The sequence below is a fragment of the Limanda limanda genome, chromosome 21 (genome assembly GCF_963576545.1).
Source record: "Limanda limanda chromosome 21, fLimLim1.1, whole genome shotgun sequence".
NCBI classification, from domain to species: domain Eukaryota; kingdom Metazoa; phylum Chordata; class Actinopteri; order Pleuronectiformes; family Pleuronectidae; genus Limanda; species Limanda limanda.
The window spans coordinates 10,310,523-10,363,259 of record NC_083656.1 but is presented as its reverse complement, the minus strand read 5'-3'; the positions used below and the strand labels follow the sequence as shown (position 1 = coordinate 10,363,259).

Here is a 52,737-nt window from a genome sequence, read left to right as displayed (position 1 = left end):
TAATATAAATACCATTACAATTTAAGATAGCTAAAATAAAGTTTGAACGTAACAGAACGGTGTTATACGTATCACAAAGATGAATTACGAATAGCCACATTTAAATTTTAGATATCTAAATCTGGAACTATCATCATAAGTAAGTTGAAGAATTCATCACTCTAAATACAAACAGAATATAAAGGATAAACAAAATTTATAATAATAATAGTAAATTAAAGGTTTTTTTTGTGTTTTTCTCTCATTTTCATGTATTTGTCCTTCATCAATGTGATGCGTCACTTACCTGCATGGGAGACACGTCACGTGGTCCAATGACTTGATCCGTCTTCAGACATGTACTTCAGATATCTAATTGATCACATCAGAGATCTATATAAACGACTCTGACTCGATCTGTTCTCTCACTTATGGTATCAACTCAGCTCAAGCCGTTAATATTGTGTATATCTGTAGAGGGGTGAAGGTATATATAAGGGTGAGGGTTTATCTATGGGGTGAGGGTATATCTATAAGGGTGAGGGTTTATCTACGGGGGTGAGGGTTTATATAAGGGTGAGGGTTTACCTATGGGGTGAGGGTATGGGGTCGGTGTATATCTATAAGGGTGAGGGTTTATCTATGGGGTGAGGGTATATCTATAGGGGTGAGTGTTTATCCATGGGGTGAGGGTATATATAAGGGTGAGGGTTTATCTATGGGGTGAGGGTTTATCTATGAGGTGAGCGTTATCTATGGAATGAAGGTTTATAAATAATTCAACAGCCTGCCACTTGAATTTTGAACGGGCGGGTAGGAGGCCACCTCACGCCCTACGTCATTTTCAGTCGCCGGCCGCAGCAGGAAGACCCTTTCACGGGAAGTTTAGTAGCTTCGAACCCGCGGACGAAACATCCCCACGTCCTCCAGCAGTAAAATGTACTACAAGTTCAGCGGCTTCACCCAGAAACTGACGGGATCGCCTCCCACGGCCGCCTACAGCCCGCAGGTAAGCCCGGGAAGACGAGACCCAGCGAGCCGGTAGCCACGAAGCTATGACCTTCATATCACCATGTTGGATTATTTCCCTTCGTGTTCCCACCGGGTTTTAAAACCAACTTAAAGGCACTTCGAGGTCCTTCAAAGGCAGTTAAAGTGATTATTTAGCGTCTTAATAGCCACACATGATGAAAAAGTAAATGGTATTTACATTATTTACATTGTTCTGTATCATATCGCATGGTACTGTGAGCTGACTTCCTCTCATATCTTCATTTTAGTTACGTCAGCAGTCTTGTTCCCTGAGTGTTTCGTATAAAGTCCCTTGTAGGTTTATATGAAGCAATATAGCGTCTTTAACTTCCAAGAGAATCCACACAGATCGAGGCTGTGGCCTTTTCTCGTCTCCTACTCTCTTTCCTTGTCAGATTAAATTCCCATTCTCCATCACGGCCTCATCACCAAATCCTCATTTCACCTTTATCCTGGAAGATTACCTCCTACATGCGGACGTGGCCTTCCTGTGACTTAACAGCCAATTTTCTGTATACAATGACCTGTCAGAGCTTCGACCAGATGTGACCTTTATTATCTCTCTCCTGTCCTTTGCTTGTCATTTTGATGACAGTGGTTCAGGCGGCCTCTCAGCTCCTCTGCTTTTGTATGAAGAAAATGGAACCTCATCAAATTGGCAAATACGTTTATCAGCCAGTCCAACCTTGAGATGCGTATATTCATACGGCTGCCACCTACACCCTTTGTATTTATAAGTGTGTTAAATGTCAGATATTATTGGATATTTGTAAATAATATCAATCCCAGCTTCTACAAGTCCGAGGTTGTGAAATAAATAGATCAATAGTTGCAGCTTGTGTTTTTTCACTTTTACTAGTGCTGGGTGATAAAACAACAATAACAATCATTACAGTGTAGGTTCATATATAACAATTTCAGCGTGTTAATATATTGCTTATGCATTGATAAACACAGTAAGGAGATTTAACACACAAGTAACCAATCTTAGATTTGAAAAATGTTTTCAAACAAGGTTTTTGAACTTAAAATAATTGATAATGTGACATTTATCATGATCATTTTCCATTTTGACTGATGCTACATCTGGTTTTGTCTTGATAACCTTCTTGGCCACTTAGCCTTTCTTTATACTTTCACTCCACCGTGATGGAAAACTGTCTTTTACTCCCCTACATTTATTTAACACCTTGATTAACTTTTTCAGATGAAGGTTTTACACACAAAAAAGAGCAAACTTGCTTTTGAGATTGAACTAAACTACAGTAGATCATTTAACAGTCAGTTCAAAGTTTGCATTATTTATACTGAAAACTGTCATCAGATCCAGACAGTTGAATAACACGGTTTGTTCTTTATTCACATGCTCCTTATTGTCAGTAAAGGCGTAACAATCCTCGTATATACGAACACACCTGAAAACAAATGTGCACTTTCTGCTTATCTACTATAATACAACCTTAAAGTTCTCATTCTAAAATGGAGTCAGCAGCATTTTCCAACTTCTCCATTTTAGGTGATTGAAAACCCGTATTTGCATGGATGTAGCCTTGAATTAGTATCTAATTAAACCAGCCTAACTTTTACCACAGATCTGATCTCTTTTTAACAATTGGAATAAAGCAGTAACTTGGCACATGCAGGAAGAAAACAAAAAAAATTTAATAATTGCAAAAATACACTGTGTGGGCCAACTCTATATAGAATCGTCGTTAAATGCATTATGGAGGTTAGTGAAATTGAAAGATTACTTTGTTACATTAGTTAAGTATTGCTAGATCAACACCATGCATTGGTGGCGTTTGTATCACACTTTTCCTCTCACCTTAAGAACTGTTACACCCCCATTTGATAACCAGGATTTTGCTTTTCAGAGCTGTAGTAATTTTCATAGTAACCGTCCTGTGATCAGGTGTCGTGGTTGTTCACTCTGACCTCAACTAAAGATGTTAAATAGATTTCCCAGCCCGTAAAATCATGAAAAAACCATCAAATTACAGGTAGGCTGATGCCAGTGATAAATATCCAAGCATTATGAAACTGAGTGGTGAGTGTGATAGCCGTCTTATATCTAACTGTGCTCTAGTGACGCCCTCCTTGACCAGCCACACATTTATAAAGGTGCACTTTTAGTTGAGTCCTTTCTGAAATGGCATATCATAATATTCTGCTTCCAGCCTCTATGTTTGCATATGTCAGATTTAATTCCCCTTCTCTCCCAGGAGCTCCCTCCACACACTCTAACAAGCACAATGGGTCTCCTAGCAATTTTCCAAATGATTGGTGGGTGAGAGGCTTTCCAAGAGAGAATATGAAGGAGGCACACTTGTACTTAATTAAGACCACGGTGTACCCCCGGGAAATACTCTCAGTATTTACTGTCTGAAAAGTATAAGAGCAGTAGGTCATTTAATCATAATTTCACGACAGTGTAGCTGAATAACTAAGGAACATGTCTATGTCACAATGGCTGAAAGGTTATAAGTCCTCTGTGTACGGAATGATTTAAAAGACCAAAAAAAATCAAGCTCTATTCCACTGCTGGTTTTCTGCTACTCTGGACTGCGTGTAGTAACGCCTCCTTGTCAATAAATGAGAGAGAAAGGCGAAGATAAAATTGCATTATGGAGTTTATATTTATCTGGTAGGATTAAGGAACACTTGTTTGGATGCTGCTGATGTGGCTGAGTCGTTTGAAAGGAAATTGAATTTAGATGTGAATTCAAATAACGATTTTGATGTGATAAATCGTGCAGCCCCAAAAAATAAAGAACTTGAAAACGCACAAGAAAGACCTTACAATCCACAAGTATAAAATATGTAAAAAAATCTGGCTGTGTTCAACATGATGCTGTGTTGAAGTGCTGCTTGAGTTCCTCTTTAATGATCTAAACAGGCACTTGAATCATTTTAAAGACGAGCTCAACCACGTTCTCGTGTAATTGCTTGTTCTTATGCAGCAGATTTGAGACGGCTCCTACAGAAACTAAATGGGCTTTAATTTCACTTAATGTACAGCAGATCAATATAAAGAACCTTTAAAAAAAGACTTTTGATTATAATGCCAACATTCGCATCTACATTTACGATACCTTCCATAGATTTATTAGTTAGACACTTCGACAGATGTGAGCTCTCTTGCATGCTCTGGACCACCCCAATTATTTGGGTATTAAGCAGAATTATTTGAAACACTGAAAAGTGCTCGGTGTTCCCGATGGTAATTAACTTGATGTGACTTGTTATTCTGAAATGGAGGCATGGAGGCAGTAAACCCTATGAAACCCTATTAGACTTAAAAAAATCTAAAATCCCAATTCAGCGACCGTGTCCTCGAATGGAGACGACTGTAGAGCCCGAAACAAAATGAGTTGGTCTGGTCAATGGAGGATTTCCGTAATTTGCGTCCCCAGGTTTTTCCTGCCTTTAGCACTGTCGCCTAGCAACACAGCTGCAGTTGGACATGAAGAGAGCGTTTGAATTCCAATTGGTTTTTCAACATTTGTACTGTTAGCTGTTGGGTTGAGTATATAAATCAAAATGCATTTTGTACAACTATGTACAGTGTGTCATTAAACCACAATCAAAGCTTTTTATATCACAGAAGAACTTCAATCTTGAGGTCCATCATCAGATTGGTCTAACGTGGTTCGGATGCCTGATATTTCCATTTTAAAGTCTAATAATTGGATTTTGGTCTTGTTGCTTGCCGGTGCCTTTATCTCTTTAGAAAAACTGCTGATAATAGAAGCACAATGAATCCCGGGAAGAAATGTTAATGAGTCCCTGTTGCTTGGTGATAAAATGATGCAATTGAATTAGCCTCCGAAAATGGGACTGCCTAGTGACACTGCTGTGATGAAATCAACCTTAAAAATGTAGCCTCCGGAGGATGCGGCCCCTTAATTGGTACGCAGCTTAAATAAAACTTTTAACAGAACTGAGACCATTAGTTGTAATAATTAATTCTGATAACTTCAGAAACGATAACAAACAATATTAATACACTCTTTGTCCAGTGTTAATTTTTACTGCTTTTTACAGCTACTTTGGAAAAACAAGACAATTGAAGACCCTATTCACGGCTTGAAAACATTTTTATTTTAATGCATAAATACCCATGAATTTGAAAAGAGCTCTGCTTTTTTTGTGCAGGGGCTTAAACCAGGCGTGCCAGCGGAGGCCCCGACCATGATATTCGCCACACCCACCAAGGTGGTGTCAGAGGCCGGGTCCACGGTGGAGTACCTGGGAGCAAACAAGGTTCACGAGTTCCAGAGGTTATTCCAGGTAATGAAATACACCGAACAGAAAACACTTGTACAGTGAATCAGCTTTTGTTCATTTCAAAAAGTGCCCCGACGTGGTGTGGGGGTGTTTGGCGTTTCAAAATATGATTCAAAGCCATGAAAGCTCATCACCATTAGGCAATGACTGGTATTCAATTCACTCTTCTCTTTAATGGGATTCTGCTCCCCTCTCCTCACTATTCATCACATAACAGGCACCGAGAGAAATAAGAGATTCCGAAGTTGGGCAGAGCAATCACTCAGACAAATTGAAACGACTGTATTGACTGCAGCCGCAGTTTTATAACTTTTTTAAGTATTTATAAGTGAAGGAAAGAGTCAGAGCTTCCACATCACACACCAGAGAAAACCTCCTTTTTTATAGAATTAATTCCATATTTCAGTTTTTCCAGACAACACTTCGGGACAGTTTTCATTCCAAAAACATTAAATTTGAGAAAAAAAACATGATCACTTTCTCTGTAGTTTTCACCTATAAATTGTTTGATTGTGGTCCTGTGTTAAGATTTGATAATATTGTTTGTGCAGCAGGTATAAAACCATCAAGTCTTGGTCAGAAACTGAGTGTTTGTTGCAAAACTAAGCAGTTGAAATGAGAGGAAAACCCAAATGATGTTGAGGCTTATCTGAAAACATGGATTAGACTCTTTTCTGTACTCTGTCTCAACAACTTTATTCTATTCTAATTTCTTCTTCTTCTTCTCTCCCTCAACCCTTCCCTGCCTGGCTCGTCTCCCAGTCGCAAGAAGGTGTTCCCGTGCATCTGAAGCGCGGACTTCCCGACCGGCTGCTGTACCGCACCACCATGGCTCTCACCGTAGGAGGAGCTCTGTACTGTCTGGTGGCTCTTTACATGGCCGCCCAGCCCAGAAAATAAGAGACCAACACAAACCCAGGATCTTTCTGACACATCCCAACGCGCCTGTGCTATAATCCATCTACCCGACTTTCCATCTGACCTCGTCATGCCACCTCTTGGGACTTTAACATGAGAATTTATCACTTTAAAAAAACCACACCGGTGATATCAATGTCTGTCTTCTTTGTAAAAAAAAAAGTCTAAGTTAATACATTTTATGGGGAAATAAAAGAGAAAGATGTTCTCAAGCAAGTCTTTTTTTTCCTTTTTTGTTTGTCTTTAACTTCGTACCATCTGGATGAAGTACTGAAGCAGCACTCACTGAAGGAGAGGCGTCATTATTACCAATCAAGCGACACGTGCATGGGTCATGTATAAGCACGTTTGAAACTCTATAGTGGTTTGCAGCTTCTGCGTCTCCCTCGGCTCCTACGGATGCGAGAATAGAAGCAAACTTGTGATAGTTATTTTTTTCCTGTGCTCACAGCTTTCGGTCTGAAGCTATAAGCATGATGGAGACTCCCGTCTGGAACACAGCTGCTGCTCACTTGGCGTAAGCATTGTCTCATACAGGCCTTGGTGTGATCTTCAGATGCTCCTCGCTGAGCTTCAGAGGGAGCGAGGCGGTTTCAGACAGACACGTTGGCAGTTTCACATCAAGCTGCTGAAACACTCATCATCTCAGTCTGGTTTGGTGTTGTTTTTTTTCTGAGTGGCTTGGGATCATAGGCTCTATATAAAGATGGAGCTTTCTTCACTTCATCCAGTTGTACAAAAGTCAAGCTAAAATATGGATCGAATTTGGAGAAATGCGATAGTGTTTGGATGTGGAGCCACGATATCGGAATCAGCTGCCACACACTCGACCAACTGTCAGTCATCTGTCAATCATGACAACTAAGCTAAATAATACCAAACCTATGGGAATCAAACACTAGGACATACATCAGTGTGGTCTGGACTAAAATGACAGAAAACATTATTTGACGTGTACTTTGACGTCAGCTGATACAAACATAACCAACAAAATTCTCTACGAAACTGTTGCCTGTCACGTTGCATTGTAGGTATTTTTTTGACATGTTTTGACGATAAAAAGGCAGGAATGATTTTAAATGAAAGTAATAGGGAGTGTGATGCTGAATCAGTGGAGTAGTCTTTATCCATCACATAACTTTTGTTTCATTTGAGGCTCAGTTAGAATGCATTTAGTTATGGCTTCAATTTAATCTCATTTAATACATTGTTAATCTGCTATTTACATAAAAACCCTCAATATTACACAGAACACTAGCTGCACTATGGATATAGAAGGGATCACAATTCATGCATGTTTCTTTCAAAATTCCCTGGCCCTCAAAAACACTTGAGATTTTATAGTAATGGATATCCATAAAAGAGTATTTATTAAAATATGGAACCTTCATTTGTTGGTATGACTCAGCACTGGATCAATAAACAGATTTACTTTATTTTTTGTCAACAACTTGATTGGCTGATTGAGATCATGGTCAAGTTTAATTTGATTAACGTTTACACCCAGCAGTCAGACTTGTGAATGTGTGGGTTAAGATAAGGGTCTTCCTGATTGAACTGAGGCTAATCTTCATCATCAAGCAATAATGAACCAATTATCCCAAACAGCCTCACTCCCATTTTCCCCTCGATGGCATTGATTGTTGCCATGGAAACACGGTTAAGGGATCAGAGTGACTTACTTTAACCTCATTATGCACTGTGTACAACTCCATAGCTAGCATTGTAAGTGTAAAACTAAGATTCTGTTGTTGAGTCTAACTAGCATGGTTTACTCGTGGCTCTCACAGGTGGTGTAAGTTTTATAAATTCAAAGACAACAGAAGATTGATGTTCGAATCGAGCCGGGAACATTTTTGTTACATGTTCTGGATCCAGCTGTACCTGACAAAGAGCCAATCTAGGCTCCAGACATTCTCTTTCCAAATCAATAAAATGGACATTTAACATTGAAGCAGATTCCAGACAAATGTTTCCAAATCTGACCAAAAGTCAGAAATCAGCTTAATTGAATGCAAATTAATGCATGTTTCCACCATCTGAATATTAGTATGTTTGGCTAATTGAGATCAGTACAGAAGGATAGTATCAAGCGTCATGGACAGCTTTTACCATTGTTGTTATACCTTTGGATGTTACAGTTCTTAGACTCATCACCTTGAAATAAAATATCTAGATGTGTGCTTTTAGGACTTCAGACTGGGAACCAGTGGTTTAACATATCTGATAAACCATCCTCTATAAGCCAAAGTGATCTCCTTGTGAATAAGAGCATGAAACCTGTTTTTGAAGGTGTTCACTTAATTCAGAAATGGACCGCCTGCTGAGACTTAGTCTTTTTCAATTACTTTTCCCAGTTATTCAGTCAGAAGCCTCCCGCTGTGGCTTTTCTTAGAAGAAAAACAAATCATTACACAGTTACCTGCCAAGACTGGAACCTGATACCTTGTACCCTGTACCAGCTTTTCATCCAGGAATCCTTCAACATCACCTTAATTTCACCTCTCTGTCTCGTCCCGTCCACTCTCGCATCACGACAGCCCACTTGAGCAACAATGGATCCTTTTGTCTTCGCTCTTCTTCCCCCCGACAGAGGAGACAGGAGAACTCAGCAATAACATGTTTACCACTCAATGGAAACTGTTAATGAAGCACACACCTGAGGAAGCGGGATCACAGGAAACCCGGTCTAGACGAGACATAAAACACAGGAAGCCGGTGGGGTGCGAGGAGCAGGGGGAGGGTGAGAGTGTGAGATGGTTATTTATGGAGGAGGCATGAGACCTATGGGAGGAAAACTGAAAATTGAATCCCCTTTTTTGCAGCAAGGAATCTCTTCCTTGTAATGTAAATCCTGTCACACCATCTCCCCAACTCTAATCCTGGCTTGAACTAGATCATTGTAAAACCAGTATATTCAGAATTCTGGGATTATTATGTTTGAAGATATATTATTTGTTAGGATGAAATGTTCTAGTAATAGTAGAAAAATGAAACCAACCTCAGTCCAAAACTGGTCGTTTTCAGAGACTGAAACTAAATGTATTTCCATAGACTGTATAGAAATGGTCTCCACTTCCTTTCCACTATTCAGAAAAGAAGTCAAAATATTTCTGATACCAGATTGATAGTGTCCAAGTCAATTGCCATATGTAAAAGATGATGACGGGATTGAAACGTTCTTTTAGATCAGCGGCATAAACACACGAGTACACAAGCAACACAATGGATGGAGCTAATCGAATAAGAACTAAAACATAATGAATTAGAACCAAAATGCAACAAATAAGAGCTAACACAATGATCTTTACTGCAGCCAACAGGGGATGGGGGGGGGGGGTCGGGGGTCGTGATGCTTCACTTTAGAGGGGCTGTCACGTCATCAATAGAAACGGTCTATGGTTTTATTGTAATTAGTGTCCTGGTTACAGATAGCGATGACAGTCACAGTATTTCTTTGATACATGTGAAAACAGAAGGACGAGGTGGAGGCACATTGGTGACATTGATTTCTACGTGGGAGCTTTTCTTTTGTTCCGATTCACATCTCACACAATTGCCTCATTTCTTGTTTCTCGCTCTATTTGATTTCTCACAAAACCACTTTAGTTTCCTCATCTTATTCCTTTGTTCGGGCGGGATGATGTTAGAGTTCCAACGCTATATTTCAAATTTACAATGAGGGCTCTAGATGAAAACTCATCCAGCCGGTGTCAGATTCTGGCTGCTACAGGCAAAACTAAATCTAATTCTCACATTGCTTTTCACTGTGGTTTGTTTTACATGAAGTCCAGAGAAGAAATACACAGCTCTTCATCTGGTTTTTTTTTATTTTCTTCTGCTGACATAGTAGTGTCGAGTGGCTGCAAACCCAAAATAACCGGAAAGAGGCTGAAAGGCTGCACACATCTGCAGCGTTTCGGTGTTAATTCACAGCAGCTCGAGCGATCTTTTCACATGGTACAGATAATGGGTGACCCGATCCACCGCGGAGAGCCGAGTGGGCCTCTTAATGCGGTATATATCTACGTCTGTTTGCCCCGCCGCGTAGGAACAATGCAGAAACATAACCGCTCTGCAAATACAAATGGCTCTTACAGCCGCCTCGCAGGAAAGACTGAGGCGGGGGAGAGGGGAGAGACAAATCACCTTGGCTTAAAATGGCCCTGCCACAATAGCACAGCCTGAGTACAAATTAATAAATAAGGTTCTCTGAGATTGAATGAGAACTTCAGGGGAGCAATTCGTGAGGCAGGAGCATTGGTGTGTGAGTGTGAGAGTGTCTGAGAGTGTGTGTGTGTTTGTACAAATGGCCCCTGTGCTCGTCTCGCAGATTAAATGACGACAAGTGGGACTGGGTCACGAACAATGCAGCTCCGTCCGAGTTCCGGTCCACAAAGCGAATTGATTAAAAATTTAAAAAACCACTTGGCGAGGTCAAATGGGAGCCACTCGAGACTCACCAGGCGTGGTACGTACCTGCACCGTATGAATCATCTCGCCTTGGATAAAAATACACAGTCACATTTCACAAGTGGCCTCAAGTGAAATCAGGGTGTGATTTGAGCTGGGATCAGGGTGAAATCGACTCACGGCCCTTCTGCTCTCTGAGGGCCCCCGCTCGCCATTTACTCCCCTCTCGACATGTAATGACCAATCACAAGCAGGATAGGAAGTAAAAAAAATGGGTCATGGAGAGCCGAAGGTAATGGAAGAACCAGCAGGAGGTCAGGTTGTGATGCACATGGCGGAGGAGATTGCGGCGTGTAAAGAGAGTGCTGATTGGTGCTATAAGTGCAGGCTACTTAAAGGGCTTCTCTTTCCCTGTGTGTTTCCAAAGAAATGGTTTTTCTTCCGTCAGGCTATTTTTCTCTTTCTGCCTCCTTTCCCTGGCAACAACCTTACGTAAGAGTTCAAACACACACTCTGCCCTTTTGCCGTGTTATGAAACTGTCCAGCAAACCCCACCCATGTCCAACTGAAAATGTCACACATTGCAGAAGTCACGTTTTCTTTAATCCTGGAAATATAAAATAAGAGTTAGTCAATACGGCTGCCTAAGGATGTGAACAAGGTGGAATGAAAATGAGAGCGGGAAAGGGAGGAGGGGGTTGGAATAGAGTTGGAGCAAGATTAATGGCTGTTTAAAAAGGAACAAAACTTCCTGTCTGACAGGAGGCAACGCGTGAGGCTGGGTAAGTATGTCTCTGAATTCAGATCTATTAGCACCGGTTCCCCTCAAGGCTGTGTTCTTTCACCTCTTCTCTTCTCCCTGTATACCAACAGCTGCACCTCAAGTCACCAGTCCGTCAAACTCCTTAAGTTCGCGGATGACACCACCCTCATTGGGCTCATCTCTGATGGGGATGAGTCCGCCTATGGTGGGAGATTGACCATCTGGTGTCCTGGTGTGAGCAGAACAACCTGGAGCTCAATGCTCTAAAAACAGTGGAGATGGTTGTGGACTTCAGAAGGAACCCAGCCCCACCCACCCCCATCATCCTGAGAGACGCCCCAGTCGTCACTGCGGAGTCCTTCCGCTTCCTGGGCACCATCATCTCCCAGGACCTCAAATGGGAGCTTAACATCAGCTCCATCACCAAAAGAGGACAACAGAGGATGTACTTCCTGCGACAGCTGAAGAAGTTCAACCTGCCAAAGGCAATGATGGTGCACTTCTACACCTGCATCATCGAGTCCATCCTCACCTTCTCCATCACCATCTGGTTCGCTGCTGCCACAGCAAGCGACAAAGGCAGGCTGCAGCGGATCATCCGTTCTGCTGAGAAGGTGATCGGCTGCAATCTGCCATCTCTACAGGACCTGTTTGCCTCTAGGACCCTGAGGCGTGCAGGCAAGATTGTAGCTGATCCTTCCCACCCGGGTCACAAACTCTTTGAGGTTCTTCCCTCGGGCAGGAGGCTGCGGGCCATCAGGACCAAAACCTCCCGCCACAAGACCAGCTTCTTCCAGACTGCAGTTGGCCTTATCAACAAGGCCCGGGACCCCCACCTGACTCGGACTTTTATTCCACCCCCACACCGGATGTGTTAAATTAACACATTATATCATATCATATTATATTATACTGCATTACATTGCATATTGCAATCTGACACTGTTTACTGATTTGCATTCAGCATTTCACTTTTTACTTCACTTTTTATATCTTTTATATATTTTCATTCAGAAATGTTTATGTCAAAATAAATGTTACTTTGTATAAATATTGGTAAAAAGTGAGTAAATAAGAAGTAAACAGTGAGTAAATACATACTGGTTTCCTATTATTTATTGCTCCTATGTATGTTGTATTTATGTGTTTTTATTATTAGATATGCTCCAATTATCTAACTCTAATTTTCCATTTCCCCGAGTCATTTTGCAAGGAACTCCCCTCGCAATTATAATTTCAATATTTTTCCTTCTAGTCATTTAAAAATGTGATTAATTTAATAAAAATAATTTAATTGTTACTGTATTGAATCGTAATTTAGCATTTCACTTTTTACTTCACTTTTTATCTTTTATATATTTTTATTCAGAAATGTTTGTCAAAATAAATGTTACTTTGTATAAATATTGGTAAAAAGTGAGTAAATAAGAAGTAAACAGTGAGTAAATATATACTGGTTTCCTATTATTTATTGCTCTCCTATGTATGTTGTATTTATTGCGTTTTTATGTCTCTATGTTCATTGTATGCACCAACAACCAGAGCAAATTCCTTGTATGTGTAAACGTACTTGGCAATAAAATACTTCTGATTCTGATTCTGATCAGTACTTTGCTTCAGGTGCAGAACGGTGTGTGTGTGTGTGTGTGTACACACACAAGTACACTTTGCAACAAGTTTAAACTTTGTCGAACTTCCATTCATGTCTAGTTGAATAAGTGACCACATTACATTGATACTGATTACTTTGCAAATGAGAGCGAGGCTCAATTTCTTCCCTGTATTGCGTCAAATAACACACACACACACGCAATTTAGGGACATTTCAACTATGACGCTTCACACTGTGGCAGAAGTAGCATTTTATTTCTTGTCAAAAATCTTCAGGGGCAGATTCAACCTTCAAGGGTACAAATGATCATGTCCCCATATTGCTAGAGAAAACATCTTTCCCACAGGATGCAAACAGAGTGAACGTTCCATATAAATAACAAGTAAAAAGTTCAAGGAATTCCTGCTGGAGCACATGAAACCTCCTCGTAGTGTGTTTGCTCTACATCACTTGCACTTGTACGTGAGATGTTTGCGGTGGTAGTGGATCCACGCAGGAGCAGCGATGAGCCCGGTCAGGAAGCCGATGGTGGCGCCCAGGCTGCAGGAAACGGGCCAAACCTACAGGAAGCAGAGGGTGAAGTGAGGTTGATAGTTCACAGCCATTAATGGTGATAAAACACTGAATCTTTGCTCTAATAGATGGGGAGGAGCTTGAGCATCTCGCCAACCGGCACACGTCTCCGCTCGGGTAATGTTCGGTTAGTTTAAACAGGGGCATCTGGAGGAGAACTACTGCTCTGTTGTCATTTAGACTTATGCTCCAATTATCTAACTCTAATTTTCCATTTCCCAGAGTCATTTTGCATGGAACTCCCCTCGCAATTATAATTTCAATATTTTTCCTTCTAGTCATTTAAAAATGTGGTTAATTTAATAAAAAAGATTTAATTGTACTGTATTGAATCGTAATTACATCCTTATAGAGTTCATATTTGATACAGTTCAATGATGAATGGAAACAAGCTGTGGTGGAGCTGTACTGCACTGTGGCCAGAGGCGGATACAACATAAAACTATTTATTACTGTGAAAGGCAGCGCACAACTTACTAAAGCTTGTTTTTTTTAAAGTTTATAGGGTGATTCTCGAGTGACAGATTTCATTTGAATCAGTTCAGAGGCCTGAGGACATATAAGACGGATTGTCCCATAAAAAGACATGTTTCAATACCTTAGTCCTGACAACCAGTTTAAAGAGAGTTGAAATTAAAGTAGAGATGCCTGTCCTGCACTCTTAAACACAGTTTCTGTTTGCCCTGAGGAATTTATTATAATGTTTTTTTGATCTGTTTCTGTGTTCTGACCTAAGCCTCAGAGCATTTGGGGAGGCCAATTAAATTAATTCTGTGTATTAAGAGGCGGCATATTGCTTCAGTCTAGTTAAAATAATGAAATCAACAACAGAACAATATACACCCTTGATAAACTCAAAGCAAAAAACAACATAATTCTGTTTGTATCATCAACGTAATGGTTTGCAAACTTCCTGAGTTCTTTTATTTATGTATTTAATGTTTTAATATATCAGTGCTGACACCAGTATATTTGTCATGTTTTTGTCTGTTGATTCCTGAAGCTCCTTGACGCTCTGCAGCATGAAGTAACTTGTTTCACTCTTTGCTAACATTTCATTTAAACAAATTCTCCTTTTTCCTAAAAATACTTAGCAGTAGAATATTAAATGGTCTTGCATGATGCCTAACACAAGGACAAAGATCCCACTGTGTCCCTTTTGTTTATGAGAGACATGAGCTGACCTGCCACTGCCGGTCCCAGTCCAGAGGGATCGGGAACGCTCCCACCCAGGCTCCTACCAGCGTGCAGACGACTGTAATCTGCAGACAGGTGTCCCACACTGACATCGCACTGGAGATGGAGACAGAGCGAAGCGAGGTCAGTTACATTCGATTCAGTTACACAAGATAAACACATGAAACACATGACAGAGGGAACAGGGAGAAGAGCTTACCCGTGCCGACTGAACACACGTATCCAGGCCTGCACATTGGGCCCGAGGACACAGAGACACCTTAACGTGGTTAGAGAGGTCAGCAGCACAGCCAGGGAGAACGTCTCCAAGGCGGATCTGGAGAACATGAATTAGAGTTTCAGATCACCAATCGAATCCCTGTCTAAACCCTCAGAATTATAACTGTCAATATACCAAACAATAGACAACAGCAATGTTTAGATCATAATGATTAGAATGTATAAAACACAATATACAGCTGTAGTTTGGAGGGCGAGCGGCACCATCGACTCACTCAATCAGTGGAGCTCCGTAGAGAACCACCACCGTGTGGAAGAAGAGGCACGAGAGGAAGAAGTAGACACAAGAACGAAACAGCCTGGACAGCTGCAGGGAGAAGGGGGCGAAGGAAGTTCAACAAAACAAAAGTTAGTCAGATGAAAGATTAATTTCCTACGGATTAACAGTCTCAGTTGGATGAATGTGTTTCGTTCATATTTACAGCCATGGATTTCTACACAAACACACACAATAAGAAGGTAAAGACATTTGACGTAAGCTGTGATTCAAATGATGAACATTGATCAAGTTTATGTAAAGCATTTTTTTTTTAGATTAGATTCAACTTTATTGTCATTGCACAGTACAAGTACTTATACAACGAAATGCAGTTTAGCGTCTAACCAGAAGTACAATAAAAGGCAGTAAAAGTGCAGAGTATGTGCATATTTAAAGTGGAATATGTATATAAATAAGATATGTACATTAAGAAATATATATGGAATAGTACAGTATTAAGAGGTATTGTATGATATAAGATCGATGAATACACTATGAGCAAGATAAATATATAAATATATAAAAATATGAATACACTTTAGGTGGGATAATACAGTAGTAACAAAAATAACAGTCTAGTGCAAATGTTCAAATGTTCAGTGGCTGGAGGAGGGTGTGTGGCATCTGCACTGTAGTCAGATATTTAAGTGACTTACTTCAGATTTCTAAATTAAACTGAAATCTGAAGGAAATAAAATGTTATTTATATTTGCAAGCATCACAAAAGGATGAAAGGAACCTGCTTTAATGGAGCACTGAACTGTCACTACAACACATCTGCTTTATCACTGTGTGTCAGTGATGATCCCTGCGACCACCTCCACACACCCAGCAGCCAGCCAGTCACCTTGTATCCCAGCGTGTGCCTCTTGGTGGGCGGCGAGATCCCCAGCAGCCAGAAGACGGCGACGTTGACCGCGGTCACCGCAGCGGACACCGAGTAGATCCAGAGCAGGTGGGTCCCGTACACCGAGAAGCCGGAAACCAGCACCGCGGGCAGCACGGTGGCCATGAACACCGCGGCGGCGATGATGGCGTGAGCGGACGCCATGGATCTGATTTCATGGTCCCACATGTCGGCGACCTTACCAGTCAGCGGTCAAACTCCTGCAAGTAGCTACATGCAATGTTTTTAAATTGTTCGTTTAGCAGCAGACGTGAGGCGGAAGTTGTGTCCATGGATTAAAGGACGTAACTTCCGTAAACACGGAGCTACCGTGACTTCCGCTCAGACTTCACAATAAGAGTCTACTGTTGGGTTCAAATACTATATGTTAATAGTGGAAAGTCTGTAACCGATTCGTTGAGGCCATGATGGTGGTTTGTCATGAATGTCATGCTTTTTATGATGATGAAGTGTATTATTAATTAACTTTAAAAAAAATAATAGTATTGACCTCTCCTAAATATGACACACGTGTTTTGTTGTTTTGTGTCTGTGTAGAAGTATTTCATATTTTCAAGTCTCTATTTGAAACATGGCATGTATCAATTTGATTTATTGAATAAATAAAACAGTCTAAGGATCAGACATGTACAAGAATATAATCACCATCAGGGAACTTGTATTTTGAAAAAATAAAAAACTAGTCTGCAGGAAACAGGAAGTAGTATTTCAATTTGTTTCTTTTATTACAGGGAGCCTTCGTGACGGACGTCAAAGCCACCCAATGAAATTAGACATCGTCATAGCAGTTACCAAGACTATGACGAAAGACGGAAAGCAGACCGGAAGTTTACATCTAGCCAGCCAACAAGCTAACAGTTAGCTAACACTTCTCTTCAGTTCACAGACCGTCGAGAAAACCTCCCTTATAACGAACAAAGGGATACGATGGTTTGTGATAAATGTACGTATGAAAACATAGACATACTTTCTACCTAAGAGTTTAATCTATTTGTTATTTTACGAAGACTGGGGGTAGTTCGGAAGCTAACGTCGTGTGACTTCACCTCCTCATAAACACCAACTTTATTCCTGTAATACGTTTGTTATTGTTGCTCATCTGTTTGTGTGGCTCATCTGTTATTGTTGCTCATCTGTTATTGTTGCTCATCTGTTTGTGTTGCTCATCTGTTAGCTGTGTGTTCCCTGTCGTTCCAGGCGAGAAGAAGCTCGGTAAGGTCATCACTCCTGACACCTGGAAGGATGGAGCTCGGAACACAACAGGTGATCTTACATCCTTCTTCGACGTGAAATGACCTGAGAATAACTCTGACAAATGTGGTGCTAGCGAAGCTATAACATCGCTGAATTGTTGAGTAGAAGCAGACTGTTACATAAAGGGGAAAAAACCCTAAAAGTACAAACACATTCCAACTCAACTGCAGTACTCGAGTAAATGTGCTCAGTTACATGTCACTGGTTTTGGGAGCTATTGTGCATAAACCTGGGTTGATTTCTCAATTAAAGCTACATTGGGATTAGGATTGATGATTTGATAGTTACTATAACTATAACAATGGTGGAGAGACAAAGCCAACATTGTTCAAGCTTCGGAAAAATATAATTTAGACTGTAGATGACAGAAAACCACATATTCAAGGTGCTTTCGCTTTGCATAAGAAATAAATGTGTCCTTACGTTTTTTTCAACTACCTTTTCCAAAAAGATTGTGTCGGATATTTGTTGTTCATATTAACTAAGATATTCAAATTGGACAACAGCTCACCTTGTGCTACATCTTTCTGAACTGACAAGGACTTTATATGCACATTCAATATTAAAAAAAACCCTGATCAACCACCTTCAGAACCTTTACACGATAACTCACCCAAGCTTGGCTCTCTCTTTTAAATTTTACACTTTGTTTCCCACTACTCCATATTTCTCTTTTTCTTTTAAATGTGAGCCACTGTGATCTAATATGACTTAATTGATCATGTTTAATGGTGTTCTTTCTGCTTCCTTCACTCAGAGGGCGGTGGGCGTAAGCTGAATGAAAACAAGATGCTGACTTCTAAAAAGGCCAGGTGAGGCTTGATGAAGACCGACTTTAGTCACACAAATGTAGGATGAGAACTGCGCTGCTAACAGGCTGAAAAACATCTCTATTAATGGATCTGTGATTTATCTCCCTCAACAGGTTTGATCCTTACAGCAAGACCGGCTTCGCTACCTGCAGGATCTGCAAGAGCTCCGTTCATCAGTCTGGATCACACTACTGCCAGGGCTGTGCATACAAGAAAGGTATAAAGTTTGTGTTGCACTCATGTATTGTCGCTTTGAGAGGTTTATTTTTGATATGGTTGTAGAGGCCAGTGTAATGAGGCAAATGGAGAGGAAACTTTTCTATTAAGTTTGAGATTTTTAATTTTTGGCAGGAAATTAAATTGTCTTACTGAGACTAGTGGAGCAGAGACACTTAAGAATCTGAGGCAATGAGAGCATAGAGAGTTGGTTCATTTAATAATAATGTCTTCTTAATTACCCTCTTTATGCAGTTATGCAGAAAGTTTGTTTTGTTATTCATTTAATTTATATTATTGATTTGAGTTTTCAATTTGAACTCATTGAACTCAATCCTGTTTGTTTGACCGAATTTGCTGTTCCTTTATGTCTGTTAGATATGTAAACATGTTAGTGTTCTCACAGCTTGTGTCCACTGCCCCCAAGTGACCAAAACAGATACTGCAGGTTTAACATAGTGCTAAAAATGCCTTATTTCAAGCAAGTTTGAAGATTATAATGGGTTTTTATGCATGCGCGTAAAGAAAACCATAGAAAACAGTGGCTCTCTGTAAAGAAGAGCATCTCTTAATCGTTTTTCATTTATAAAACAATCTTTATTTGCTCTTTTGTCTACAGGAATCTGCGCAATGTGCGGAAAGAGAGTTTTGGACACAAAGAACTACAAACAGACGTCAGTGTGACAGCGTGTCGAGAAGAGAACTGTTCTGAAAGTGCAGAACGGATGTAATGATGAGATGGAGGTGTTTTTCATCTTGACACATTTTCTTTTTTTGTCCATAAATCCTTGTTGTACATCTTTGTTGTTATTCTCCCCACCTCAGTGAAAGAGTAACATTTGGAGTTGGTTTTATCTCCTTATTGTAGAATATTATATCAAGCTACTGGAACTAATTCAGTGGCCATACACAGGGTAGCCCTGTCCTCTCCATTCACACCACCAGTTATCATCTGTTTATTGAGCCACGGCTTCTTGTTTGTAATTTTTTGTATTTTAAATTAAATACTTTGACCTTTTCTTTTTAACAATAATTGATTTCTTATGTAATTTGTTCTGTGTTGCATTTTTTTTGAGTGAATTAAAGCATTCAGTATGAGGACCTCATCTGTCAGGGATATTTTGTACCTTTGCCTGAAGCAATCAAGGGTTTAATTTTAGCCTCTTACGCACAACATACCCATATTTGTCCTGTACGCCTGTAATAATTGGTTTATTCAAACATAATCACATTTAGAAACTGCATGCTGCACTGTCAGGTGTGACCCCCCTCCTCCTCTCCACATGCTCTCAGAGGTTACAGGTCACAGGCTGTCTGATGACAAGCCCCATGTTTGACATTTAAAGGCCCTGCTCGCCCCAAGGGCTTTAACCACTTGCTTTAATTTTATAGTTATATTGATTCATCCTGTTGTTCCACAAACGGCACCAGGCTTCAGCTGGTTTAGTAAATGTACAGTAGGTAATGTTTGGTTGTCATAAATGCAATGCATTTAACAAAACAAGCTGCTGTGATCTAATATAAAAAAATTGAAAGGTGTAGCTGGTTGTTTACGGTAATTCTGGACTTTAGATTTCCTGATATATAACTGCAATTATGCTGCTATGCCCCAGGGAAGAACCCATTAAATCTTGATGTAGATCTGGATCAGGTTTTTTTAATGTGTTCGTTGATTTCTCAGATAGTTATGCATGGTTCTTAATAAAAAAGATCTAGTGAATTTGAATGCGGTTCCATTAGTAGAATGTTGGGCCTTTATTGTTTATTAGTTGGCAGGATTCAGCAAAAACTGCAGCACAGCTTTGCGTACAATTCTGTGGAGGGGTGGGACATGACCCAAGGAAGATTCCATTAGATTGAATTTGGATAAATAACTTTCTTTAATTTTGTGAGATTGTTTGGACATTTTCACTGATTTCCCAGGGAACAATTCATGGATCTTTTGTTTTAAAATAATCAAACAAGTTCAGTCGACTTATATCTATGAGTGTTTGGGAGTTAGTGTTGTTTGATTTAATTTCAGGGGACTGTTGGGCCTTGGGGGAGGTACGTGCTCTACTGAGTGCTGTTTGTGTTTGCGATTGTTTATGCTAACATGCCAAAGAAGGTGATGAGCATGATTTAACGTTAGCTTGTTGGCATTTAGCTCAAAGCACTGCTGTGCCAATGTACAGCCCCAAATTATCATGTAACTATCGTCTGAATCTTGAAGTTTGAAATCTGTAGAAATTAGTACATAGAATGAAACAGACACTTTTTGTGTAATGTCAAACCATTAGGCTTCATTTATAAAACAAGCACAACACACTGAAACTTTGACCTGGGCTCTTCAAAAGAAAGTTGACAACTTCCATGATGTTTCTATCATTTTATTTAGGCAAAGAATCCCTGCTACAGTCGTCAGCAATAACAGCAAAATGTACTCAGTGCATTATTCAATCACTCGTTGGATTACAGATGTCTAAAAAATTGTCATAAATTACAAATACTTCATAACTTTGTGCAGAATGGACACAGATTGTTAAATATGTTTATATTTGGATGATTTTAAATACAATAACAAAGTATGGGAATGTATCTCTTTGCAAAAGCACCGAAGAATTTCCCATCAGGAAATCAAACTATGAAGTATTGTCACATTACAACATTGCACTCATGAGTTATAAAAACAATTGCCATGTAAGACTGTGAAATATCTAGCAAAGGCACCAAGACTGCGGAACTACATTTACTGTTCACAGTGATTTTCAAATTGTGGATTTCAGCGGCTGGAATTGAAATCTTTTCCCGCTTTAGTGTGGAGTGGTCGAGATCCAGAGTTGGCCCGAATCCTGCATCGAAAAGGCAGCATTACATTTCCTGCTTTGGGTTTTGATGATTTTACCCAAATAGATTAAGATGCGGATCCGGTGTCGCTCAAGAGTTTTTTTTTCGTGTGCTGCTGTGTACGGGGGGGCGTGAGAGTCAGTGGTGGGTGACATCCGTTAGGTCTGCTGCGAAAGAGTCAAGAACTCCTCCCGGGTTTTGGGGTCGTCGAGGTAAACTCCCAGCATGGTGCTCGTCACTGTGCGGCTGTTCATCTTCTGGACGCCTCGCATCACCATGCACATGTGCCTGGAAAAAACGCACACATACACACATGGCTCGGCTTAGTGGTAAGGGGTACGAGGTATGGGTCAGGGAAGAACCCATTAAATGTTGGTGCTGATCCAGACCAGGCAGCAGATCCAGGAATTGTTTTTACATTGTCTTTAACATTGCGGGATTGCTTTTTAATATTTCTAATATTTTCCCAGAAAATAATGAATGGATCTTAATGAAAAAAAATCAGGCATATTTATGATTTATATGAGTGTGTAGAATTTGGTCCAGATTGATTGAATTTAAGTGAACTGTTGGGCCTCGGTGAAAGTATGCGTCAACTTTCCACATTTTGCCTGTGAGGGTTAGGGCGGCGTGTGTGTGTGTGTGTGTGTGTGTGTGTGTGTGTGTGTGTGTGTGTGTGTGTGTGTGTGTGTCTGTGTGTGTGTGTGTCTGTGTGTGTGTGTGTCTGTGTGTGTGTGTGTCTGTGTGTGTCTGTGTGTGTGTGTGTGTGTGTGTGTGTGTGTGTGTGTGTGTGTGTGTGTGTGTGTGTGTGTGTGTGTGTGTGTGTGTGAGATTGCTTACGATGCTTCAATGACCACAGCTACGCCTTTTGGCTGCAGAGCCTCAGATATTCCCATGGCTATCTGCTTGGTCAGACGCTCTTGAACTGAAAGAAACAAAATGAAAGGACTCGTGTTCACATGAAGATACCAGACTGACTATGTTCTGTAGTCACCTGCTGAGACAATGGACATATAGCACCATCTCTGCCATTGCTTACCCTGAAGCCTGCGACTGAAAATCTCCACAATCCTGCAGAAAGCAAAACGAAGATTGATTGCAGATTAGGTGTAATAAATTTAATTTCAATCATTTGTTAAGCTGTTGATTAACTCTGGCATCAGTCCCTGACCCCTAGCTTCAACTCTGACCATCCTGCTGTATAATCCTTCATCTATGAAAGATTCATCATTGTCTGAATCTGTCGAGGGAGATTCAACAGTTTATCCAAAAACAAAGAGGGACTCTGTTACTGTTATTCTGGCTTTGTGTGTTCACACAGATTTTAGGGAAGACAGTGATGGAGACAGGCTGTGATAATAACGGGTGATTCCCACAGGTCCGCAGGGATTTTCTCATGGCTCGAGAGAGCTGAGTTTGGACTTGTGTCTGTGAGTGTGCTCGGTGAGGGGACTAGATTACGCCCAGTGGGCTTAGACCCTAAGCCTCCAGGTCAATGCACTGAGATAACAGAAGAACGCAGCCAAATGGCACTAACACCAGAATCAAATGTGTGTGTGTACGTTAGTGTGCGTGTGTGTGTGTGTGTTGCGTTACCTTGCCAGCTTGCTCAGTCCCACCACTTTTTTGTTGGGGATATACCCGATGTGAACCTGGAGGGAAATACAGCAAAAGTTACACAGACAGACACCCGCTGTACAAACTTGCAAAGACACACACTACACAGACTTACACACAGACACACACTACACAGACTTACACACACTACAAAGATGTACAGATAGTACACAGACTTACAAAACCACTGCACACTGCACAGATACACAGACCAACACACACTGCATAAATGTGCACATTGACACACACTGCACATACTTACAGACACACACTGCACAGATGCACACACTTACCTTTCCAAAGAAGGGCACCAGGTGATGCTCGCACAGTGAAAACACGTCTATGTCCTTCACTATCACCATCTCATCGTGGTCTTCATCAAATATGGCGTTATTCAAGATGTCTGGGGAAACAAACACAAATATTTACGGTTGGAAATTAACAAAAAAAATGTTTAGAGATCTAAAATGAAAGTTTTGAATAAAGAATGTGCTATAAAGTTTGTTAAATCAATGAAAAGGTCCCTTTTCCTGATAACTGATGAGATTTGTCTATAATATTTGCTTGCACTGGTCTACAACATCTTTATGAACTCAAGTAGGGCTTTAGCTTATAATCACTTCCCATATTCTAAAGAAACATCTTCAAACCAAACGTCCCAAATCTCACAGATACTCAGTTTACAACCTCATAGTCACCAAATATCGACATTTTCAATATTTTAAATGGTTGCTGATTGGTTGCTCATCATTAGCGGTAGACCAACTAATGAATTAATCAACTAATTGTTTCGGCTCTAAACTCAGCAGGAGATTGAAGAATCTAATTATAAACAGTAGCTCTGACAAACATGCTGCTTACCCAATAAACATTTACACCTCAGTCAAATTTGGCCTGATTCTCCCATGTAGATGTTCATTTACAGTAAACTACACATTATGCAAGTCAATGCGAGTCAATGCAGCATCATTACTTTGAAAGTTGACTCAATTCCTCTTTATAACAATACAAACCCTAACTCACCCATCCATTTCAGTTCAACCAGATTGAATAGTTTTTTATATTCTATTTTACGCAGTACCATACATTTCATTCGTACAATATAATAAGCATGTTTATCCTCTTTATTTATTTTACTTATTTTATTCAACTCTTTTGAATCTCTTTTGTTTTGCTCTTGTTTAAAACTGCTGTTGACTTGAATTCTCTAGCTTTTCTCTCGCTGTGCTGTAACTCTAGCCGCGGTGCAACAGTTGGTTTTTATCCAGTCTTGCTATAAGTGATGACTTCACATCTAAATGAAAACCTCCGGAGTAGATGGGAGGGTCTGCTCTCACCGTCGATGGTCTCATGGTAGCCCTTGGTGAGGAACTGCATGGCCTTGGCGGCGCGCAGCGGCGTGCGCAGCAGCCCCTGCCGGTCCGTGTCCTCGCCGAGCTCCCGCAGGATGCTGGTGTAGGCGGCCTCCAGCGCCGGTAACCGGGACTTGTCCTCGGACTCCTTGCGGGACGTCTCGTGTTTGCAGAGCACCATGGAGGACTTCATGCGCTCCATGACGTCGATCACGTTCCCGTTGCAGTGGCCGTTCATGATGGGAGCGCTTGGCTGAGAAGTGGAGGATGGAGGGATGAGATGAGAGCAGGTTCCCTTGGGGTCGAGTGATCCTGTCCCCGGTGGTCTCCGCCTTATAAAGCCTCGAACCGGCGGCGACGTGCGCATGCGTTTCCCATTTGCCAGCGTGCCACCTACGTCAAGAGCCCGGGTTTCGTCAGCGGAGTTAAATGTCAACCCGGAGCACCTCCACCCGAACCAGGCGCAGCGTGCAACCGATTCTCCGCGCGTCCCTCTCATCTCTCATCTCTCATCCATTCGTTCTGACTCCTCCACTGGAAACCATCAGACAAACCGCTTTCTCACCATCCCACCATCAGCAGACTCCGCGTGGAGCAAGAGCTGTGTCCGTGCAGTCAGGCCCATTACACCCATGATCTGTTGATTCCCTGAACTATGTGCAGTGGTGACTGAATTATCATGACGTGACACATGCAATGTAAAACAATATATTAACGTCACACCATCATCCTCTAACCCCGGGACGCACCGGAGGTAGAAGCGCCGCGAAAAGCGGTCCGCCTCATGCCCATGTTCGCACCGCAGCAATGCCAACCACCTATTCATTGCACAATATCTAAAACATGTAAATTTAAAAACAAAAATAAACCATAACCATTTCAAATTAAATATATAAAAAAAATTAAATTAAATTAAATAATTTTTTTTTATTAAATTCAATTTAAAAAAAAATGCGCACACATCCTGCGCAGAAGCCCATTGCCCACATCCTGCGCAGAAGCCCACTGCGCACACCCTGCGCAGAAGCCCATTGCGCAGGAATAGAACACAGGTTTTTTAAAAGAACATTTTTTATTCATTTAATTTAATTTAATTTTTCTTTTTTTATATTAAATTAATTTAAATATACATAATGTAATATATTTTGCAATTAATAGGTGAGTGAAATCCTGCCAATTTTAAGAGTTCAGTATATTGCCAGCACGAAGATAAGAAAGATTGGGGATCAAACCCGCAACACCCGTGTAGAAGAACAACCATTCTACCCACTAGGCCAAACCGCCTGCTGATATCGTAAGGAACGAAGCACTATTAGAAGATGGACAAATTATCGTGTGTGTCCGTGTCATTCTAAAAAATATTTTCTACTTTACTACCTTACATAGAAGTTACTTTTATATTTTTGGATTTTAGATACTGGAGGATTTAACATGCTTTAAAAACCAATTGTTAGAGAATAACCCAGTAGTTGCCAAACTTGTTTTATGACGCCTTACAAGAATCACAGTCTGCTGCTGCTTGTTTCCATGTGATGTCCTGAGGCTGCCCCCTGCTGGCTGCTGGGTTCCTCTGCTGCTCTTGCTTGTTTTGTGCAGCTTGTGATTAACTAAAGCTGTCCATAAAAGAAAATCTTTATTATCCTTCAAGGGCAATTTGATGTACAACCAGCAACCAGTGCACGACAAAAATAAACCAATATATACAATGTAAATAGAACACAATATAAATACCCTATAGACTAAGTAGCAGGGGAAAATGAGCTTTTAACAAATTAATTGATAAGTCGACCAACAGAAAATTACCCGTCAACTATTTAGATATTCTAGAAACGTTTCATTCTATTTTTAATTTCCTGTTGTGTTTCTAATTATTAATATTGTTGGTGACATTTCCTTGATGAATGTGTGGAGGTTTTATTACCTCTGCTAAGGAGGACAGGGTTTGTAGTGTGAAGCTAATGAGGTGTTAAATAAAGATGTGATCGAAAACGTCAGACCAAGTGAATCCACTTTATTTCAGCATGAACAGAAAAAAAAGAAGGGAGTTTCCTTTCACCGTTAGCAGCAGGGCATACTACTGGATTTCCCTTTCATACCATGAAGGTTACTCTATCTCTTCAGTTACTGATAAAGCTCAGTTCAATTAGACACACAAAGGGATATAAGAACTGGGGTTAATGAAAATGCAAGAGAATTCAAAACCAACACAAATTAGTCCTCCCCACGTAACACTAAGTTTTACTCAACCTGCGTCCCTGAAATTCAAGTACGTGTCCCTTCTGTATTTCCAAAAACACTTTGAGCATTTTTCCATGGCTGTGACCAAACAGCTGCACTCCAGCTGTTGTCCTGAATGAGCTTTGCTAATGAAAGAATACTGCATAGTCACAAGCAGTATGAACAAAGTGTTATTGAGCAAAGTGTTGTAGTACTTTGAAAAAAATCCAGAAATGAACTGATTTGATTGTACACATGTTGGACTTCACCCTGAAAAATCTCCAAATCTATACAGTAAATAGGTTTAATATTCAGTATGTTGATAGTCAGAGAGGTCCTGAACACAGGCATATCAGTCTCTCTCTGAACTTATTGAGTAAAGGGTTTTCATAGTACTTTGAAAAAAATCCAGAAATTAACTGATTTGATTTTACACATGTTGGACTTCACCCTGAAAAATCTCCAAATATATACAGTAAATATGTTTGATATTCAGTATGTGGGTAGTCAGAGAGGTCATGAACACAGGCACATCAGTCTCTCTCTGAACTTATTGAGCAAAGTGTTTTTACAGTACTTTGAAGTATCCTCAAATGATCTATTCCACAGTGAAAATGTAGGACTTTACTTTGAAAAATTTCCAAATCTATACAGTAAATAATGTTTGATATTCAGTATGTAGGTAGTCAGAGAGGTCCTGAACACAGGCATATCAGTCTCTCTCTGAATTTATTTAGCAAAGTGTTTTTACAGTACTTTGAAGTATCCTGAAATGATCTATTCCACAGTGAAAATGTTGGAAAGTATTGCCCATATTTGAGGCCTGTCATTTAATTTCCCTCTCTTTCTCTCTCTCTCTCTCTCTCTCTCTCTCTCTCTCTCTCTCTCTCTCTCTCTCTCTCTCTCTTTCCCACACTCACACTGAAAGACACTCTTGACAATGGAGAAAGAAAGTATGATCTTGTATAACAACAGGACGTGTTTAATTCTGATGGAGCGTATCTGATGACATTTCTCATGCAGCTCATCCACGGCTGCATGTGTTTTCAGACCCGGAGAGAAGGGATCATGTGTCGTATATTCTTACATGCAGGCGGGTCATTGTTTTTATGCTCAAAAGAACAGAGCATACAAATGCTCCAAGCTGACCTGAGGGTCGTGATGTCAAACACACAGGTTGCTGAAACCGCCACATGCGAGGTGGTCTTTCGGGTCCTGTGAGCCAAGGAGGAACTGAAGGTGGATATAAACTCCTTCTCTGTTAAGTGATGGTTTCAAGACAAGATAGATAGATGCATGGACTCATGGATAGATAGATAGATAGATAAATAGATAGATAGATAGATAGATAGATAGATAGATAGATAGATAGATAGATAGATAGATAGATAGATAGATAGATAGATAGATAGATAGATAGATAGATAGATAGATAGATAGATAGATAGATAGATAGATAGATAGATAGATAGATAGATAGATAGATAGATATAGATGGATGGATGGATGGATTTATGAATGGAGAGAGGGATATATGGATGGAGAGAGAGAGATAGAAAGTACTTCAGTCACATGTCTAGTTTTCGTGTTTGTGTCTTGTTTGAAAGAAATGAAGAAAGAAATGTGTCACTCCACTACAGCTTGGTTGGGTCTCGTTTCCATGGAAACGCGCTACGGTGACGATGGCATGACGCAACTTCCTGCCTGTCCCCGGCGTTGGCGGGAGATTCCAGCATGGCGGTGCAGCCGAAGCACAACTTGTCCATGGACAGCGCGTCCGAACATGGCTTCCTCAGCTTCATCTTCTCCATGCCGGAGAAACCGGACACCACGTTCAGGATATTCGACCGCAACGACTACTACACCGTGCACGGGAAAGACGCCCTATTCGCGGCGAGGGAGGTTTTCAAGACTAACGGGGTCATCAAGCATCTGGGATCAGGTACGTCTTAGCTTCAGGAGCTAGCGTGCAGCTAGCTGGAGTCTGCAAACAGAACGTGTTTTGATGCTTAAAGTCGAGCTAAGCTAGCTGCTAATGCATCCACTGCACCAGCTGCAGCCCCGAGCTTTGCAGGAAACGTCATTCAGCACATATTAGTAATTATAATAACAATACTTTGTATAATAATGTAGCTGTCCATAAGGATCTTGGTTTGAGTTTGGTTTAAGCATTTGAAAAATAGTCAATTATTTTATTGTGTAAAGACCTTCTACCCTTTACCTGCAGCTTTATGTTTATTTAGTCATTTCTATTATGACTGTTATTGTTAATTCTCTCTCTTTTAGTGGACTAGTATGTTCATGGCCTGAGGCGAGTACATCACACTTTAAATCCTTTAACTCTGCTGCCTGTGCACCCTATATTTGAAATGTTCTGAAGAGAGAAATGCATAATAATACTGTTGTGCACCGGCTGCACCTTAAATAAATCATGACGCTCTGAAGTTTGCCTCTCCGTCTCAGTGAGTGTGTTGGTCGACAGGGAGCCGTAAGCTGGAGAGCGTTGTCCTGAGCAAGCTGAACTTCGAGGCCTTCGTGAAAGACCTGCTGCTGGTGCGGCAGTACCGAGTGGAGGTGTACAGGAACCACAGCAAGAGCAGCAAGGAGCACGACTGGAGGATCGAGTACAAGGTATTGGTTGTGATGCTCGTGGCTGTTAGATAAACAGAAGCAATCGCTGTTCTCCCAACCATCGGACTCTCTTCCTGTCCTCCATCTTGTCCTTTGCCTCCACACTCAGGCCTCCCCGGGAAACCTGACTCAGTTCGAGGAGATTCTGTTCGGTGGTGGAACCGGAGCGGTGGGCTGTGCCGGAGTCGTAGCCGTGCGAGTCGCCACAGGAGCCGATGGACAGCGCGCGGTCGGCGTCGGCTATGTGGACGCCGCGCAGAGGACCATGGGAGTGTGCGAGTTTGCAGACAACGAGATCTTCTCCAACCTGGAGTCCATGCTCGTCCAGCTCGGCCCCAAAGAGTGTCTCTTAGCCCAGGGGGACGGCAACGCCGACGGCAGCAAACTACGACAGGTATCGTGAAGTCATTCGAACTCAGCAAAGCTTTATATATTCCTGGAGGGCAGTGAAGGCATCATCTCTCGAATACGTTGGAGGAGAAGGAAAAATCCACGCATAAAGCACTTTTAACATTGCTATACAAGATAATTCGCTTAGCCTCAGTGGTTTGAGTTGGAGGAAGCTGTCACAGCAGGCGTGTGTACACAGCAAATACATGTTCAAACATGAACACACACACACACACACACACACACACACACACACACACACACACACACACACACACACACACACACACACACACGACTGTTGTAACAAACTGTGGTGGTCCAAAAACAATAACTATTGTATTATTATTATTATTATTCCATGCACATTATTCTTATTTGTCTTAAAACATGTCTAGAGCAGGTTATTAAAACTTAATAAACCATCACAGTGGGTCTCAAGTCTTTGTCATAATTGTATGTAGTGTTTTTTATGTTTCTGTATGTTCTGTTCTGTATTTTCTGATTGTGACTTCTTTGTTACAGCCCTCAGTTATTGTAATGACGAATTAAGTAAACGTATTTACTGTGTGTGTGTGTGTAGGTGGTGGAGCGTGGCGGCGTGCTGGTCTCTGACAGGAAGAGGGCCGAGTTCAGTAGTAAGGACATGGTGCAGGATCTCAACAGGCTGCTGCGAGCCAAGAGAGGAGAGCCGACCGCCAGCAGCACGCTGCCCGAGCTGGAGAAGCAGGTGAGCAAATCAAACAGCCTCCTGACGCACGCAGTAACAACATAGAGGCAGTATTTCCTCAGATTGTGAAGGCTTGAGGCAAATTTTTGATTTAGGATACTTGGCTAATTATAAGAAAAACTAAACATGTGACTAGAGTCTCTGTGTGATTTCATTCTCAGGTGGCGATGTCCTGCCTGGCTGCAGTCGTGCGTTTCCTGGAACTGCTCTCCGACGAGTCCAACTTCAACTCCTTCAGTCTGACCACTCTGGACCTGGGTCAGTACATGAGACTGGACAATGCTGCAGTGACCGCGCTCAACCTCTTCCAGGTCAGTGCCAGGAACCAGGACAAAATGCCACAGAGGTAGTTAGTTTGGGTTTTATAAACACAGCCTGGAGAATCCTGATCCCTCAGTACAAAGAAGGAAGGAAAGAAAGAAAGTTTAAGAAGTCTGTCTTGTGAGAGATGTGTGAACCGAGTAGCTTGTGATCACACAGCTTAACGGTCGATTACACGTACAAACCTTCGACTCCGGTTCTCGTCCAATCTGTCCGCTTCCTTTTGTCGAGGCAAATTACAGCGTGGATTTGAACTATTGTGAACTCTGACCTGTGATACTCGCTTCACATTCTCCTACATGTGACCAGGCCATCAAGCTGCGCTCCCACTACTGGAATGTCCAGCAGATTTAACTCCTGATTCGTGCCCTTGGGAATCGGAGGTGAAATCTGGTCTGGGACCTTTGAGGGGTAACGGTTCACACTGAAGATAATCCTTCATTTAATATCACTTTAAAAAAATCATTAATACAATAGAGCAAGTGATGTGAAGTGGTGTGTCTTTGCCCCTGGAGGGAGAATCTGTGCGTCATAGTGTGCATGTGTTTGAGATTAGAAAGTAGAATTTCTGGGAAGTTTCATTTCCATTTTTAGCCCAATTTTAAAATTGGTCAGGATTTCAAAAGCAAATCCCTTGTTTGGTTGGTTCTCACTTTTGTTTTTGCCTCTGTGATATAAAAACAAAACCCTTGATGTGGACCAGTGATATAACTCGACATGTAACTGATCTGTGTTACCCAGGCTTCACCTGACGACACCAGCAGAAGTCATTCCCTGGCCGGTCTGTTGAACAAGTGCCGCACACCGCAGGGCCAGCGTCTCGTCAACCAGTGGATCAAACAGCCTCTGATGGACCGAACCAAAATAGAGGAGAGGTAATGACACGTCCACAGCCAATCAGGGCCTGTTTTAAAGAGGGCGCTGGATAAAATAAAGCAGATTGAAATCAAACTCTTTCAACTTAATAAATTAAGCTTCAGTTTTTGGATCACAGGAAAAGAAGTCATCACTGTGATCAGCCACAAACCCTGAAGAACTTAGGGCCAGAAAAAAGCTTGTTGGGGGACGTTCCTTGTGTTCTTCTTTTAAAATAACAGTGTGAAATGTTAGGACTCGTGTTTGTGTCACTATTGCTTGTTATTGATAAATCTGCAGATTATTTTCTCGATGAATCGTTGATTTGTCTGGTCAGAAAACAAAGTCCTCAAATGTCTCTTTTTGGAAACGCCAACTATTATTTGATTATCACAACAAGTGAATTATGATTAATGGACTTTTTAGCTGTAGCTTATTAAGCTTGATTGGATCATTGATTGAGATCATTGGACAAATTTGGAGGATCCTCTTTGACATTTCACTCTATGTGTTTTTGTGTGTGATTATGTGTGTGTGTGTGTGTACACGCAGGTTGGACTTGGTGGAGAGTTTCGTGTGTGACTCTGAGCTCAGGCACACCTGCCAGGAGGACTTGCTGCGGCGCTTTCCCGATCTCCACCGCCTGGCCAAGAAGTTCCACCGTCACACTGCTACGCTGCAGGACTGTTACCGCGTCTACCAGGCTGTGACCCAGATTACCCCCCTCGCCGCGGCCATCGAGAGATCCTCAGGTACATCACGTAAACCTGAAGCCACCGAGTCAGTGAAAACACATTCTGCTGAAAACTTCATAACCTGACACAAGGACATTTTGCACAACTTTGCTTCATTCACTTATGATTTTCCTGGTCACAGCATGACCCCTGTTTGTTTGCATCATACTATTTTGTCTAAATTGGTTTTATAAAAGCAGATGAAGGCATGGTGCCATTCATCCAGGGTTTCCAGAGAGTCTTAAAAAGTCTCAAAAAAGTTTTAAATAATTAAGTCATCTGAATTTAAGGCCTCAAAAGTCTTAAATATGTCCTCCCTACTAGTGTTGTCACGATACCAAAATTATGACTTCGATACTATACCTGCCAAAATATCACGATACTCGATACTTTCGATACGATACCACCAATACGATACAATACCACAAATACGATACGATACCACAAATACGATACTGGTATATTTATTTATCATAGTAATAAATAAAACATCTGTAAGGTTCCCTTTTTTACCAGCTTGTTCCTGCCCAGCTTTTTGAACACTTAACAAATGGTATTCATATTAGTATTAGCCTACAGCAAGATATAAATGAAAACTACATAGTGACATCATAGCATTGATTATATACGGCTATGCAGGCCTATTGTCCGTATCTGACTATATGACTACATAGTTATTTCCACAAGAGTTACATAATTTTACAGATGTGTGTTTGAGGTGAAAAAAAAGTAAAAACATGCCACCTGAGCGAGTGAGTGGGGGCGGGGCCTGTGTGTGTGTGTGCGCGCTGTCTTGGCGCGGGACAGCGCGCGCGCACACGCCCGCTCCTGGTTTTTCATGCTGGCCTGATACGATGATTTGACAAATGAACGTGACGTTCCCGTTGAACATATGAACACTGCACAGGGAGGGGCCGAGGAGCCGCGGGATGAGACACCGGAGAAACAACGACTTGTTTTACTGCTCCGCCGTGAAAGAGATGCGGACGTTACAGTCCCGCGTCACACACCCCCCCCCCCCCCCCCCCCCCTCACGGTCCCGCCTGTATGTCTCCCCCCGTTGCGCCACACAGTTTGAGAGAGAATCACTTCCAACAAGCCGAGGACGGTCGGCTCGGCCATGTCTCCCCTCCTCGCTGTGAGTGAGGACTGCCTGTTGCATGTAAATGGTAAATGGATTTGTATTTATATAGCGCTTTTCTAGTCTGATGATGACCACTCAAAGCGCTTTACAGTACAGTTTCACATTCACCCACTCATACACACATTCACACAGTGCATCTATTCGCAGCACTTAGTTATTCTATGGGGGGCCATTCAGGGTTCAGCATCTTGCCCAAGGACACTTCGGCATGCAGATGGTTCAGACTGGGGATCGAACCGCCGACCTTCCGGTTGGAGGACGACCACTCTACCCCTCAGCCACAGCCGCCCATGTGTGAGAGCTGGGTAGCCCCGCCCCTCGCAGTCAATGCATGCAGGCGGCGGGACAGGGAGCGGAGCAGAGAGTGCGCTCTGACTGCTGCTATTTTAATAAAGTACCGGTACTAAAAATATGCTAAACCGTATCGTTTTTTACGTAAGGGTACCGCGGTACCTTTCTAGTACCGGTACACCGTGCAACACTACTCCCTACTAGGTCTTTAATATATTTACGTGGGTTTTAAGTATGTTAATGTTCATTTAACCCTACATCTGTTGTGCTTTAAAAATACATTTGGAGTATTTTAAGAGTTTGGGGGCCGTGCAAAGACCAACTTTCTCTGCCCGTAGGTTGAGAGACAACTTGTTTCAAGGGGTTTTCACTTCTTGTCTACTTCATCTTCAATTATGGGAAAGTAAATCTTAAATGTAATTGATTCTGGTTTCAGAGAGACTTATAATTAACTTGCAGTAACCCTGTCATCATACCAGGTCGTTTGAAGAACTTAACACAACTCTGATTTGTTATGATCAGTGAAAACCTTTAGAATAATGATCCATCATTTTGTCAAAGATTTGCTTAAAGAGTCAGAGGTGCAGATGCATTTTCTCTTCAGTCTGTCTGCTCACATTGGAGCTGGAGCCCGGATGCCATTAGCTCTCATTGCATAATGACTGGAAACGCATTTCCTCTGCGAAGCTCAGTTGAAGCTGCAGATGCTATCATACCTGATTACATCATATCTTTACTCCAGGCCGACGTTCCGACTCTAAACAATATATCATCATTAATTTCTGACGTGTGTGTGTGTTGCAGGCAGCCACCAGGTTCTGCTGGAGGCCGTGTTCGTCTCCCCTCTCAGAGACCTGCACTCCGACTTCATCAAATATCAGGAGATGATCGAAACCACACTGGACATGAACCAGGTCCGATCTTTCACGCTCTCACACTCGAGGAGAAACGGAAGGCTGATGCTCTGTGCTTTGTGTCTGCGTGTCATCGATTGTACATATTGTTTACACGGCTCCTCTCTCAAACGTTGTGTGCACCGTGCAGATCGACCACCACGAATTTCTGGTGAAGGCGTCGTTCGATCCGGTGCTGAGTGAGCTGAGAGAAAAGATGGACACGCTTGATAAGAGCATGCAGGCAGTGCTGAACAGCGCGGCCAGAGAACTAGGTAATTACACACACACACACACACACACACAGTTTATCCATTAATCAAACAGAAATGTTTTTGTTCCTCGCAACAAAGTTGGACACTGTATTTTCAGGGTGCGGCTTCACGCGCACATCTGCTGATAAGGTTTCCTTTTTTTATTTTATGTGGTGTGATTACAAATGCCAGAGCAAGTCGATTTCGCCGTGCTCATGTGATTAACAAATCTTTCTCTTTGTGATGAATTCTTCGGATCCCTCTGAAAGATAAAAAATCTGACTGAATGAACGTCTGGTATGTTGCGTAAAAAATAAGTTTCTCAAAAATCAAAGCTAGAACCTTAGACATTAACATTTCCTGTGCATTCCTCATGGAGTCAAAGGTTGGCGTCATAGGTCATAAAATCCCACCTCCATGTTGGTGGATGGGATAATTTAATTTTTTAACAGTACACATCAACTAAATAAATAAACAGAGAGTTTGTCATTTTAGGTAGTTATTATCACGTGAAAGTGTTCATTCTTTCTGATTCATTTTTATTTTTGTTTTAATTTGTTGTTTGATCTCCTACAATCAGCTTGAGCATGATACCATGGCTTCATCCCCTGATTGCTACTGTGTGAACTCTAGCTCGTTTGCATCCGGGATGTTTTGGCGGCGTCCATCTTAATAGACAGTCTTTGATCGAGCCAGCTCAAGTTAGAGTTTTAGTTAATGAGTGATCTTTTCACACAGGAAGTCAGTTGAGGTTCACTATCGAGGGTAGACTCAGAGGTGGAGGGAAAATGTGTCTCCTCTGGAGCTGGAGAATGTTGTTAAGGAGGGAAACCCAGATCACAAGCAGGGAACTGATGGCTATTTGGCAAATATACTGTTTTCATATGTGGATGTGGTTTGACTTTCAGTTTGAGCTCATAACAGTAACCTTGTGTTTCAGGTCTAGACGCCGGTAAGACGGTGAAACTGGAGTCGAATGCGATGCTGGGCTTTTACATGAGAGTCACCTGCAAGGTGGAGAAGAATCTGAGGAACAACAAGAAGTTCACCACACTGGACGTCCAGAAGAACGGAGTGCGTTTCACCAACAGGTCCGTGTCACACACTCACACATGTTAGCCGCGGACAGAGGCGTTCATGCTGTCAGCTGAGGCTCTCACATGTCCACAGCAAACTGAGCTCTCTGAACGAGGAGTACACCAAGAGCAGGGAGGAGTACGAGGAGGCGCAGAACGCCATCGTCAAGGAGATCATCAGCATCGCCTCAGGTGAGGGCGCTCGTCACATGCTGCTCACGCCATCTCGTCAGCACGACATCGATTTGAAAAATGTAAAAAAAAATGACCTTGTCTGCACGACATCGATTTGAAAAATGTAAAAAAAAATGACCTTGTCTGAGCTTCGTGGACATTATGAATTACACAGAGTCTGTCTTTATGTGAACCTTTCAGTAATTGATTTCATTCACAATCCTCTACAAATGCCAGAAAACAGCACAGTGCTAATGACCAGCCGGTGGTCAGACGTTATTCTTTACTCGCGTATCGACTGACATGCTGCAGTTTCCTCTCTAACCATCCCTGGAATGCTTTCATACACCAGGCTACGTGGACCCCCTGCAGACGCTGAGTGACGTGATAGCGCAGCTGGACGCAGTGGCGAGCTTCGCCGTGGCGTCCGTCTCCGCCCCTGTGCCGTACGTGCGGCCACGCCTCCTGGCGGACGGCTGCAGGCGCATGGAGCTGCTGCAGGCCAGGCACCCCTGCATGGAGACAGACCCGGACACGGCCTTCATACCCAACGATATCACCTTCGTCCACGGAGAGAAGAACTTTTATATCATAACAGGTAAAGAAGAGCCAGTGGAAGTCCCGTCTCCCATCATATGGTACAGTGGCAGTTATTAGCAGGAGCTTTAATCACCATCAATTTGAGAATTAACTCAGAAACTTAACCTCAATATGTCTTGGTATTCAAGGAGGTATTTCTCAGTGCATCCTCTCAGTATGATCTCAGACTTTATATGTAAATGGACCTAGATACCCAGTCAAGAAAGTGACATGCCTGAAACGTGTATTCTCTCGACTGACCAGCAGGGCGCGAGTCCACTGGTTGCCAAAAGTCCCTTTCTATTGAAGTCTATGAGGATTTGACCTGATGTTTGATGATAAAGCATGATTGACAGCCAGCAGCATCCAATGGGTGCAGGTTGCCAGTGTAGGTGGACATGCAGTGTCCTCGAGGTCTCCCTCAGGCTCCACCCCCTGCTCCTTCAACTACTCACCTATGGTTTCAAATAACCAAGATGGTGCTGGACAAAATACTAAACTTAATGTTTTAAAATGGCTCGTACACATTGTTTCGATAGGTTTTAACATGTTCATCACCCTGCCTTTTTACTTCAGATATGAAAGGAAAACTGGGCCTGGACCTAATTTCATGGGTTCATGTTGGAAACACTTCTCTGACCCTCCTCTCTTCCTGTCTGCAGGACCGAACATGGGAGGCAAGTCGACGTTTATCCGGCAGGTGGGTGTGATCGCTCTCATGGCTCAGATCGGCTGCTTCGTGCCGTGCGAGAAGGCGGAGCTGAGCGTGGTCGACAGCGTCCTGGCCAGGGTGGGAGCTGGGGACTGCCAGGTGAAGGGCGTGTCCACCTTCATGTCCGAGATGTTGGAAATCGCCGCCATCCTCCGGTACGAACACGCACACACTCATTGATAGCTTCAGCACAAGTGGCTCTCGCCTGGTCTCACATGTCGGCTCTCTGTTCCCTCCAGCTCGGCCACGGAGAACTCTCTGATCATAATCGACGAGCTCGGCAGAGGCACGTCCACGTACGACGGCTTCGGGCTCGCCTGGGCCATCAGCGAACACATTGCCTCCAAACTCGGCGGCTTCTGCCTGTTTGCCACGCACTTCCACGAGCTGACGGCGCTCGCAGCACATGAGGCCACCGTTCACAACCTGCACGTCACGGCCCTGACCTCCCATGACACGCTCACCATGCTGTACAGAGTCAAACCAGGTCAGACAACATGTGGTGTCACACATGCATTTGTGGTTTTTATTCCTCATGGGACTCTTCAGCTTTTTCTAACCATGACCGATGGAAAGTAAAATAAGGGAACAAATCATTTCAGCTCCATAACTTGATTTAAGCCATTTTCACACATGGAATTTGCGTCGTCTGCCTGTTTAAGTGATGCTTTTAGTTATTTTCACAGAGCTGATTTTGAATGAATCTTTTACACATTTATTTCGGAATGCGCATTCATACAACAAGTCACAATGCTCTCAAAGTATTTGCCACTTGTTGCCAGATAAATTTCTCAACAGTAACGAGTTATATCTCTTCAGAAAACTAGATTTTTTTCCAAAATGCAAGACTTCAGGGTTTTTGATTATTTCCAATTCGTTCCAACACTGTAAGCATGAAGGAAGGTTAATGACAGCCGGCTGCTCTCACTGTGGTTACACACTGATTTATTTTTATTTAATCTTTCTGTGATTGAACTCATGACTTTTATACAAAATTGACTGGTGCTTATTCAAGCATGAGAACATCATCTTAAAATGTCATCCTCATCTAATGAGTTATATATCATTCCTTTGGGAAAATGTCTTGTGTAGATTGATAGACGTGGATTTTGTTTGACCTTTACTCCAAAAATGTAAGTATTTGTTAGTGAGAAAAAAATAAAGTTTTCTCGGTTGGTGATTAATTGATCAGAAAAATGAGAGTTTCAGAACTTGACGCGACCGTACCTGTGTGTCCAGGTGTGTGCGACCAGAGTTTTGGTATCCACGTCGCAGAGATGGCCTCTTTCCCGCCATCTGTGGTTGCCATGGCGAAGGAGAAGGCCGAGGAGCTGGAGGAGTTCCAGGAACCTGCGGGGGGGGCGTCGACACAGGAGGAAGGGCCCGAGGCGAAGAGACGACTGACAGAGAAACAAGTACTGAGTTTGACTCTTTCTAACTGGAAACTGAAATCTTTCTATCAAGGACCTGTAAACCTGTATAAACATGTACAAATGGACTATGAGATAAGTTTAAGCAGGTTCATTAATATAATTGTCAACTAAATGCTATGTTGTTTATGTCAACAAGACTGTTAACAAAGATGTACGAGACATCTCTATTACCTCCTGTTGTACAAAACTAAAGCCAAAATATCGTGGATATGAACGCTGCCGTGTTGCTTCCATTTTTCTAGCATCAAATAACTAATGAAGCCAAACTTAAGAATGAACATGAACAAACATCCGAACCTGGGTGTATTGAATTTGCTTTGTAGTGCAGGTCAGACCATGGATCACACATTTGTCTAATTATCTCTGAAACCATTTGAATGTAAATCTACTCGTGGCCTTCTTTTGTAAAACTGATGCCCTTCCTCTATTCGCCAGGCGGGGGAAAGCCTGATCCTGACCTTCCTGGAGAAGGCGAAGTCACTTCCTGCCACCATGAGCGAGGCGGAGGTGAAGGCGGAGCTGAAGAGAATGAAGCAGGAGCTGGCAGCTAAGAACAACACGTACATCAAAGACATCCTTTCCCGATGCGTCAAAACCGTTTGAGGATCAACAAAGATTAATTTCATGTACAAACACATCGGCACACTGACACTGTATAGTTTTTCAATAAAGAAATATTCCTGAATTTGCCATGAGTTTGTTTTTCTGAGCCAGTTGCTGTGTAATGGGCGATTTTCAAGGACATCTGATCAACAGCCACTAAGTCATGTTTCGTGGAAACGACAGTTGTACTTGGAATTGTTTTCCTTTAAATGTGCGTCAGACAAACATGTTATTTATCTTCTGTGGAAATGTAAGTAATTGCCAACACTCAGTGTTGGCAACAACAAACTGAAACTAACTCGGTTTGATGCCGAGCTTTAATAAATCCTCCCTCCATGTCAGTGTTGTCACTGAAACTACTTTAGAGGATGTGGTTTAGGTCTCTAATATGAATGGGGTGGTCGAAATAATAGGAACACCTGTCCAAATAATGCATTACAATTAACTGCAACCTCCAAAATTGCTTTTTACTCAGTTTACAACAAACATTAAAGTGACGTTTGTTTTTCATAGCTGCTCTTTGAATTCAAATCCGGATGTTACATTTTTACCCGAAATACAGCCTGATATTTTCCATGGTTTTGACTTAACCTGTGTCGAGGAATTTATCTGATCTGCGTTTGTGTGTCAGCAGGATAACACAAAAACGACTCAGTCAATTTCAATGAAATTTTATGAAGGCATGGGGAATGACTCAAGGAAGAGCCCATTACATTTTGGTGCGGAGCCAGGACTTTCTAACACTTAATTTGCAAGCACATTTAGGGGACGGATAATTATGAGTGGGCAATTTGTTGCAGATCCAAATAATATCTGGTTCTAGTGAATCTTAAATGTGGTTTCATGAAGTGACTGTTGGGCCCCTGGCGGAGGTACACTCGCTACCATCAAATTTTATTTGCAGTTAATATCTTCTGTAAATTTCCCTTATTTGCAGCAACCTGACAAATCACATTTTGTAGATCAAACAATCAAACCAGAGCAATGATGGCCCCCCTCAAAACAAGAATATGCTCTAGACTTTGAAGATGCACTGCACACTTTGAGATCTTGCTCAGTTGCTTCCTCTGAGGACGTTTCATATTTTAATATTTCAGGTTTCACAAAGGTCATCTGAAAATGGATTCTGTGATAAAGGACCAGCTGTGTAAAATGCAAAACTTTTTTCCCGTTCTTCTCAGGAGCTACTGTGCAATGAAAAGATTCTGTTACTTAAGTCTGAGCATTCACATTAATATCAAGTTTCCAAACTCATGAGCAGCAGCAGAAGTTATTCAACATGTGATCACTTGTGTTACCTAAGCAGCTTAAACAGCATCACAGCTTTTAGTGGTGACTCTGCAGAATGTGGATTTCCATCATGGCGAGTGAATTTACGAGACGGACACCTCTGATCTAATAAAGTTTTATTTTCTTAGAAATGGTCAGTTTCCTGTTTTCTTTTTTTGTCTTTCTAAGAAAGTATACCCCTTTTTGAATTCCAACTAGCATCTACATAATGGTTATTGAATACTTCACAATATATTAAGTCTAGATGTTATGGTACATGCATACGATTCAGGCTGCATGAGGAGCCACAGTCACCACGATACACGGGGGAGGGGGGGGGTGATGTAGGGGATAGGGGTACTGCAGATTGACTCATCAGTTTCAGTTAATAGGAGCTCTGGCACCTCCTATTGGAACCCTCTCCACAAAACACTGACTGCATCAACTTATAAACATATACATATACACACACACACACTTTCACTGTACACAACACACATTTACACACGCGCATACACACCTTTATACAAGTGTGGAGTCCCTCCACCTGCCATTGAAGCTAATATACTGGAGAGGGTCATTAGTGTTAAACGAGATTCTCTTTCACAGAAAGAACTTCACCACTGGGACGTCAGAGTCTCTGCAGTTTCTCTGGGTGTCGGGGAGGGGGGACGCTAACCAAAGAAAAATAATAATTATAATAATATATAATAAAATAAAAGACATTCAAATACAGTCAGCTCTTTGCTTGAAAATACAAAACTACATGAGAAAGCATTGAAATAAAATCCATTGATCAGAACCTTTTCTTCTTTTTAAAAAAAAAAAAGCCCAAGTGCTCCATCACACACACACACACACAATCTTTCTCTTTATCCACACACAACAGAGCGACATCCTCCCATCCGTTGCCTAGTTACAACTGCATGGGCAGCCAATGGGGATGGCAGCTGCGAGGAAGCAGGAAGTCTCTTTGACAGCAGTTCTTGTGAAGAAGAAGAAGAAGAGGGCTGGGAATCGAGGATTTACATCGGGGGTGGGGGGGGGGATTTCGTGTGCTGCCAAAACAGCGCAGGCCGCCATCGGCAGCCCCTCTGCATAGCCCTTCTCCTCCCTGCCTACAGACTGCAATAAGAAATACTCGGGTGAGGAATCTCTTGTGGCCATTCTGTCAGTCTACGCTCAGCTCCACTGCTCCCTCTAGTGGAGTCTTGACTCTGCTGCAGCGAGTCGGGCTGCAGTGGGCAGGAAGCTGCTTCCTCTGCAGCCTTTCACCTTGATCCCGTCTGAGAGCGCCACAATCATAGAGTCTCTCTGGGTACTTATGGCTGCACGTGGATGTGTGTATGTGAATGTGTGTTTTAAGTGTGTATGTGGGTGCGTGTGCATGGCCGTGTGCAATGTAATGTGTTTGTATGCTTATGTGAGAGAGTGTAACTCGACGGGATGCTTTCAGTTATGTTGCAGAGTGTTGGACTCGATGGGTGGCGCTGAATCATACAGAGTGTCCGTGTCGTGTGTGGGCTCGCCGGCCAGCGTGCATGGGTTGGACAACGTTCCTGCGCCGCAGTCACAAAAAAACCTGAGAGGGAAAGAAACCAAGGATTAACAACCACAGTATTATTGAAATAAGTGAAAGAAGATGTCAAAACAAGTTGATAAAATAATGAAAATACATTTGGTTTTTGAGATGTGATCTGTTGCTCAGAGTCTGTTCCCAAAATAAGATATTTGTCAGCAATGCCAATAAGGAAGTAAAACTTACCGGTCGTGCCGTATAAACTCTACATCATGTCCTTGGTGGCATTTTTTGATGCAGTTAACACAGATGGCGTTCCTATCTGTCGTGTTACAGGTGTGACATCTGCAGAGAAAATACATTATATACATCTTAAACTTCTTGTTTTGTCAGAAAGTCAACCCTTTCAAAAAATCTTTTATATCATACGAGGAGAAAAGGCAAAAAGTCGTCAAATCTGAGTGAAAAAGTAATGTTTGACATTTTTGTTAAAAATAACTATTACAATTGCTGGAGATTAATCTAAATATTAATTGCAGCAATAAACAGTTTATTAGGAAGTTTATTTCTGTGGTGTACCTGTAGAAGTCGTGCATGGGGTAACTGGTGTAGCTGGAGATCTTGTAGAGACACTGTCCTCTGCTCACCGCCTTCTCAATTGCATCCTGGTTATTCAGAATCTTATTATCTGATATAGGAGGAACAGAAAATAAAGGTTGTGAATAAATGGTTGCCATAAAACAGCAAAGCTTGTGACCAGCCTGAGTTTAACTTCAATAACACAAAGCTGCATTTTACCTTTCATAGTGACGTTGACTCCTGAGGCTAGAAACAAGCCTCCGAAGCGGTTGTTGAAGATCTGGTTTCCCTCGAGCGTAGCTGTGGCGTGGTTGGTGATTTCAATACCTGCGTAAGGAAGAAGATAAAATCGGCCATCAGTACCAAAAATGTATATTAACAAGGATGTTATTCGTGGCTACATGGAGATTATTTTTGAAAAAAGCTAACCAGCAGCAAAGCCGTCAAAGATGCGGTTCTTCCGGAGGATGGGATGGCTGTTGGTGCTGATCAGCACGCCAGCCTGAGCGTTCCTGAAGATGTCGTTCTCTTCCAGCAGACCTACGGAGAAAAAGGTAACACACACCAAACTATAAATATCCAGGAGTAAAATCCCAAGTAACAAAGACCAGGGTAACAGGAAAGAAGATGCCAAAGTTCGAATGTGTCCTCGTCATATCTTCCAAACAGAGAGAATAGTTCAGAAGCTATGTGATGTTTTCTGATCGTTAACAAAGACTTTACAGATCACACTGCAGTACCTCTGCCTCCATTGAAAATGCAGATGCCTCCATCTCTGCCGTCATGTATTTTGTTTCTTCTCAGCGTTGGGTTGCTGTCCGTCTTGATCCACACTCCTGCCATGGCATTGTCAAAGATTTCATTGTCTTCGATGAAGCCCAGACCTGATACATTAAACAGCTGGATTAGACACAGATGAACACAAACACACACACACACACACACACATCATATGAGGCAGAAGGTGGTAAAATACAGACCTGAGTTGTAGACTAAGATCCCCCCATTCTGGCCCCCCCATATCTTGTTGCGCCGGATCTTTGGGTTGCTCCCCGTCCTGTCAAGATTCAACAAAAACATTTAAAATCAGAAAATTTACAAAACTATGTGCTTAAGCTCCTATTTTGTATCCTCACTGCTGAGAGAGAGGGGGGGTTATCATTACCTTATTTGTACACCCGAGTACATGTGATTGTAGATGTCATTGTCTTCCAATACACCGTGCCCATTGTCATAGAAATATACACCAACCTAAATGGAGGTAAATGGAAATAATCAAAACACAGAATGAAGCTATAAAATATCTTAAAAGGAAAGTCACAGCAATGACACTGTAGTTCAAATGCATAACTTTATATTTGCAGTAATGTAAAATACAAAAAGACGAGAACACAATTTCTGAGGATTAGACCCCAGCTGAGTGAGGACTGCAATCTCATATCAATAATGATCCAATAAACATAATGAAAGCCAAAACAAATGTACATGATCCAGTACATCTGTCACTTAACCACAATTCAATTACAAGCCCGAAAAATCGAATTACAACTATAAATGTATTATAATACTCCGAATATTTGACCTGTTTGCCGCTATGGATGCGGTTCTTGCGGAGGACCGGAGTGCTGCCTGTGGTCACCCACACTCCGGCCAGCGTGTTGCTGTAAACCTCATTCTCCTCGATCACCCCCTGGCCTTTTTCATGCTAAAACACACAAAGAAACAGCTGTAAAAAAACCCAGGTCTGATGAGAGTTAAATATCTGACGGAAGTAGTTTCACACTGATGAGTGAATTTACCACATAGATGCCTCCGTGCTGTCCATCGTGGATCTTGTTGTGCCTTACAATGGGGCAACTGTTGGTTCGAATCTGGATTCCCGCCAAGGCATTACCATAGATATCGTTGCTCTCTATCAAACCCCGTCCATCTCCAAATATGTACACCCCTCCTTGGTTACCGTTGAATATAGCATTTCCCCTGAATATACAGGAAATAAACAGTCACAATCTTGGAGAGGACAGGCATAACAACACAAAATGAAAAGATGCAAACAAGGTGCAATATTTGTTGTTCTACATTTACATCAATATCATATTCGATCTTCGCACTAAAGTTTAATCTTGTACCAAACCAATACCTAGATAGCAAGTGCCTGTCCAGGTTTAATCAAGATGCTGTTCCTGTGTGAAGTGCGTGTTCTCACCGTATCGTCGGGTCACTGTTGGACGTGATCCACACACCGGCAAAGTTATTAGCATAGATTTTGTTCTCTATAAACTGTCCCCGCCCCTTCTCGTGGACATAGATGCCTCCTGTTTGGCCATGATGGATCTCACAGCGCACCACTGTGGGGTTGGCGTAGGCCTTCACCTCAAAGCCTGCTATACGGTTCCTATGGATGTTACAGTTCTCAAAGTAACCCTGAAACATGGGAAAGAAGGCATATATGATAAATGGTCAGGTGATCCTTCAAGTAAACTGTATGGCATGACATCGCTATTGAGTATTTACCATGCCGTGGTCGAAGGTGAACACTCCGACATCTCGTCCATGGTGGATGTGGTTACGTCTAATGATGGGATTGCCGTGGTTTTTCACCCAAATTCCTGCTAGCGCATTGTTGCTGATCTCATTGTCCTCATAAATCCCCTGTGAGAAAAAAACAAATCTTCAAGTGAGAATCAAAGCTTGTATGTGTGAGAGCATTCATTGTGAACCATGTGTGCTTTTAAGGGGGGGGGAAGAGAGGTTCTCATTACCTGTGCATGGTCTGTGATGTAAAGGCCTACGTTCTCACAGTCGCTGATGTTGCAGTGCTTGATGGTCGGACAGGCCCCTTGGCCACTCACACATACAGCTGAACCCACTATACACAGGGGTAACAGAGGGTCACGAAAAAGTAGGACAAAAATAATGATCACTTTCACTTTCAAATGATCTGTCAGTTGCTTAACAATCAATAAAAAATCCAAATAGGCATTCAATTCACAGTGTTACAAACTAATGCTGCTGTGATTGTCTCCCATCCGGTCCATTCCACTATTTTATATATGTAACCAGCTCGATTTGTTTTATGCATCTGCCACAGCGGTCACATTCATCTAATAAACAGCTAATTTGTAAAATATTCTACCATCCTGAGACAGAAGCTACAATTATAAACTTTAATTGTCTGCTCCCTGCAGCTCAAGAGCAGAGTCAAATCAGAGTAGGAAAGTCTTTTCACATAAGAAAGATGACCAGCAAAGCAGAGGTTTCGGTTTAAAAGTGATGGTGGTACAGGCAGGAAGAACATTTGGCAATAGTTCAAATTTAACCCGAATACCAAAAGGTAACGTGAAGGTGACAGCATCATGAGCTACTCATCACACATGTTACTCCAAGATGATGGTGTCTGCAGCAAAAGCCTTTTTTTGATAATTGTCTTGATTAATCAGAAATGGCAACGAAAACATTTCCTCACCATGACATCTCTGACATTGACAATTCAAATTTTGTGAAATTTATAAAAACTAATAGTAAATCTAATCAGGCACACTGTCTCTGAGTATGTCAGACATGTGGGCAACTATCAGGGAAAGAATTTTTGGGAATCCACAAATAAATAAAACCACAACTAGTAAAACTAAAATCGCTTGCAGGACATAAAATGTATTGTTGCCATATGGTTAATGCTGGTAACATTTTATGTCCAAATGGTTTAATCACTTGATTAAATTAAATTGAGGTGACTAAAAGTAACCATAATACAGTTACATTTTGCCTTTGGGACAGATTCTCAATTTCCTTATTTAGAAGCTACTTAATAAAAGTAGGTGCCCCAATGCTTTTTTATTTCCCACCCAAGACCCAAATAACTACTTTACTCTTGAATTTAAGGACCACACTGATCACTTAGTGATACGACAAAACAAAGCAACATTGTGCTTTTCAAATCATAGAAACCAAACGGTTGAACAGCCAAATCATCTCTACATTCATTTTTGAGGCTGTACAAGTGTGATGTAAATGTGATCACTGCATGTGTGTTACCTGTGCAGGTGGAACGGATGATGCAGTGGTCGATGTTCGGGCTGCAGTTGACTGTGATCTCCAGACAGTGGTGGGCGTTGTGGTGCTGCGCCGACTTATCATCGGGATTAAACTGCGGAGAGGAAAGCAGCAGAGGTCAGACAGAGGCTGAGTTTACTCACAACACGTCAAGCTTCTGTCCACCCACCACATCCACACTGGACTTTGCCTACTAGAGGCATCAGTTCGACAGATTATTGAAGCCGATTACAGAATATAGTCAGAAAACAACTCACAGCAGCAGACAGAAAATAATATGATTCTCAGAGTGTGTTTTTTTATGCAACTCTAAAGACATCAGTCAAAAATCTTTAACTTTGAATGTGTTACTGGTGTCATATAACATCGAGTTCAACTCTAATCCGATTTAGTCTCACTACATCCACATGGTGAACTTTCTCCAGTGTAACAGTGTATTTATGTATGTGTATATAAATAAATAAATAGACACTCGAGGTATTCAAGTTGATTGTAAACAGGTTGTTTACCTTTATGGTCATGTATCCCACATAGGCGTCCTCCGAACCCTCCATGAAGACAAACGTCGAGTCTCGCGTATTCTCTATCACCACCTTGTCAGCTACTTTACCAGGAGCTGAGAGGAAAGCAGAAAAAACCCTCAACACTCATAGATTTGGACACAAACGCCGCTGAATGTGAGAGATATTGATTGCAGAAGGCACAAGCATCTAGGTTTATTAGATTCGTGTAGTTTTCACTGAAGGCAAAATGCTCACCTGCACCGATCATGGTGATGGGAGACTCTATGTAAATCCACTCGTCTGTGTAGATGCCAGAGTGAACAAAGATTAGTCCATCAAAGTGGGCCTCTTGGACCCCACCCAGTGCATCCTCAATGGTGTCATAGTACTGCAGGTGAAAGGCACAATCTCTTTCAGGCAGAATATACACATCATCTATCAGAGGGCAGTCTGGAAAAGCAACCAAGTGTATACATTAGCTGTGGTAAAGATTTCTCTTCAACTCTGAGGTTTTAACTTACCAGCATGTTCTCTCTGCCTTTGTATCTGCCAGGGTTACTGTAGAAATGCTCGGCAAAGCCTGGTTTTACATGGGCACCTTTGTACTGCAACACAGAAAACACCAAGGTCCATATGAAGAGTAAATTATCACTTTGCAATAGCGAGTATAGGCTTGATTAAAAAATTTAATTTCTTCTGATGCTAAAGTGTTTTATTTAAATAGAAAACACCAAACAAAGAGGTCTTTTTACCCAAGAAAGTCTCATAAAGGATTTAATCAGCGTGGGTTTTCTGCATTGTATTATAACAGACCGGAAATGGTATTTATCGAATAGTTTGCAAGAAAAAGTCGTGTGGGTGCAGCTGTAAATATATGCAACCCAAAACCCAACCAAAATAGCTGAGACAATTAAACACTGCAGCAATTACCACACAAGACAAGAGTAACATCTTAGGAATTGAGTGAGAATGAAACACCACAATTTCTGTGATAGCCATCAATACTTTAAATTTTCAAAATAATTATAAAATATCTTGTCTCACATTAGCCTGAGGATCTTTAAAGATGTGGATGGACACCGTCAGTGGATGAGATTAACTTATTATTTTGTATATAACCTCAGACGCACAAAGTAAGCACATCAACATCTACTACACTGATCTGTTGAAGGATGAATAGAATAGTTCACTGTGTGACTTCTGGTTAATACTAGTCATGTATTAAAAAAATAAAAGTAGAAGAAACTACTCATTTACAATTGGCCAGAATTTCTTCAGACAAAAGAGCTTTGCAAAGGAAATGCTTTTGAGATGTTGTGATATCATGGTGTGCAGGTGATACGAGAAAACAATAAGATATTAGACACAAGCATGAAAGTAAAAGCTCTTAAAGATGAAATCAAGCATTTTAACTTTACAGACTCATTTCCCCCTGGTCAGACATTATTCCTCTAGCGTGCGGCATGGATTTTATTGCAAAGCCAAAAATGACTTTGCAGAACTCCACCCTGTATATTTTTAGTATACAGAGATAACATAAGGAGGGAATAAAGTAAACCAGGACTATGCAGAGAACGGAAGCTCCTCTGAGAGCACTTTCTTCATGAAAAGACAACACATCAAAAAACTTTAAGGACCAACTCACCAGCTGTTGGAAGCTTTCCTTCCAGGGGTTTGGGTGTTCATGCTCCTCAGGGCTGACCTGGTAGAATCTGCCCGGTTCAGGGTGCATCATGGGACGCGTGTACTCAAACACCTCCATATACAGACGCTTCCTGCCAGATTAAAACCACATACACAGAACTTCAGTTGTCTTCTCTCTTTTCATGACTGACATTTACAACAGGAACAGGATCGTTTCCACTGACCATAGTATGGGGTCATTGGCTAGCTGGCTAAACCTCTTGCACACACAAGCCGCCTGACAGAGATCCTGTTCCAGTAAGTAGGAGAAGATCTTCAAAACGACCTCATCTGGAAGCTTCTGCTGCAGATATTGCTCTGCTGGGGCTGCTAAAAACACACAAACAAACACACACACTCCCGACATAAGCTTTTGGAAAAATCTTTCATTCCATGCACATTAAACTATGGAGTCAGGTAATTTAATGGATTGCAAAATAACAAGATTTGCCAGAACACAAAGGGGGGGGGGGGAATCAATAAAAAGGAAGCTAACTCTATCCTTGCCCAGCTGCAGAGATTTAACACACCTGGCAGGTCGTGGCTCTTACCGGACACTCGTGCCCGCTTGGCTCGATGGCCAAAGGCCTCTGTCGATGAAGTGGACGCTCCCTGCAAAAGAGGGCAAAGAGATATTAACTTCACGCCAAGGACTTAGTAATAAACTGGGAAATGTACTGCTGTGTCACAAAATCATTGTTCCCCCAGAGAAGGACACGCTCAATCAGCAGGTCAGTTTCTTTCACACACACACACACAAGCCTGGAGACATGCACAGTCAAATGTTTCCGTCTTACGTCCATCGGGCTCTTGCTGGGGCAGGCGGAGGCGGTGGCAGAGGCAGCAGCGGTTCTCTTGGGGAGCAGGGTCTTGCGTCGGAGCTGGTAGGGACTGTTCTGAGCTCCTTGACCAGATTCCTCAATGGCCATTTCTGCTGCAGCGGCTGCAGGAGCCTCCTCATCTAGACACAAAAGGCAAAACACAATTTTCCTATACATCAGCCACTTTGTCAAGTGGCACTTTTAGAAATGCACAAAGCCTCACGACATGTAATTAAAAAATAAATCTATATATTTCTTCATGGAGACAGTTCACCTCTCGTTTACTAAATCAAACCCCTAGAACGTCTTCCCTTTAACTGCAGGAAACATCTACTGTTACTATTGATACTCCTATTCTCCTGAGCATTACTAAACAATGGTGTGCATTCTACTCACATGCTGTGGGCATACTGCGCAGGCTAACAGGCAGGGTAGGAGCTGGTGTGGCAGACAAAGGTTACTGATTGATAATGGCAGATGCACCCCCTGCAGCCACATAGCAAGGCTCTTATGTGCGGTCATGCCCCGGCTGAAATCGGCCAGGGTGCATTTGCCGTGTGGCTCTCACAGGAGCAGAACCAGGCTCGTCTTTACAAAGGGGGGGTGCTGTCAAAATCCTGGGCCGCAGAAGAAGTCGATCGGACGTGCGGCTTCATGGCTACAAACCCAACTGCGTAGCTGGCAAATCCGCGGTGTAAACAATCCGAGCTCCGGCTAGCAGGCACCGAGAACAAGGAAGGGGATGTGGGTTCGAATCCGCGGGTTGCGCTAGCTTCTCGCCAAAAGCTCACAAAATGGACACAGGCAAATCGTCCCAAAACCCCCCCCCCCTCCACCGTATCATCTATCACAGCTGATCCACCGTAGCCTCTTGTAGCCGGGGCAGCTAGCTAGCATTGCCCCCCCCCCGGTCGCCTGCTAATGTTTTTGTTAACGTTACACCCCAAAAATGGCAGTCCACCAGACGCCGCAGATTTACACCCTCGGAATCGGTAGTGACAGCTGGGAATGCAATGGCCGAGCTCACACGGGAGGCTGCGGTGAAACGCTGTGGAGTCAACCCCTTCGCCTCCAGCTGAAGAAGCTTGAATATGAGCCATGAATGTTATAACGTAATACGCATTACGTGAGGGCGAAGACAACCCCCAACCTCCACCTAGGCGAAGCTAAGCTAAGCTAGCGGTGTTCGCTAGCCCCCAATCACTCAAGCCAAACAAAGCGCGGCCTGGCCTAAGCCACAGAGCGAGAAGCCTCGGGTTTTCCTGCTGCAGCCGCCGCCGCAGCGGAGCAGCGAACGCGGCCTGTGGAGCACAGACGCGGGGCAACACGCAGGACTGACACCGGGTTAGGGTTCGGGTTCCCCGCGGGCCTGGCTTACCTCTGTCCCCGTTGTTCCGCTCGGGCTGCACCGGGCGCGGCCTCGACACTCGCCTGGGTCTCCTGTTGGTGGCTCTGACGGAGTTCATCTGGGGAGTTGGTTGTTGAAAAACGGGCACAGCTTTCCTCGACCCGCCCGCTGCTGGATGTCGCACTCGGCCCGGTCTACCAGCCGCACGGCCCTTTTCCCAGACGAGCCCGAACGACTGCGACCGAAAACCCGCTGGTGTTTGGGGTGGAATCGGCTGTTTTTTCCTCCGTAGTGCTGCAGCCTCCCCCCGTATCGCCGCTCGGTGCCAGCTCCGTCTCAGTCTGTAGCAGGAGGAGCCATTAACCCAAAGGGGAAGAATCGCGAGAAAAAACAGAGCCACAGTGCGAGCTCAGCCAATCAGGTGCGGGGGTTCATGAGCTCCTCCCGGAACAGCCAATCAGGAGGCTCGTCTCATGAGGAATTGACAAACCCTTCTGTTGGGGTTCGGAATCGGTGAAGCGGCGATTTGATCACCGATGAGACTCATCGATGAACCGATGATCATAACAAAGTGAACAGAAAACAGGATGTCAGCTGTGCTCATGGAGCCCAAACACTGCGCATGCTACTTCCTGTTTGGGTCATTTGTGACCAGGATCACACTTTCACATAAAAGGTTAAAGTTCATTATTTCTAGTTTATTGACAAGAAGCAAACAACTCTGCATTTGTTTCATTACTTCCCCCATCAAATAAGCTTGGGTAGAAAAACGGTCCCCTGGGCACACAGAAGTCAAAGCCCCCCTCACCCACCCCTCCTCACAGGGATTGTTCACCCAAAAATGAAAATCCAGTTATCTACTCACCAGTATGCAGATGGAAGGGAGGGTACTTTTAAATACTTTTGGAGTTTTAGGGGTAAATTCGACTGGAAAAGGCGTCACTCACACCGTTTTCTTAGCCTCAATCCTCCTATTTCCTGCTGCAGTTCTCGTGAGTATCGCAAGGACTCGCCGCTTCGACTCGAGTTTGAATGTCGGGGCTTACAGACACTTGGATGAAACCGCAGGAGCAGTGTGGAGACATTTTCTGTTTAGTTTTATTTAACCTTAACGATAATTAGTGAATTTCATTTTTTGGTGAACTATCCTTTTAATGAATTAGGGACTAATTGAGTAGTTTGTAGTTGTTTGTGTATCTTATCTTTGCTTGGTTTATTTTTGTTGATATTCTGTGTATCTTTGGAGGCATCTTGTGTCTATTTGTAGTCTTTTGGGGATTCTATGTCATCAATTTGTAGCCCTTTGCGGTCATTTTGTATCACTTTACAGTCATCTTTTGTGTTGGTAGTTCTTTCTTATTTCTGTATAGTCAAACCTATGTATTTTGCAGACCTTTAGCATCTCGCTGTAGTCATTTTGTGTCTCTTAGACATCATTTTGTGTCTATTTTTGTGGTCCTTTTGCATTTCTGCGCCTTCATGTTGTGTTTCTTTGTGGTCAGTTTGTGTCTCATTGTTTCTTTGTGGTTGTTCTGAATGTGCTGGAAACTGTAATTGTGCTCTTTGACTTTCTAACCACAAATATTAAAAATAATTCCATTCTTTGCTGGTTTGGCCAATTCAGTAATC

The 52,737-nt window shown here is 42.3% G+C and overlaps 6 protein-coding genes across 8 annotated transcripts; 3 read left to right on the top strand and 3 right to left on the bottom strand.

Annotated features, from left to right (window-relative positions):
• Positions 1-839: 839 nt before the first annotated feature.
• LOC133027753 (cytochrome c oxidase subunit 7A-related protein, mitochondrial) lies at positions 840-6,428 on the top strand. Its single transcript, XM_061094856.1, has 3 exons — positions 840-988; positions 5,167-5,301; positions 6,061-6,428. The coding sequence occupies exons 1-3, from the start codon at positions 917-919 to the stop codon at positions 6,196-6,198; spliced, it is 345 nt and encodes a 114-aa protein (XP_060950839.1). The 5' UTR covers positions 840-916; the 3' UTR covers positions 6,199-6,428.
• Positions 6,429-13,241: 6,813 nt separating this feature from the next.
• pigf (phosphatidylinositol glycan anchor biosynthesis, class F) lies at positions 13,242-16,497 on the bottom strand. The gene is made up of 5 exons (XM_061094567.1): positions 16,160-16,497; positions 15,269-15,360; positions 14,974-15,090; positions 14,762-14,870; positions 13,242-13,564 (listed from the first exon to the last, which is right to left on the bottom strand). Exons 1-5 carry the CDS (start codon positions 16,385-16,387, stop codon positions 13,451-13,453), a joined length of 660 nt encoding a protein of 219 aa, XP_060950550.1. The 5' UTR covers positions 16,388-16,497; the 3' UTR covers positions 13,242-13,450.
• Positions 16,498-17,017: 520 nt separating this feature from the next.
• Positions 17,018-19,602, top strand: cript (cysteine-rich PDZ-binding protein). Its single transcript, XM_061094566.1, has 5 exons — positions 17,018-17,162; positions 17,417-17,482; positions 18,231-18,285; positions 18,399-18,502; positions 19,121-19,602. The coding sequence occupies exons 1-5, from the start codon at positions 17,147-17,149 to the stop codon at positions 19,183-19,185; spliced, it is 306 nt and encodes a 101-aa protein (XP_060950549.1). The 5' UTR covers positions 17,018-17,146; the 3' UTR covers positions 19,186-19,602.
• Positions 19,603-21,485: 1,883 nt separating this feature from the next.
• On the bottom strand, positions 21,486-24,534 carry gch2 (GTP cyclohydrolase 2). Its single transcript, XM_061095340.1, has 6 exons — positions 24,282-24,534; positions 23,238-23,347; positions 22,924-22,979; positions 22,367-22,398; positions 22,168-22,252; positions 21,486-21,615 (listed from the first exon to the last, which is right to left on the bottom strand). Exons 1-6 carry the CDS (start codon positions 24,532-24,534, stop codon positions 21,486-21,488), a joined length of 666 nt encoding a protein of 221 aa, XP_060951323.1.
• A 3,713-nt stretch (positions 24,535-28,247) lies between these two features.
• msh2 (mutS homolog 2 (E. coli)) lies at positions 28,248-39,380 on the top strand. Its single transcript, XM_061094915.1, has 16 exons — positions 28,248-28,455; positions 28,996-29,144; positions 29,254-29,538; positions 30,118-30,264; positions 30,426-30,575; positions 31,327-31,460; positions 31,993-32,192; positions 34,414-34,523; positions 34,654-34,777; positions 35,697-35,847; positions 35,927-36,024; positions 36,359-36,604; positions 37,248-37,452; positions 37,537-37,784; positions 38,537-38,712; positions 39,166-39,380. Exons 1-16 carry the CDS (start codon positions 28,248-28,250, stop codon positions 39,331-39,333), a joined length of 2,799 nt encoding a protein of 932 aa, XP_060950898.1. The 3' UTR covers positions 39,334-39,380.
• A 1,344-nt stretch (positions 39,381-40,724) lies between these two features.
• Positions 40,725-51,455, bottom strand: fbxo11b (F-box protein 11b). 3 transcript variants are annotated; one of them, XM_061094602.1, is made up of 22 exons: positions 51,139-51,455; positions 49,737-49,900; positions 49,470-49,551; positions 49,125-49,269; positions 48,902-49,031; positions 47,778-47,861; positions 47,512-47,644; positions 47,263-47,369; positions 46,736-46,847; positions 45,463-45,569; positions 45,215-45,352; positions 44,907-45,124; positions 44,500-44,680; positions 44,283-44,405; positions 43,866-43,951; positions 43,681-43,757; positions 43,441-43,584; positions 43,130-43,240; positions 42,920-43,027; positions 42,701-42,809; positions 42,368-42,466; positions 40,725-42,184 (listed from the first exon to the last, which is right to left on the bottom strand). In XM_061094602.1, the coding sequence occupies exons 1-22, from the start codon at positions 51,224-51,226 to the stop codon at positions 42,055-42,057; spliced, it is 2,676 nt and encodes an 891-aa protein (XP_060950585.1). In that variant the 5' UTR covers positions 51,227-51,455; the 3' UTR covers positions 40,725-42,054. The 3 variants fall into 3 exon arrangements, with proteins under 3 accessions (XP_060950585.1, XP_060950586.1, XP_060950587.1); XM_061094603.1 differs by having other exon boundaries at positions 49,125-49,266; XM_061094604.1 differs by having other exon boundaries at positions 49,491-49,551.
• Between the last annotated feature and the right edge of the window lie 1,282 nt (positions 51,456-52,737).

Excerpts from the sequence above, each read along its gene's own strand:
- LOC133027753 (XM_061094856.1), top strand. The coding sequence starts at position 917 with ATGTACTACAAGTTCAGCGGCTTCACCCAGAAACTGACGGGATCGCCT. Across the intron at positions 989-5,166 it reads CGGCCGCCTACAGCCCGCAG|GGGCTTAAACCAGGCGTGCC; the intron begins GTAAGCCCGGGA and ends TTTTTTGTGCAG. Across the intron at positions 5,302-6,060 it reads AGTTCCAGAGGTTATTCCAG|TCGCAAGAAGGTGTTCCCGT; the intron begins GTAATGAAATAC and ends CTCGTCTCCCAG.
- pigf (XM_061094567.1), bottom strand. The coding sequence starts at position 16,387 with ATGTGGGACCATGAAATCAGATCCATGGCGTCCGCTCACGCCATCATC. Across the intron at positions 15,091-15,268 it reads TACGGAGCTCCACTGATTGA|ATCCGCCTTGGAGACGTTCT; the intron begins GTGAGTCGATGG and ends CATGTTCTCCAG. Across the intron at positions 13,565-14,761 it reads ACTGGGACCGGCAGTGGCAG|GTTTGGCCCGTTTCCTGCAG; the intron begins GTCAGCTCATGT and ends TGCTTCCTGTAG.
- cript (XM_061094566.1), top strand. Across the intron at positions 17,483-18,230 it reads TGGAGCTCGGAACACAACAG|AGGGCGGTGGGCGTAAGCTG; the intron begins GTGATCTTACAT and ends TCCTTCACTCAG. Across the intron at positions 18,286-18,398 it reads CTGACTTCTAAAAAGGCCAG|GTTTGATCCTTACAGCAAGA; the intron begins GTGAGGCTTGAT and ends CTCCCTCAACAG.
- gch2 (XM_061095340.1), bottom strand. The coding sequence starts at position 24,534 with ATGAACGGCCACTGCAACGGGAACGTGATCGACGTCATGGAGCGCATG. Across the intron at positions 23,348-24,281 it reads CTACCATGAGACCATCGACG|ACATCTTGAATAACGCCATA; the intron begins GTGAGAGCAGAC and ends TTGTTTCCCCAG. Across the intron at positions 22,399-22,923 it reads GGACTGAGCAAGCTGGCAAG|GATTGTGGAGATTTTCAGTC; the intron begins GTAACGCAACAC and ends TGCTTTCTGCAG.
- msh2 (XM_061094915.1), top strand. The coding sequence starts at position 28,248 with ATGGCGGTGCAGCCGAAGCACAACTTGTCCATGGACAGCGCGTCCGAA. Across the intron at positions 29,145-29,253 it reads ACTGGAGGATCGAGTACAAG|GCCTCCCCGGGAAACCTGAC; the intron begins GTATTGGTTGTG and ends CTCCACACTCAG. Across the intron at positions 37,453-37,536 it reads GAAATCGCCGCCATCCTCCG|CTCGGCCACGGAGAACTCTC; the intron begins GTACGAACACGC and ends TGTTCCCTCCAG.
- fbxo11b (XM_061094602.1), bottom strand. The coding sequence starts at position 51,226 with ATGAACTCCGTCAGAGCCACCAACAGGAGACCCAGGCGAGTGTCGAGG. Across the intron at positions 49,270-49,469 it reads TAAGAGCCACGACCTGCCAG|CAGCCCCAGCAGAGCAATAT; the intron begins GTGTGTTAAATC and ends GTGTGTTTTTAG. Across the intron at positions 43,241-43,440 it reads CATTTTCAATGGAGGCAGAG|GTCTGCTGGAAGAGAACGAC; the intron begins GTACTGCAGTGT and ends TTTTCTCCGTAG.